The sequence below is a fragment of the Carassius gibelio genome, chromosome A23 (assembly GCF_023724105.1).
Source record: "Carassius gibelio isolate Cgi1373 ecotype wild population from Czech Republic chromosome A23, carGib1.2-hapl.c, whole genome shotgun sequence".
Lineage (NCBI taxonomy): Eukaryota > Metazoa > Chordata > Actinopteri > Cypriniformes > Cyprinidae > Carassius > Carassius gibelio.
The window spans coordinates 1,143,232-1,215,320 of NC_068393.1; the positions used below are offsets into that span (position 1 = coordinate 1,143,232).

The window sequence follows — 72,089 nt, forward strand, 5'->3', positions numbered from 1 at the left end:
CTGAACAGATCCCTAAAAATGTTGATTGTTTTAAGATTATCTGTGATGCTGAAATTAAAATGGAAGAGGAGGAAAAAGCCCTAAACTGTCTAAAACTAGATAAAATCCCCAGGCTCAGACGGTTTAACAAGCAGCTTTTACAAGCATTTCTGGGATAACCTAAAAGATCTCTTATTAAATATGCTAAAATAAATATGTAATACTCTCCTTTTACCAACAACAATGAAGCAAGGAATTATCACCCTTATTCCAAAACCTGGCAAAAATAATTGACAATCTACGTCCCATAACTCTTCTTAATAACGATTACAAACTCTTGACTCATATTTTGGCAAACAGACTTATAGTGGGGATCAAGGACATCGTGTCAGACACACAATCAGGCTTCATCAGAGGACGTTCAATACATAATAATATATGACTTATACTTGACTTACTTGACTATAATTACCTAATAGAAGACAAGAGCCTAATTCTTTTTCTGGATTTCTTTAAAGCTTTTGACTCGATTGAGCACAGATTTATGTTTCGGACATTAGAGCTCTTAGGATTTGGTGAACTATTTATAAACAGTCAAATTAATTTACAAAGATACAAATAGCACAGTCCTTCTGCTGCAAGGAACTTTCCTAAGATTCCCGATTCAAAAAGGTACTAAGCAGGTATGTCCTATATCCCCACTGTTATTTATTATTGCAGCCGAGATGTTATCACTTCTTTATCACTTAAAATTCAGATTTAAAAAAAACTAACAATATTTGATCAACAACTGACAATTAGCCAACTTGCTGATGATACAGCCATATTTATGGAAAACAGCCACCAACTCCCAAAAATCCTTGAATCAATTGGTTCATGGAATCAAGGAAGCAATTAAAGCTATAAACCAAGCAAACTTTGACTACATCTGGAAAGGTAAAACGCATTGTATATATATATATATATATATATATATATATATAAAAAAATCAAATAAAAATTTTTTTAGGAACTATGAAGAAGGCGGGGTTAAGGCAATTGATTTTGAATGTATTGATGGTACAATCAATATCAACTGGCTAAAACAATTTCTAAATAAATTAAAAAAAACACACAAATTTGGTTTCACATTCCCAACAATATCTTTATGAAACTTGGTGGCATCAAATTTCTCCTTAGTTGTGACTATGTAATATTATGTATATTTTACATAATCGTAAATCTCTTTTTATACAAAATTGGTTAGATAAAGGCATTTGGTCTGTTTCTCATTTACTGGACTGTAATGGTAACTTACTCTCATTTGAGGATTTTTGTGCTAAATTTAATATTATAGAAAAACAGCAATATAAAAAAGTTTTTAATGCAATACCTAAGCAGGTTCTTTTAATGATATCTCACCGGCATCGAGACTGTTCGACTCCAAAGCTTCCTTCACTTTTGGTACAAGGGACTAATCTGTTTGAAGGTAAAATAAGGAACCTCAATATTAGACAAATATTTAACAAAGAACTGTAGCCGTTCTCTAGATCTTACAATTCAATCTCCAGGTTTTTTTCCAAAAAAGACGCTGAATGTTTAAGATCCTTTTTCTTTAAATTTCCAATTGTGCCAAAAGTTAAGGAAGTGCACTACAAGGTCCTAAATGGAATCTATCCATCTTCTGAGTTTCTTTCTAAGAGATTTGGTTTTGACTGTAAGAACTGTGTGTTTTGTACCAATAACGCAGAAACCACAGATCATATATTCTATGACTGTATTTACATCAATGCCCTCCTATGTATATATATACATATACATATATATACACACACACACATATATATATATAGTTGGCAGATCTACTGGAACAATCAGATAGTCCAGGACTATTCAGAATTATTAGACACAGAAGTCAAATAGTTACTGTATGTAGACGACTTGCTAAACGCTTGACAGAGAGACAGACAGATAAGAGTTATGCAGCGGCAGTTCAACAACCACAAAGTCACTGCAACTAGCGTGATCAATAAACTAACATGATGAAAGTTTGTTTGCATGCATTGTTAAACATTTAAATCCAAAAGCATCAATTTTACTATAATAAGTGATACATTGATCATAATGAAATAATTTATCTGGATTGAAAATTAGTTACACAGAAATAGTGTTATGAACAGTCTGCTTATTCAGTCGAGTCCGTTTCCGTTTATTTGTAGTCACATACATCACATTTAAAAAGAATGATCATTTCTATATTTTTATAAAAGCTCCCTAACAAAAACCATTGTTATATTAGGCTACATGGACCTAAACTCTCGAGACGAGACTTATGACAGATAAAATATGTTACTAAATAAATACACGATTGTGATAGAGATTAAGAAGCCAACATCTGATTTCTCCAGCAGTCATATTTACCATGATTCACAGGGCTGACGCTCTCCAGATGCGGAGAAACTGCCTTTTTTCATAATCACTCCTCTAGCCCCAGCTGGGCCGCTTTGGCCCAAGGTTTTTGTCGGGCCAAAAAACCCGGGCTGTTGGCCCCGAGGAAGCCCGCGAAGAGGCATGATCAAGCACTGGAAGTGACAGTGGACAACGCGACTGACCCTGGCACTCACTAGCATGCCCGCTTTTGGCCGACAGTGGAAACGCAGCTAATATTGCCACCAATGGGCCCCGACCGCAAACCTGGACAAACCAGAGTCAGTGTTTCAGAAGAAGGCCAGGTCTCAGGGAAACAAAAAGCAGTTCAGAGATAAAGGACTGGTTCTGCGGCATAGGCCTCATGATAAACTGTATCCAATCAACCTTTGTACCATGCCAAATGAATGTTTGATTTACTCTTTTACTCTTAACTTGTATGTTTTGGTTGTAATAGATTACCCTGGATCACGACTGCAGACAAATTAATTTGATTTGATATTTTACCATTGAATGGCCTGACTTTAATGTTACAGGTGAATTTCCACCATAGCACTTACATTGTTCTCTTCGAGCCCGGAAACCCTCAGCATTACAGTAACTGAACTTACTGATCTGAACAGCTTTCACTTAACAGTCATACCTCCTTTCTGTAAAAAGTGCTTTTGATGAACTTTTAAATACTCCTCCTAGGGGATTCATGTAATAATCAACAAGCATTCAAATAATGCATCTCTTAAATTGTGACTGCAGTTGCATCTGATCAAAGGTGCATTCTTTAGCTTGGGTTAAACTAATTAATTTTACTTTGTTGGATCAGCAGCTATGCTAATAATGCCTCTATTTGTTTCTATGTTTTGCCACAGGATCTTCATCCCGTGGTAACTAGGATTTACACAAGCTCCAGTCTGGATCCAGAACACCTGAGATGAGATGATGCTGACCCTCAGAGGACCCCAGATGATGCTAACCCTGAATCAACAACAGAACTAACAATTATTACTACAAGTGTGACTGCATCATATAATAATTATTAACTAATAATATTAATAATGTTCATCGTCTGGCTGACTATATCTTGTATGAATTATTTTTAAAATCCTGTCTTACGTGCACAAACTTACAGTCACCACCATAAGCTACTACTAAATATTGTAGAAACATAATTTTCTCTAAAGTTGCTTTGTAACGATTTGTATTGTAAAAAGCGCTATACAAATAAACTTGAATTTAATTGAATATATAAACTGAACAATGTGTAATGATTACTTTCAATCATATAAGTTTTAATAATTTATTAGCAAAACAAAAATGCATTAATATAGATACTTAAATCAGCTTAATTTTTTTGCACACTAACTGAAGCAACTGCACTGCAGAATAAACCACTTCTGAGAGACAAAAGCCAGATATGCAGAAGATCAGGGACTATTTTGCAGTAATGAATGGCTGACTACACAACTGTACATTACCTCTTACGTCTTCCCTTTCTGGGACCTTTGTCTGTAAAGTGTAAAAAGTCACTGGTTATCAGCTTTATGTCATCATGACAAGACAGCTGAATGACTGGATGTAAAGTAACTTGACATGTGATCCAAACAATAGCCTCATATTAGTCTCCATGTTGATTATGTTCCTGTTACTGCCACTTTTGTGCACCAACAGAAACCAATGGAAGGGCTCAACTACATCAGTGGAAATGGAGTTTAAAAGGCTGCATCCTCATCTAGGAGTAGGGTAGCTGTCGTACATCTCTCTGAGGTGCAGGATCAGCTGTGCCGTGTTGTGTCCGGTCAGGGCAGACACAGGGATGACCGTCTGATGGACGCGGCTCCTTAGAGCCTCCAGATTCTTTCTGGCCTCCGGCAGGTCCATTTTGTTGGCCACAATGGCATGAGGTCTGTGGGACAGCTGAGGATTGTACTGGTCCAGCTCGAAGCACAGCTGCTGGAGCTGCTCCCAGGGCTCTGCAGACGACATGTCCAACACAAACAGCAGAACCCGGCAGCGCTCAATGTGCCTGAGGAAAGAGATGCCAAGGCCACGGTTTAGATGAGCGCCGGGAATCAGCCCCGGAATATCAGCCACTGCCATGGAAATGGGGAGAGAAAAACAAGGGCTTTAAAGGCCTGAGAAGTTAGAGCCTCATCAGTTCTCTTAACAAGACCAAGCAATGAACACACACATACACACACCTGCCAGCTGCTCATGGTCTCTGTATGTCACGATGCCCACGTGAGGCTTGAGCGTGGTGAAAGGGTACGCCGCCACAGCCGGCCGTGCATTAGAGATCGTACACAACAGAGACGACTTGCCTGCATTTGGAAAGCCAACCTGTTCAGAAACCAGACAACTTCAGTCAAGTCACTTGCTCACAGTCAGTTTAGTTCATTTATTTTCAAAGTGCTATACAGTATACATAAAAAAAAAAGGGAAAGTTCTCATCATAAAACAATGACACAAAACCATACAATTCTAAAAGGCTATAGAGGAAGTGCATTTTAACTTTTAAAGCAACTTTTAAAAAGCCTAATTTAGGAGCAAATCTGATATGAAGTGTTACGTTGTTCCATAACTTAGGGGCAGCTACAGCAAAGGCCCTTTCACCCCTTCTCTTAAATTTCATTCTCGTGAACAAGCAAAGGCCCTTTGTCTGCTGACCTTAAACACGTAAGGGGCTTATAGTCCTGAAGGAGCTCAGACAGAGATGACGGAGCTAATCCATTTAGGCTCTTATAAACAAACATTTAAAGTTTAAAATCAACTGTGACTTGAACGGCAAACCAAAGGCCAAAATGGGAGAGATGTGATCATATTTGAGGGTCCCAGACAAAAGTCTGACTGGAGCATTTTGTACTATTTGCAGCCGACTCAAAGATGTTTGGGAGACGCCAATATAGAGTTAGTTACAATAGTCAAGTTTTGAGAAAACAAAAGCATGGATCAACATCTCCAAATAAGAGGGTCACTGCAGTCAACCGGATCCAGTACGTATCCAGACCAGATGTTGGATCAGCACCTAGAGAAGACCTCTACAGCCCTCTACATCTGCATTTTTTTTTTTCATTTAAGACTTCTGGCTAAGGTGAAACCATTTTTTAACCCATCCAAATTTATGCTGCAGCAACTGGGGAGCAGTTGGGGGTTTAGTGGACAGAGTCGTGGTATTGGGGGTTTAGAGTTAGTGTTAGAGACCTTGTCTCAGAGGAGCACCAGGACAAGACCACAGGAAACAGATGATTCTTCTGCACAATCTGACTTTGCTGCAGCCTGGAATTGAACTACTGGAGTTTCGGTTCCTTGCCGCTGTCGCCTCTGGCTTGCTTAGTTGGGGTCACTTCATCTACAGCGATATCATTGACTTGATTGCAAATTAATGCACAGACACTATTTAAACTGAACAGAGATGACATCACTGAATTCAATAATGAACTGCCTTTAACTATCATTTTGCATTATTGACACACTGTTTTCCTAATTAATGTTGTTCAGTTGCTTTGACGCAATGTATTTTGTTTAAAGCGCTATATAAATAAAGGTGATTGATTGATTGATTGTGTTAGCTTTAACTGTTATGCTGATGATACTCAGGTCTACATTTCTTTGTGGCCCAGAGAAACACACCAATTTGAAAAATAATGGAATTTGTAGTCGATATAAAAACCTGGATGAAGATTAATTTCTTACTGCTAAATTCTGTGGCAGATCCTTTCCCTACTTGGCTCCCAAACTCTGGAATAACCTAACAATAATCTAACATTGTTCGGGAGGCAGACACACTCTGTCCATTTAAATCTAGATTAAAGACATCTCTTTAACCTGCCTTACACACAACAGGCTAACACATTTCTAATATTTAAATCTTTTAAAGGATTTTTAGGCTGCATTAATTAGGAAAACTGGAACCGGGAACACTTCCAATAACACCCAATGTACTTGCTACATTGTTAGAAGAATGGCATCTATGGTAATATTAGTTGGTTTCTCTCTTATTCCAAGGACACTGTAGCCATGAGTTTTATTTGCTGGTGGATGTTTGTGTCGCAAGTGATATTGCATTGTACTTGCACTAGGGATGCACCGAATCCAGGATTCGGATTCGGCCGAATACTGGGCTTTTTGACCGGGTTCGGTTTCGGCCGAACCTTAGGTTTTTTTTTCACTGAACCGAACCCTAGGCTTGCGTAGCTGGTCGACGTCACGCGGCCGTTGATTGCGTGAAGGTGTTTATGTGAGGAGGAACACGGCCCGACAGTTTGCTCTAAACTAAACTGTTCAGGAATCTTGAGTGTCTGGGACAATTTATACCGTAGCAATACAGAGCTAGCCAGTCACATTGGGTGCTGACGTGGAGATAAACGCTTTTTTCGGTGAGCCTTTGATTCCTCTTAGAGAGGATCCACTTCAGTGGTGGAAGACAAACCAGCAGAGATTTCCATTGCTGGCAAAAATCTACCTCTGTGCCAAGTGAAAGACTTTTCAGTACTGCTGGGGACAATCGTTCCCACACTCGCAATCGGCTGTCACCTGTTAATGTAGAGCGTCTTGTTTTTTTTTTGTTTTTTTTTTATGAAACTCATTTCATGTGAAAGATTAGAGGTTTTACGTCAATTTAATTATGATGCAGGAGGTATGTGTGATCTTCCGTAATATTTTTTCGTAATATTTGGCTACCATTCTAACCGTAGCCTATCCTACTGTTATAAACGAAAACTAAACAGCCTACTATCCATGTTTATTGAGTTAATGTTCAATTACATTCATTTCAGTTAAGTGACCAAACATATTCTGATTTATAAAAAGAAAAGAAAAACACTTTTCTTTGCATTGCTGCACTTTTATTGAAAGGTTTTGGTTGTTTACCTGGGTAAGCATAAGCTTGGTAACTGTTAATTGTCAAAAAAGTTTTTCTCACTTGTCATCCTGGCATAATGTTGCCTATTCTTTTTTTTTTTTTTTTTTTTTTTTACAGTTTAAATAAAATACAATGAAAAATACATTGCCGTGGACGTTGTTTACTTCATTAATTTGGTTTTACTGTGTTAATGGAATAAGGATGCGTGTAGGATTCGGTATTCGGTTTCGGATTCGGCCGAATCTTAAACAGTTGATTCGGTATTCGGCCAAACCCCAAAAATCTGGATTCGGTGCATCCCTAACTTGCACTACTGCTTTATGTTAATACCGCGTAGCATTTTATGCAAGTAACTTCGTTGTCCTTTCTGTTGAAATGGGCCTACTTTTCGCTCGCTAAAAATCAGCTAAATATGTCTGTAGGCACACACACACACGCACGCACGCACGCATTTTCTCCTTTCCGAAGCGCTCAGCCAGTTGCGCTCCTGAGGCGTCTGTCGTTTGCTAAGCATCCATCAGCTGCGATATCCATTACAACAAGGACATTTTAGTAATGGATTTCCACCACCGAAAGACCCTTGCTGTAACTCTGCTAAAAGATTTATTTTTGAAGAAAAGTAAAAAACTCTGCAGTGTTTGGGTGCATCCCATTTTTCAAAAACATTGGGGAATTTCACCCCGAAGGAAGCTGATTGAGTTGAGGTTCTTGTCACATGACCTGGTGCGCTTGAGTCATTCTGAAAACTTGAGATGTTTTTAACTAGATTTGGTGCAGATGGGCCTGGAAAAATCGCGACCGTGTCTCTTCCATTAAGAGCGCGCATACCGCATTTGAAATAACAAACTTGAGCACAAAAAAAAAGACTTGATATCTGAACGACACCTTCGTTAAACGGTCAATATGAGCATCCCTAACTGGCATATAAACATAACATACAAAATTTATTTTAAGCTACACAAAGTCAACATGTTGGTATTTCTTGCTCTGAATCTGCCATAAAATAAAAGTTTACTGATCTTTGAAAAGGTGTACCTGCGTTATCATGCCATTAGCATTATATTAGTTAAAACTGGTCTTAGAACGACAATATTATCGTTTATCGCGATAATTTCTTGGACAATTTATCGTCCAGCAAAATTTGTTATTGTGACAGGCCTAGTAATAACAGTAATAATAGATTTTTGTTTTTTAATTTACAAATTACCTCAAACACGATACACAGCATTTCCTTTAGACTGGTCAGGTTTGTGAGCCCAGGAAAATACAGTATGCATTCAGCAGATTAATTTTTTGTTGGGTGATGGACCTTGTTGGGAAACCAAATACTACATTGCTGATCTGGAGCCATCTACATTCATGTCATCCATCTGCGTTTGTAAAAATGTCTTCAAGATCCAGTGATCGCAATCACCTGGCTGGTCAGGTTTGGTGAGGCTTTCTCCAAACTAGCCAAACACAAACAAGACAACGATAAATGAAATATGTTAACAAGAAATGTGGGAATGATTCCTATTTCAAAGAGATTGTGTGCAGACGAGGAGTTCATGCACTTCATCTACAGCGATATCATTGACTTGATTTCAAATAAATGCACAGACACTATTTAAACTGAACAGAGATGATATCACTGAATTCAATGATGAACTGCCTTTAACTGTCATTTTGCATTATTGACACACTGTTTTCCTAATGAATGTTGCTCAGTTGCTTTGACGCAATGTATTTTGTTTAAAGTACTATATAAATAAAGGTGACTTGACTCGCTTAAAGTGGGATTTATACTTTCACCTGGCTCTGATTCGTGAGCCTCCGCTGACTGCGCGTGTAGCTTCCCTAAACAGACAAGGCTTTCTTAAGTGAACCATCCTAACAGGTTTGTGTAGCATCTTCACAGGACATTTAAACTCGGTCAGTACTTCATAAATAGGACGAGGCAGTTTACTGTCAGTGATTTGTCATGTCGTGCAGCATCCAGTGTAGCATCACTGATTGGTAATAATGAGTCTGCTTGCGTCCTGTTAAAAGGGTGCATTTAAACATTTTATTTAGGCTACTTTCTTGTTTAAATGTATTATTTCTTTGATTTTTTAAGTGTTTTACAGGCTGTGTTTTCACTGACGAAAGTGCTAAAATAAACATGCACGTTTGTTAATAGATGACTGAGCCTCATTTATTATTATTTGTGTTTCAAATATTACATTATACACATATACATACATTCACACACACACACACACACACACATATATATACAGTATATGCATATATAGAATCGATATATAGAATCAACGTCATAAAAAAAAAAAAAGCATTAAATCGAAAAAACTTTTTTTTTGCCCAGCCCTAAAAGGGACCATAATCATTTAAAATTTGTGTCAGTACGTTATAAATAGAACACAGCAACAGTTTTCTGTCTGGGATTTGTCATCCAGTGTAGACAGCATAATGGGTTCTATTGTATTTTGTCATGATGAGCTGCTCGTGTCCAGTGTAGACACTGTGTTAGAGAGAAGAATTTGTTCAGCCCATTCCCTCATGAAGCTTCAAATATTCAGTTTTGATTTCTACAGAAGCTTCGAAGCCCAAATTTTTTTTATTTGGACCTGCCCTAAAACATTCCAGGACTATTCTCCTTATAGTCAACAGCTAGGTACTTCCGCCTACTTAACCTCTGAATTTATCTGTTTGTCAAATTCTAGACCATCAAAGATAACACCCCGATTTTTAACCCAAGGCTTCACAGATAAAGTTTTATTGCCTAGGGTTATTTTAGGTGCACTAAAAGAATTTGATGGACCGAACACAATTATTTAAGTTTTACTCCCATTAAAATGTAAAAAATTTAAGACAACCAGGATTTCACATCAAACAGGCAAGATATAAGTGCTTCCAAACCATTTGATCTCTGTTTTAAGGGCAGATAGATTTGAGTATTGCCTGCATAGCAATGGAATGACAGACCATGGTTTCTAAAAATAGAACCCAAAGGGAATATACAGTATTGTTCAAAATAATAGCAGTACAATGTGACTAACCAGAATAATCAAGGTTTTTAGTATATTTTTTATTGCTACGTGGTAAACAAGTTACCAGTAGGTTCAGTAGATTGTCAGAAAACAAACAAGACCCAGCATTCATGATATGCACGCTCTTAAGGCTGTGCAATTGGGCAATTAGTTGAAAGGGGTGTGTTCAAAAAAATAGCAGTGTCTACCTTTGACTGTACAAACTCAAAACTATTTTGTACAAACATTTTTTTTTTTCTGGGATTTAGCAATCCTGTGAATCACTAAACTAATATTTAGTTGTATGACCACAGTTTTTTAAAACTGCTTGACATCTGTGTGGCATGGAGTCAACCAACTTGTGGCACCTCTCAGCTGTTATTCCACGCCATGATTCTTTAACAACATTCCACAATTCATTCACATTTCTTGGTTTTGCTTCAGAAACAGCATTTTTGATATCACCCCACAAGTTCTCAATTGGATTAAGGTCTGGAGATTGGGCTGGCCACTCCATAACATTAATTTTGTTGGTTTGGAACCAAGACTTTGCCCGTTTACTAGTGTGTTTTGGGTCATTGTCTTGTTGAAACAACCATTTCAAGGGCATGCCCTCTTCAGCATAGGGCAACATGACCTCTTCAAGTATTTTAACATATGCAAACTGATCCATGATCCCTGGTATGCGATAAATAGGCCCAACACCATAGTAGGAGAAACATGCCCATATCATGATGCTTGCACCTCCATGCTTCACTGTCTTCACTGTGTACTGTGGATTGAATTCAGAGTTTGGGGGTCGTCTCACAAACTGCCTGTGGCCCTTGGACCCAAAAAGAACAATTTTACTCTCATCAGTCCACAAAATGTTCCTCCATTTCTCTTTAGGCCAGTTGATGTGTTCTTTGGCAAATTGTAACCTCTTCTGCACATGCCTTTTTTTTAACAGAGGTACTTTGCGGGGGATTCTTGAAAATAGATTAGCTTCACACAGACGTCTTCTAACTGTCACAGTACTTACAGGTAACTCCAGACTGTCTTTGATCATCCTGGAGGTGATCATTGGCTGAGCCTTTGCCATTCTGGTTATTCTTCTATCCATTTTGATGGTTGTCTTCCGTTTTCTTCCACGTCTCTCTGGTTTTGCTCTCCATTTTAAGGCATTGGAGATCATTTTAGCTGAACAGCCTATCATTTTTTGCAGGGGTTTTCAATGAAGTGAAGTGAAGTGAAGTGACATTCAGCCAAGTATGGTGACCCATACTCAGAATTTGTGCTCTGCATTTAACCCATCCGAAATGCACACACACAGAGCAGTGAACACACACACACTGTGAGCACACACCCGGAGCAGTGGGCAGCCATTTATGCTGCGGCGCCCGGGGAGCAGTTGGGGGTTCGATGCCTTGCTCAAGGGCACCTAAGTCGTGGTATTGAAGGTGGAGAGAGAGCTGTTCGTGCACTATCCCCACCCACAATTCCGTCCGGCCCGAGACTAGAACTCACAACCCTTCGATTGGGAGTCCAACCCTCTAACCATTAGGCCACGACTTTCCCCTCTCTAATCAACTTTTTAATCAAAGTACGCTGTTCTTCTGAACAATGTCTTGAACGACCCATTTTCCTCAGCTTTCAAATGCATGTTCAACAAGTGTTGGCTTCATCCTTAAATAGGGGCCACCTGATTCACACCTGTTTCTTCACAAAATTGATGACCTCAGTGATTGAATGCCACACTGCTATTTTTTTGAACACACCCCTTTCAACTAATTCAACTATTTGCCCAATTGCACAGCCTTAAGAGCGTGCATATCATGAATGCTGGGTCTCATTTGTTTTCTGAGAATCTACTGAACCTACTGGTAACTTGTTTGCCACGTAGCAATAAAAAAAAATATACGAAAAACCTTGATTATTCTGGTTAGTCACATTGTACTGCTATTATTTTGAACAATACTGTATAGAGTGAAATAAGAATAGGACCTAAAATGGAGCCCTGGGGAACACCACACGACAAAAAAGCTACCTCAGAAGAGTGATCACCAATGTTAACTCTGAAACTTCGATTTGAAAGAGTAACAGTAGGTTGACAAACAAAATGGGTAATACCGCCGTGTGTACTAAGTCAGTCGCGTTATGCTACAAACCTGCATTTAAATGCGGCTACAATTTATTTATTTTACTTAAATTACATGAAAGCAAGTAACGAAGACTCCATTTAAAATCAATGAAGTTGTCAATTAATGAAGCTCCTTTTTACAATGTGTACATTTTGTAGATGAAAATGAGAGAACTTGAGTTTATACGTGAAGACGTTTTATTAATCAGTCCATTCTTAAGAGTTTCAATGATTTCGTTAAATCATGCTGGTTTAATTTATTGTTTCTTGTTTTAATTAGCCCTAAATAATGGAAGCGAAATGATACAGTGCCTCACGTTTTACTAAAATAAAGAAAATAAATGTACAATACACGCAAGCCTAGCTCACTAAAATAGGCTACCACTTTTAATGCTCCGATGCAAAGAAAACCCCAATTTCTTTTGAAAAATTTAACACATAATTCATATTATATAAATAATACTGCACACCTATTAAATGTGTCAGATCTAAAATATGGTGTAGAGAAAATATAAGCACAGGCTCATAGGCTTGACATGTATCCTGCTTGAATTCGTTCTAAGAAATGCACATAACTTCATAAGGACTTAACTTTCATTTGTGAATATTAAATATTTTATTTCATTTTCTCCGACTGCAGCCCTCAAATGTAACAAATCAGTGAGGCAAAGCTGCACGTCTATTTGCAAAAATGTGCATTTATGCAATTGTTTGAAAACTTGTGATTAAAGCACTTTGCAGACGCCGTGGCGGATGGCCACCTACTGTAAACCATTCAAGAGCACTTCCTTTTATGCCTACACAGTGTTCCAAAGGAGCAAGCAGGATTGCATGGCCCACAGTGTCAAAACCAGCACTCAAGTCTAGGAGCGCTAGCACAGCATGATCCCCAGAGTCACCAGTTATTAAAATTATCACAGTCATTTAAAACCTTCAGAAGTGCGGCATCAGTCGAGTGGTGTTTTCTAAAACCTGATTGAAAAACTTCAAAAAGATCTTATTTTGTATTCAGAAAGCTTTGTAGTTTTTGCAGAACTATTTTTTTTCTAAGATCTTTGAAATGGGTCTATAGTTGGCTAAAACAGAAGGGTCCAAGTTCGGCCTCTTAAGCAAGGGATAAATGCATCAGGTACAATACTACTTCCCAAACATTGATTTATCGTGGTCACAAAATAAGGACCCAAAGCATCAAAAATTTGTTTGAAGAAATATGGTGGAATGGCATCAATAGAGGAGCTAGACGGCTTTAACCCACACACTACTTCTTGAAGATATATAAAGGAGATGTCATAAACTGGCTCATGTTCCCCTGTCTTGTGTTTGGATTTGTTACTTCCTGTCTAGAGTGTCATTTGTAGTCAACTAGTCCTATTGTTTCACTGGTCGTCTTGATTGCTTTTACAGGTGTTTCTTGTTACCTTTGTATAAATAGCCCAGTGTTTGAGTTAATCGGTTGTCAGTCATTGTCTTTGATAAGTTGTGTCTGTTTCCGGGTTCTCTCTGTGTTTGATTCTATGTTTGGGGATTTGGTTTACCTTTTGTGATATTAAATGTTCCACTGGTTGCATTTGGATCCTACCTTGGCTCTTCCTTTCGCTGACGTATTACAGAACGACTGACCAATATGGATCCAGCAAGCAGTGGAAGTTACACAAATTCCGTCAGGGAGATCTGCCCATTGAGAACTATGGGGAATTACAAGATGGAAATATAGAAAATGTATTTACACTTGCTTTGTCCTCCGTTTATGACACTGACTCACTGTGTTGCCAGTTTTAATCTGAACAGCTCTTAATGCAGAGTGTGCACTTGGATGGTTAGATGCATGATGGGCTAGTATATATATATATATATACACACACACACACACACATACATACATACATATATAGGGGATATATCAGGGATTTTTTTTTTTTCAGGCCATATCGCCAAGCCCTACCTATAGCATATGGAAACATCCGTTATGTGAAATATTTTGCAGATGGTTTGTGTTTTAAGGTCATGTCAGCTTACTTTCCAATTTTACTTGTTCAATTGTTAGAATAATAGTTAGATGTTACATTAAAAGAACATTTTTCATACCACAGGATTTCTCAACTCCACAAAGGGATAGTCCACTCAAAAACGAAAAATCTTCATGCAAAACGTTTCTTTTTTTGGGTAACATTAAGGATACTTTGAGTATTCATTTTTTGCTTTAGTTTTATCTGATGTCAGTGGGCTCCAAATGTTGGTCCAAACATTTGTTAAAAAAAATCTTCCTGTGTGTTCCACAGAGACATTAAAAGCATCCAGGTTTGGAAGGACATGAAAGTGAGTGATTTTGGACTGCTGGGATCCGTACTGACCAGTGCAGCGTGGGCCATGGTGTGCAGCTCCAACTGAACCACACGCTCCTGGCCCTTCTCTCCTGGCGTGGCTGTCAGGGGTGCTCTGTTCTCATTGGACAGGAAGAAGCGGTTCCCCTTCCCCCCAGAACCCCCAAATGCAACCGCATACAGCTGGCCATGCTGCGCAAGGTCTGCCAGCGTCCTGCCCTCCTCTTTGACAAGCGTGCCGACAGGAACCTGCAATCAAAGCATGACACGGTACAAGTGACTTCATAACCCAGCTGCTATTCAGCCAGGCCTGTGTTTTCAAGGACAGTGTTGACTGTAAAGGGAACTCACTGATATGTAGGTGGGGCTGGCATTGCGTCCAAAGCAGTTTTTGCTGCTTCCTGCTTCTCCATCTTTTCCACGATACACCGCTGACACAGAGGACAGTGATTTTACCTGCCGGTCCACTGCAGAGAAGAAATTTTATTTGAAAACTTATTTAATCTGTATTTAACTATGTAGGAATTTAAATAATTGTCTGGCCTTATTTATTTAAATGACAAGTTACTTTGTTACTTCCTGCACTTGCTATTCTTCAGTACGATAAAGTACTACATTTGTTATAATATGTTTTAATAAATCAACAGACTTGAAAAAAAAAGAAAACTGAAATGGCAGCTGTGGCCAATGACTAATCCTCTGCTCCCATCCCATGGTTATAACTGTAATTTCATTTTCATCTTAAGTCTTTATTTTTTGCTAAGAGACATTTTTGAAATTCATGTCGTCTTCATGAATTCGAAAGTGAACCTTTAATAAATGTAATTTTTACTGCACAATGTTGAGAAATAATAAATGCTTTAAAAAAATAATAATAAATAAATAAATAAATATATATAGTATAAATATATAAATATACAAATATTTATAGTAGGTGTAACAGTGGTTAGCCTCTGGCAATTACGTTTTGGTTGCACCAGCAACTACACACAAGTCTGAAGTGTGGAAAATTTTGACCATGTTTATAATGAGAAAAATGAGTGAATAATGACACACCATCAGTGAGCGCAGGAACGTGCTGAAGACATCTACAAGTGGATTCAATCATTTTCCTCCACAAAAACATGTAGACTTAGCCTAATCTCTGTGAGTAAATCAAATGTTAACTAAATCATTGAGTCTTAAATGCATAATGTGGACAGAGTATTTACGATAATGTTGACATTTTTCTTTTATTATTAAATGTCAGCTTGCAAAGCAAATCCGGCGGAGCCTTTATCTTAATTTCGTTATTGCCAAATACCCATCTTAAATAAAAATGTATCAATTTAATTTGTTAAAGACTCGTTTTTATTGGTGTGTTGGTCTATTTATAGGCTAATTGAGCCTATGTCTATTTAGAGTGCTGAGATGTTAAGATGTCACAGAGGACTTATTTTATTTCTTTATTCCAACTTCCAAGTGGTCTAGTCTACGTTAGTTATGAATAAATTATTTTAAAACATGCATAAATGACTCATTCTTGACAAAAGGCAAGAGCTGTGTGTGTGCGCACATTTGAATAATGTCGGGCTGTAAACGGGTTCGGGCTTTTAAAAAGCTGTCAATCAAAATGTACTTGTCGGGCTCGGGCCGAAACCTGTCGGGCTCGGGTCCTGTCAGGCCTAACTTTCATGGCCCGATTACAGCTCTACCATGCTTCCGAACAAATGTAATTCACCATTCTGGGCTGCTCCAGGACAGCTGTCTCTCCGAGCACGGTACTGTCTGTGAGTGTGGCGGAGTAACGGAGCCCTTATTCAACGCTGCAGTGTTTGTGAGAGCGGCCCACTTCTCCACCCCATTTACAGAGTGAAATTCTCTGACTACCTTTATCTCCCAGGGCCCATATTCATAAAAAATCTTAATGCAAAAAGTAGCTCCTAGTGACAAAATTCTAAGAAATGTGGGCGTTTACTCTTAAAATTAAAGAAAAAATCATAGTAAAGAAAAAAGTAATTCAGAAAGCATCTTAATTCTTAAAAGAGGTCTTAAGGTCAAACTTGTTAAGAGCACAGACGAGGACTTAAGAGGCTTAAGAGTTTCTTTAGCGGAGGAGAAAATGGCAGAAAGACGAAGAGGCAGAAATAATGTGTTGCAGACAATGGATGACAGTGAGTTAATAAGACGCTATAGATTAGATCGTGCAGGGATCATGTTTGTGTCTGATCTTATTAGAGATTTGCTAACATTTCCGACACAGCGCAGAAATGCCATATCGCCAGAAATGAATGTAATCACTAAATTATGATATTTGGCAACTGGGAAAATGCAACAATGCAATAGTGATGATTTGGGTCTCTCACAACCTTCTGTAAGTAGAGTGATCACACAAACAATTACAGCACGTTCAGAACATCTTATTGTGTCGCAGTTCATTTAGTTTCCACTGGAGATTCCCACCTTTCAAGCTCAAAAACCTGCATTTATGAATATAGTAGGCTTATAGGTGCGCACAAGCAGGGGGAATGAACTGTTAATAGTTTGTGCTATACGCTCCCATGTCTGCTTCTTGTCCCTTGCTGTGACACCCATCCCGAATTATCCTTTAAGAATGGCCTTGTGTTCATCCACTAACTGGGCTAAACACTGTTCCTCTGCTCTGTCCAGTTTGGCTTCCTCACCCTTCTTGGTTTTGATTCCATGTTTGATACATTAAAACCAACATTCAAACCGCCACTTCAATCAATGTAATTGGAAAGAGTGGAACAATTTTTCTCATTCTAAGCCAATAAAATACATTATAGGAAATTAAAAGCATGGTAAATAAAAAAAGGATTTATATACACACATATAATGAGTGTTTGTGTGTGTGTGTGTGTGTGTGTGTGTGTGTGTGTGTGTGTGTGTGTGTGTGTGTGTGTGTGTGTGTGTGTGTGAGAAAGAGAGAGAGACAGAGAGAGAGAGAGAGAGAGAGAGAGAAAGGTCAAATAGGAAAAATTACGCATGTAAATTCAAAGTGAGAATTAGAATAGACCCTATACTTAAAATCACTATTTTTTTCCTTCTTGGACTACCAACCAATCACAGTCTTCAAAAGATTGTGTCATACATAGCAATCGGGGTCAACTCGCCTCCTCACTAAGAAGAAAGTTTTCCTTACTCAGAGTTGATCTCAGATCGTTCCCGAATCACTCTTAAGCTAAGACTCCTACATAAAAATTTTTAAGCTAAATTAAGAGTTTTCTGAGAGGATTCTTAGAATCTTTATGAATACGGGCCCAGGACTGTTGTTGAATCTTCCAAAAGTTTTGGCTTGGGGTCCTTCACATGCGGCAGAGCACTTTCCACCACACCAATAACACGTGGCTGCAACATGCTCGGAGAGACAGCCCGTATGAGTGGGGGTGGTGATTTTAATGCTGTCTTAAATCCTGCACTAGATAAATCTCTCCATTATACTACAGTGCAGCTAACCATAATTCCTCTAAGTCAGGGGTCGGCAACCTACAGTGGCACACAGAGGGGTAACTGCTGGCACGCGAGTAATAGGGAAAACTGATCAAATATAATGTAGCGATTCCGTATCGATTCATAAAAGTCGCATGGCAACACTGAACTATATGAGCTTCTGAATGTTACTTTTTGCACAGTGCGATCTCAGATCTCTGTAGTGTATCAGACCCGTACCAGTGTAACGGATGAGCAGTTCATTGATTCATTGGTTGTGAACTAATGAATCATGGTTCGTTGAATCTAAAACAATGCAAACCCAAAGCTTTAGCTTTTGAATTCAGGCATATTAAACAAACTCTCTCTAAGATAGATGACTGGCCTGGCGCCAGCATGGCTGGATCAAAATTACTTTATGACTCCCTTATGGCATATTCCACAGTCACGTGAGCAGCCTCAGAGGAGAAACGAAACACATTCCACAACTCACGCGCGCACACACACACACACACACACACACACACACACACACACACACACACACACACACACACACACACACCTTTCTGTACGCTCTTTATGTAAGTCCTTAATAAGATGTATTTTGATAGGTTTGTGCTGGGTTAACAGTGTTAACCAGTTATGCGATGGTTATGATTTTATGATTTATTACTGGGAAATGTTTCTCCTAATGAATGTTCTCATATCAGAGTCATGATTCTGTAACCCTACTCCTGACCAGCTCAGATGTCATTCCATAATCAAGATTAGAGTATCTGCAATTTTATCGTGTGTTAATCAAACTTAAAATGTGTGCAATCCTGCATATGAATGAAACTTTATGTTTCCTCTACCTTTACATGTAATTTTAGATATCTGTTTAACCGTCATGCTTTGAAGGACTCACTTATATAAAAGGAAATTAATGTCAAATGTATTCATCTGGAATTACCAACTTGCTTGAATATAACTGATGAATTCTGATAAGCTTTAACTCACTTGATTGGGTGTTTCCCCAGAGACAAGGGAACATTTTTCCCGCTTCAGATCGCGGACGTTCATTGGTTGTTCGCGCAAACAGAGGTGTGAACCAGTCAAGCCATAAGAACTGAAACCAGCTCATTCCTCCTCCTCTTCTCTTCTCTGCACTTCCGTCAGGTAGTTGATCTCAGCATTGCGGCTGAGAGAACAGGCTGTTCTCATGGCTCCTTAAGGGAGCGTTCATCTCCGTTTGACTGTTTTCTGTACTAAATTCATTCTCATATTCGCCCCTCCCCATGAGGGAGATTAACTCTGAATCATTTTGTTTTGTGAAATATTAAAACTTTGCGCGAGTCTGCAGCAGCCCAGGAAGACACGAGAGAACTCGCCCAGCTACAAAGAACTACGCACGCACGCTCGTTCTCCGCAACAAAGAGACCCCATGCAAGTATTCAATATTCTATGGAGATTTAAATGTTGCTTAAAGGTTGTCGATCTGATTCCTTGTTGTCTTTCAAAAGGTTACTGTCTGTGATTTTGGATTACTGTGAGATTATTCTATTTCTCACTCATTCTCTCTCTCTCCCTCATTTGAATTCCATTATGTCTTGTATTTGTTTTACTGTCTGTATTGTCGTACGCATATTTACTCTGTGTGATTTGTAGTTTGATGTATTATTAGTTCAATTATTAAAATACAATATATATTCATGATTGCTTGCGTCTAAAATGCTCACATCATGAGTCAACGAAATGTTTGATCTTAACCCTCTGGAGTCTAAGTGTATTTTTGGGGCCTGGAGAAGTTTTGTCATGCCCTGGCATTTGTGCTTTTTTAAGTTTCTCATAAATATCTAAATGGGTAAAGTCTAATCTCACTGTAATCAGCACAAACTGGGCTATAATATGTGAAATGCATGTATGTACATGATTGTGTTTTTGAGAAAAAAATGTTATGCATGGTTAGTGAAAAACTAAGAATGTTAAATCACTTGAATAAGACACATACAAAACATTGGTTCCCGGGACTTTTGAGAACTAGGGCTTGTAGCCTAGAATTTTTCTTTCTAAATTATGTGAAGATCATCTTGTTTACTCACTTACAGAAAACAATATATTGATTTCAATTTTCTAAGACACTTTTTGTTGGTAAAATTCATATGCGAGTAGGCATCAACTATCATGAATATCATTGTGATTTACACTTGAGAAGAAAAAGCCCTGCATAATGAGCCTTTCATTCAGCTGTGTGACTAAGAGTGAGGAGTTACAGGAAAGAATGTGAGGACAACATAAATGTATATAATTTTATGTTTGTAGTTTTATTTAGAATATATTTAATTATCCCACAACATAATTTAATATCCACTTGGGGGAGCAGTTAAACAGTTTATTAGGAACAATCAAAGCTGACTTTCAAACTAATTCTTTGCATCATTACTCCACTCACACAATCCTTAAGAAATCATTTTAACAATCTTATTTTCTACAAAAAATAAAATAAAAAATAAAATAAATAAATATTGTTATTATTATTATTATTATTAATGTTGAAAAGAGCTGAGAATATTTTTTCAGGTTTTTTAGGGGGGATAAATTAAAAGAACACAATTTTTTGTTACATTTATATTATTTACATCAAGCTTTTGAATGGTATTTATTGTATATTGTTATTGAAACTTCATAATGTTTCACTTGATTATACATTTAGTCAGGAATTATAGTTTGGAAAAATTCTAACTAGTAAAATGTTTACACGTTATGTGAAAACTAGTACAAGTATATAAATAAATAAAAAGAGACTTATGTTTATGATCTGCTGAATAAAGTACTTCTCAAATCCTCAAACCACATCACATCACATTTGTGGGGTGAATTATGTCTGATTCCTCTCATCGCGAAGCAAACAGTAAAATAAAATAACTTTTAAGAACAGTCTCGCTGCTTTTTCTTCTGTGTGGATGTATTCAAGCCGCGTGCTTCAGTTTGAATCTGAATAGAGCGTTCAGCGCGGGGGCGTGGTCACATTAGATATAATGAAGGGAGACGTGAAAAACGGACATCGCATTGTTTTCATATCGATTACTTTAACACAGAATATCTGTTTTCGGCAGCACTTATTTTTTAAAAAAAAATTTAATTAAAAAAAAGAGACCCTTTACAGATTCAATTGATGTATTGCTCTTATCTGTACGATTAAAACTGAAAGTGTAATTTAAGTTCTTTTTGGGGTTATCAGGAGAAAACGACTCATAATGCGTATCCGCGTTAATCGACTCCAGAGGGAGTCGATTAATAGCTGCAAAGCTAGTTACTTTTCAGTAACTGAAATTTCATAAGGATAGGAGAATGGTTTCACACCCAGAAACTATTTTCCTTGAATTATAATAAGTGATAACTATTGAAAGTTGATAAGTTAATCTTATGGCCGTTTGCTGAACAAACCACTGTTTGATTTGCGGTAATTCACAGTAAGAGATATCCCTATAATTGATATGAAGAATGGAATATTGACATGAGTAAATTACAGTGCCTTGTAATGAGTTATTGATATATACAATTGACCTATTTTTAATGTAACTGTCAAATGAGATATATATATTAATCATATTCCTGATTAATTATTAAAATTCCCAATATATCATTTGAGTTAATTTTAATGTACAACCCAGTGCGGCTACACTAGACAAATTAAAAAGTCGATCAGGACTGTGGTTGAAACACGAGCCGAATTCCTCAGAAAGGCAACAGGAGGTTGTAAATCAATCCTAGTGCCACAAGTCAGAAACAAGATAACCAACAAACCAACTCTTTCACAGAACAGCTTCTAAATAACACCATTAGAACAATTATTGACCATTTCAATTCGGAGAAGAGATAACCTACAGACTCTGACCTGTACTGGTGTATCTAATATAATTTTAACCTCATTGAGGAACTCAATGCAAGGATTAATTAGGTGATTGATGGCTGTTCATGTCTATGCAATTTCAAGTATTTCTGTAAACCTGGGATTCCACATTTTCATTCTCATAAACTCATTATTCCCTAACTTTCGATCTTCCTGCAACTTGTGTGAATGTGTGAGTGCATGTGCTTGTGTTAGATTAGTTTATATGTCTTAGATTTATCTAATAAAGCCTTATTCATATTGAAAAGAGAAGTATCTTGTGTTTTGTGCTTACAAGTTAATGTCTTAAACTGCTGATCTTGTTACTGTACTAATTAATAGTGTTTCTCTATACTTTGGATATTAATATCCAGCGCAGATTTGATGTTATACGGCTCGTTCAGTGAATCGCAGGGCATCTCAGTGATCAGCCGTGAAACACTGATTCTGTTAAAATTCCCTTTAAAATCTTAAATCAGTGGTTTTCAACCTGTGGTCCGCGGCCCGGTATTGCAGGTGGGCCGCAATACTAATGATATTGTTAATATATGTAAAAATGTCTAAGTCATAACATAATAACATCATTTCATATATATAACTAAAAAGCAAAAAATAAATATTAAACTGTTACTATGCTTCCACTATTCGAGTTTGCTGATTGGTTTAAGAATAAACCAATCTATCTTAGATATTTTTGCTGCATATGCTACAGAACAACAATTTCAAACATGCATAAATGGCTGTCAACATGTTCCCTCTTGACTGCTTGCTCTGCTGACTGTCTACCCGCTGCCGAGCTCTGCCTGGATCTGGTTTTCCCGTTTTGCTGAGCGGTGCCAGCCAGTTATTTTCTGTTCATTTCCAGTCCATTCACGTGGGAAAAGGCTAGAAATAAAAACGTGCGAAATTAATTATTATCTAGCACATGAGCATAGAGAGAGTTGTGAGTGCACAGGATGCAGTTTAAGTGAGAGGAGACACGTTTTAAGAGCGCACACTCTCTCCGGACGAGAGCAGCGTGTATCTGAGCATGCACGTCTGGTTTTGTGACAGAGCAAAGGAAATCTGCGTGCGAACAGAGAGATTCGCGTTTGTGCATTATTTTAATGTGCTTTCGCGTTACATTTACGCGCTCTCGCTGCTGACCGCATACACATACTGTATACACACTGCAAACGGAGTATACGTGTGAATCTGTATAATGTATAACAAATTTATTTCAACACCTGAGGCACGCTACAGTTAATGAGCTCTATTTACAATGCATGGCAAAATGTCCCTGGACAAGGGATTTATTTTTTTATTTATTTTTCGTAAGTCTATAGATTTTGTTAAACCTTTACTATAGTGATTATTTTGACTTATGTCTGTTCTAGAGACATTACAACTTTTTGATAAAGCTCTTTTTTTTTTTTTTTTTAATATGTTTCAAATTAATCCTGAATGCATTTATGACTGTGAAGCATATCTGTTTGTGTCACAATCGCAAAATTGATAAAAGAAATCGCGATAGTTTTTTTTCTTTTTTTTTTTTGTCCATATGGCACAGCCTTAGTTCATTCAATAAACACAGTTTACAATCTAGCTTCTGAGTGCTAAATTATTAACCCAACAATAGTGCAGTCAGTTAATTGTTTTGCAGTGGGCCGCGCAAACATATGTGTTTGGTTTTGTGGGCGCGAGCTGAAAAAGGTTGGGAACCACTGAGCTACACAATTATCCTCCTTGAAAGAGGAATATGATTTACTTTCACAATCAAAAGGTTTATTTTACACAGGACAAGGCAAAAATATTATTTTGTATCTGAAAGACCTAGCCACTTGCCAATCATGTAGATTTTAAACATGATTACATTTAAAGAGCCAGTAAGATGAAAATTCTAAGCTTCCTATCACTGTTTATAAGTCCTGTACAATAGGTTTAAATCCATCTAAGGTTAAAAAACTGTCATTTTGTCAAAATATCATTTTAAAATTACCTAAATTCTCAGAGATCCCCAAACGGTTCGCACGAAGCTGTTCAAAAGATTCAGTTTCCTTAAACCCCACCTTTCGGTAGCATACTGTGTTCTGATTGGTCAACTGACATAGTTTGGATTGGTTGTTCCGCACACACCTCCACGGTAAACAATGCGTTAGCATCTTTTTGGGGTGAATTATGTCTTATTCCTCTCATCGCGAAGCAAACAGTAAAATAAAAAACATGAACAGTCTCGCTGCTTTTTCTTCTGTATGGGTGTATTCAAGCCGCGTGCTTCAGTTTGAATCTGAATAGAGCGTTCAGCGCAGGGGCGTGGTCACATTAGATATAATGAAGGGAGACGTGAAAAACGGACATCGCGTTGTTTTCATATGGATTACTTTATCACAGAATATTTTCGGCAGCACTTGTTTAGTTTTAAATTAGACATGTCAAGCTTTCTATAAATATCTCTCTCATGTATCTTCGTTGAGTATTCACGGAGTTACACGTCATTTTAATGATCATCAGATCTTTTTAATGATCAAAAGATCATCAGCACAGACAAAGGCTGCAGACAGCACACATACTGATAAGACGTTCGGGAGAAAACAAACACAACTATAAAATCATACTTACAGGTTGTGATTCGGAGATGCTTGTTGGTCCAAATAAAGTTGGTAATGAACCCTCTTTTATGGCCTAACGCTTTGAAAATCCCGCCTTGTACTCACAGAGATTAGAAAAGCAGTCATCAGTGAAATGTTGCGAACACAACAAAAGGGATTTGTTGTACTGCTCTGGTATTGTGGTAAAAATGAATTTTAGCCATTGGTTCTTCTGATCTTCATTCTTTGGCAGTGAAAATAAAACAAACTTGCCTTTACAATTAAAAACACACCGTCTCCTCGACATGATGCTATCACACCAAACAGAGCGTCTGTGTGGGGGTGGGGCAGGTCAGAGTTCAGTTTCGTCCCAGACGGTAGGCGGAGATTATCATGCAAAGTGTTCCTAGTGACGTACATAGAGATGGGCAAAAGATTTGAAATCTATAATGACTCGTTTCAGCGATTCAGAGTCGACTTCTTACTTTAGAAGCCAATAACTTTATAAATCGTGTACTTTTTGGTTTAATTACTTTGCACATTGTTTACACTGATGGACAGCTACATCATACACTGTAATACAGGTAATTTTTGATTTGCCATCTGTGTGGCTCTTTAAATAATATGAAGTAACCGATGCAAAACCAAAGCTCAGTTTTTAAACGCAGGCTAGGCCTACTGCATACATGCACCAAACGATTAACTAGGAATTATTTTATATTACCATAAAATAAACACAGAGAACTTTTAAAATACGCTAGATATAATTTTAACAAAAAAAAAAACGAAATAGAATGATTTTTTTTTTTTTATCTCAGATTTCACATTCACAAAAGCTTGCTTAAAAGGCTATTGCAAAAAAGTATATATATATATATATATATATATATATATATATATATATATATATATATATTTGTAGCATCTGCTTAGGATCATGTACGATCGTTTGGGCTTTATGTTGTAAGGATTCCTTTAGCCTTATGACATTTGCATATAAACCACAGAATCTGGCCCCATGATAGATTTATATGAGTGCTTAATGGCTATGTTTACCCCCATTATCTGGAAGATACTGAACAGGTCTTCCCATCCGACTTCAAACAGATTCCAAGATAAATAGATAGCTCTTGATGCCAGACACCAAAGGGGCCTGGCTGACCAGCCAACTCACATTCCCACAATACACAACACACACACTTTATTAATTTAGACTATACTTAATCAGTTACAAATGTATCTAATATTTGCATGTATCTTTTGTGTGTTTCACTATTGTAGTAGCCTAGTTACAATTCCTCATCTGTATTTGACTCTCAACATTTATATTCAGGTATATGAGTGTATCTCTGCTGTAAGATCTTCAAAATATGTTGTCCTTGGTCTCAAAACAATCTACTTTTTATTCCCCAAACATTCTATTTGTACCATAGTTTGGGTTAACAGATAACCAGTTAATCATGCCTTTCATAAAATATGCAGATGAGGTGTCACTGAGACAAAGAAACACTTTCCCGCTAAAACTATATGCCTTCTAGGCTTTGACGCCTTTAAAATTAAGGTGATGAGATTCTTTGATGGTTGTGATTTAGTTTGAGTAAATGCTGCCATGACTCTTGCATGAGCTCTCTCTCTCTCTCTCTCTCTGTGTGTGTCTCGTGTGCATGTGCGGACTGTCTGAGAGCATGTGAGTGGAAGAGCTTGTGGTGCTTTCTGAGTGAGTTTCAAACTTTTTTAGCTTATGCTATTTCTTTTTATGAGAATCTCTATCAGTCAAAACACTGTGAGGGAGCAGCAGTTGAAGACTTCTTCAAGGTCTTTCACAGTTCTCAACAACTTTTTCTGAGCTGTCAAGTGCTGTGCTGGAGTTGAACAGTGGCAAATCACCTGGACTGGATGGTCTGTCTGCGAGTTCTATAAAGGTTTTTGGAATGTGCAAGACTTGTATCATGTTTTTCTGGAGTCCTTTAACCAAGGTGTTCCCTTGAGCTGTCGAAGAGTGGTGCTGACTTTAATACCCCAAAAAGGAGATCTTGGATACTTGAAGAATTGGCGTCCTGTTTCTTTACTGTGTACCAGGGGCGATTCTAAGATTTTGATTTTAGGGGGGCTCAGCCCCCAATAAGGGTATGATTAAAAAATATTATTTTACTATTAGGGTAGGGTTGTATACTACTAACCTTATTGCAATCCACTATTCCATTGTATTCCCTGTATTTCATATATGGGAGTAGGAGTACTGACTGAGCCATATATAACACTGTAAAAAAAACTAATACAGTTTTTTACATGTGACCAGTCACTGGAAAATTTTGAATTGGGAATGTAGATTTTTTTATTTATTTTTTTTACAATAAAGACTTCCTGATTCAGTATTAGGACATTCATGTTTATCCTTTGATGATACCACTGCTTTTTCTTATGAAATGTATGTGGAAATTGGCAGAAAATTAAAACAACATAAGGGTTCAATGACTGCAATGAATCTTGGGAACACAGTGGTATTGTGTGTGTGTGTGTGAGGCTGTCTGTTCTATTCTCACCTGACTGTTGCTCATTTGCAGACCTACTCCCGCACGACAAAAAAAATGTTGTATATCCATCTACAATGAAATATAAATTATTATATTTTATTTTTATTATTATTATTATTATTATTAATAATTTTTAGCTTTTTAGCCTTTATAATCAACAATACGGTTGGTTATACATCAAGTCAGCCCCTGAACATTTATTTCATTTCAAATCATTTAACTAACCAGCTAATATTCATTAAGAATATAGACAAAACATGTATTAATGTAATTGTCTATTGGCAATATGTTTAATCTGTTCTATATTTATTTATATTTATTAAAAATAACATCATTATCAATTTGCCACTTCTATAAATCAATTACTTTAGCCTACTCTTACTCTAATATATGTATCATGATACACTAATGATTAATTATTACTTAATACAAAATTATGTTTAATAATAGAAAACAAAATAACTCCACATGATGTTTCTCTCTCTGTGCCATTTAGTACTTTCAGACAATGATGTGTGTCATTAATAATTTATTTTGCATGGCTGCATAATGTAATGCCGAAATACACAATAATATGTTTTCAATTTCAAAAAGTAAATTAAAATAAATCATGATCGTTTTCTAAAGTATGTTTTCATGGGTGTTAATCGCTTCATTTTTGTTGGAAGAAAAAAAAAATCTGTCACACTGTGATAAAGGCTGAAAGTGAACGCAGCGAAGACGTACTGGTATTGGATGCGAGAACACACACACCACACGCACACACGCACGCACACACACACGCGCACACGCACACACACACCTTGTACTCTCTGATGTTCGCTCTGCTCGGCGCCCCTGTGGATTGAAAAACGCGCTGAATCCATGCAGACTCAGATAAGGGGAGGAGCCGGAACTTGATGCAGCTTGCCACCGTCTCAAATGAGATTTTAAAGGGGACTGAAGCGATCACTAATTAATTAATCAAATAATTTTTAGGGGGGCTGGGCATAAGTTTAGGGGGGCTGAAGCCCCCCTAATATACTGTATCCCCAAAAGAACAATTTTTGACAACCTATTCCTGTTAAGAGACATTATTACAGTTGCCAAAACACATCAAGTTGATATTGGACTCTTATCTCTTGATCAAGAGAAAGCGTTTGACAGAGTGGATCATTTAGATTTACTAAAGATGTTGAAGGCTTTTGGCTTTGGTCCAAAATGTATCTCCTGTGTTAAATTATTATATAGTGAAACATCTAGTATGCTGAGAATTAATGGGTGCCTGACTAGACCTTTTTCAGTAACTAGAGGTATACGGCAAGGATGCCCTCTTTCCGGACTTTTGTACTCAATTTCTATTGAACCTTTTCTGTCAATTTTAAGGAAACGATTGCATGTGCTTGTTGTTCCTAGGTTCCCAGAAATTCCACCTGTAAAACTCGGCATATGCAGTAGTGATCGACCGATATAGATTTTTTTTTATAACCAATACCGATTATTTGCATGTTTATGTACCCGATAACCGATATGCAGAACCGATATTTATTTACTGTTATACTTCTGTTTCTGACAATTATTACAACACAAATGAGCTGAACAAACCATTTTATTTATAACAATCACTCCCTCCTTGCATAAAAAAAAAAAAAAAAAAAACTTTATATTTAAACACAAATAAATAGAGGGGTGCATAGCTATTTAGTAGTGTAACTTAATACTCCCAGTTAAGCAGAAATAGGTTTTAGTGTAGAAAACAGAGTCTTTCAGCATTCTGCCCTGTAAGCCTGCTTCCTTTGTTTTCATAAATGGCTCCCACTTCACTGAAGGCTCGTTCACTGGGCACCGAAGACGGTGGGGGGCAAAGGAACTTTCTTGACAGACGAGCAAGAATGGGGAACCTTTTCTCATTTTGTTTCCACCATTCAAGTGGCTTGCCCATCCTCCTATCAATCACTGATTCCAACTAGTGTTATTAATTATGTTTTGTCGGTCTAGATCATGAAATACTTTCTGACAAAGTGCTGTAACTTATCTATGCATTTACACAAAACTATAAATTGGGCTACTCATCCGCAATCGCGTGTGGAGATAATAATTTCCACAGAGCTGCATTTATTTAGATTTGTATTAACTAAATAATGGTTATGTAGTAAATCAAATGATTCTATAATTTAGGGGGTTTAAACGAGATAATCTTGTCAAAAATTTCATTCAGTGGCCATGCTTGAGGCTTCCTTATCATCAACCCAGTCAGGTGCTGAGCAATATGAACAAACTTTTTTTCCCGAGACTATATAAAGTTAAACAGCACTTGTCAGTTGGCATTTTATGATCTAGATTCAATCTAACGTTAGATCATGAAATGCCAACTGACAAAGTGCTGTTTGACTATAATTTAATCAACCGCGATCGCGCATGGAGATAATAAATAATTAATTTCCACAAAGCGGTATATTTATGTGTGTATTAGCGAAATAATTGTTATGTAGTAAATTATAATATAATCTAGGGTGTTTAAACAAGATAATCTTGTCAAAAGTTTCATTCAGTCGCCGTGCTTAAGCCTCCAGATCCGTCAGTTGCTAAGCAATATGAACAAACTTTCTCTTCTAGACTAATGGTGAGCATATACAACAGATAGAGAATTAAATTCAGCGCTTTTATTTTCAACATGCACTCATTCATGTCTGTTTTATTTAATTCTTGTAAATATACGTCTTTATTGGGGCAGGACATGACGAATTACACTATGTGACTCAATGAGTTTGTCTCAATTGTTAAGAAACAAGCTGCATAAATTTACTATATCAGGAATTTATGTCTCAGATCTCATTTGTGCATGTCTTTTATGTTAAATAAAGTTTATTAATTAAAGCAAACCAAGTAGAACATATACTTTACCTGTGCACTGAGTTGTTGTTGACTGATCTCCTCAGACGCCCGGGCTGCAATGGCGGAAATCTCAAAACGGCCACAAGATGGCGCCGTAAATCGGCGAATCCGATATTACAAAACCGATACCCAATTATGGAAAAATGCTTAAATATCGGGAAAAATATTGGTAAACAGATACATCGGTCGATCACTAATAAGCAGATGATGTAGCTTTATGTATCAGAAACATTGATGATATATCTGCTTTGATTTCTAGCCTGGAAATATTTCAAAAAGCAACATCTGCTAAAATTAACTGGGTAAGTGTACATCTCTGCTACTAGCAGAATGGCAAAATATAGACCCTCCTCAGCTTCCACAACAATGTAAAAAGTAAGTAGACATCCAAAACGCAGCTTTTACCGCCACACCTACCGCGGCGGCGGCGGTGTAAAGTGCATTTGCATCCTTTGACCGCTGAGTGGCGCTTTAACCACAAGTTATCAAACAAGCGCATCAAAGCACATTTTCGCAAATAGACGTCAGTTTTGCCTCACTGATGTGTTACATTTGACTGCTTCAGTCATGGAAAATGAAAGAAAAACACTATAGTTTAAATATTTAATATATTTAATATTTAATACTCACAGAAGAAAGTTTGGTATTTATGAAGTTATGTGCATTTCTTAGAACCAGAAAGAGAAAGAGTCTGTGCTTATATTTTCTAAGCTACATGGTATTAAACTATATTTTAGATTGGACACATTTAAAAGGTGTGCAGTATTATTTATATTATATTAATTATGCGTTATATTATTCGAAATAAATTGTGGTTTACTTTGCATCTGAGCATTAAAGGTGGAAGCCTATTTTAGGGGGGTAGGCTACATGGATTAATATGCAAAATGTCAATATTTTAATATATTATGCCTATATTTTAATTTATATTTTAAATATAAATATATTTTATTCTTCAATAAAACAACATGAATTTTTTGTTATTCGTTACCTGCCCTTTATTTTGACATAACCTATTGGGAAAAAGACATTTGTCTGTAAACTGATTAAGAAATTGTTGCATGTTTAAATGTGAAGCAGTGTATAATTTCGTTCCCATTATTTAGGCCTAATTTGCCTAAAACAAGAAACGAATAAAATTAAACCGGCACAATTAAATCTGTGAAACTCTAAAGAATTAATAAAATGTCCTCACGATTAAACGCAAGTTCTCTCATTATAATAAACAACATTCACACGATGTAAAAAAAAAAAGCTTTAGTAATTGACAACTAAAGTAATTTTAAAGGGAACCTTCTTTACTTGCTTTTAAAGTAGGGTAATATCATATGGCCTAAAAAAAATTCCAGCTTTTTTTTTTTTTTTTTAGAAAAAAAAAATCTGATTTATGATTTAAACTGATTTTTAAATCAATATTCATATGACGAAGAAATTTTACAAAACTAGTTTTAATATAGTTCTTTATCATTCATTTAGCAGTCAAATTATAACTTTTATTATAATAATTATAAATTATAAATATAGAATTATAAATATAACTGCAACAAGATGATATATTTAATACTAGCCCATCATGCATTTAACCATCCCTTACGAAAAATAACCATGGTTTTATTATGGTAAAATTTACTCCCGTATTGACTCCCATTTGTCTAACCACAGATTAACTACATATACCGTGGTTAAACTATGGTTAATATAGCAAAACCATGGTTAATTTGTGGTTACCATGGTTTAACTATAGTAACCATGGTTTTTTGGTTTAATTTGTAGTAAAACCATGGTTAATTTTCGTAAGGGATCCACTCAGCTTTAAGAGCTGTTCAGATTAAAACTGGCAGCTCAGCAGTGAGTCAGTGTCATGGATGGAGGACCTGTTAATATTTTTTCTAGTTTATATTTCCATCTCATTTTGCCGCTGGTTTAGATGTTTTTTTTTTCTTTATTATAGAACTTATTTGTAAATAGAGCAGTCACTGTCTGTGTCTACACCGGACGCCAGAGTTGTCCCACAGCGAAAAGTGTGTCTAAACTTGATGACATCACACTATAGTGTCAAATCATCTGAACGCAGTGTCAGAACATTTAATCATAAACAGAACGAGCATCAGTTCACTGATGGGGATCGTGTCCAGTGTATCCATCACTGTGTTCTGTTGTATTTTGTTCGATCGTTCCACTCCAGACCGGTGTAGACCTGGCATGCGTTTTTTTTTTTTTTTTTACAGCCCTGCTTGTTTTAATGTTTTTATTAAATATCTGTATTGACTGCATGGTCATATCGAATTATTTACTTCCATGCGACCTACAAAAGTAAAGCTTGGCGAGTCGATGAACGAGCATTGCAGCAGGTTGATTTTTAGTGGATGTTCGTTTCGTAAGGTTAAACATCTCTCTCACTCGCAGCAGAGTCTGTGAGCAGCAACAACTTCCCCTCCGCGTGAACTGATACCAGAAACACGCTCCGCCTTCACCCAGTGAATAAAGTATTTCAGTATGTTTGAAATGTTATAATGTTAAAGCATATACAATAATAATAATAATTAAAAAAAAATAACAGGAGAGTTTAAAAAAAAATAACAGGAGAGTTTCAAAGTGGCTTAAGCTGTGTAAACTTTTTCCCTATATCACATGCCAAACTAATAACATTGTAAGCATTAGCTACATCTTTAATTGCTGCTTTCTGCTGTGAAAATTTTGTTTCTGATGAAAATAACATCTTTGTCAGGTATTTTATCTAAACAGATCGATTGACTTCTTCAAGATTTCAAAATCAGATAGCATGCTGATAATGTAGCACTGTAAGATTACATTTGTTTGAACGCATTATTGCGAAAGCGATTGAGTGTGAATCTGTTTAAATCATGCTTTAACCCGAAAATAAACAGTAAAAGAAACAGACAAACTCTTAGGCCGGTGACACACTGGATGCGTGGCGCAAGCGTCTCAGCCGCGTGGCGTGTCGGTTTTTAATTCGGCTCCCATGTTAACAGGTTAGAGCTTACAGACCGCCTGCGTGAGACGCGCGTCTCAGGCGCAGCTCGAGCCGCGCGGCAAACGCTTGCTTGCTAGAAATAGAAGCGACGCCTATTTTTACCGCGACACGCGCGCGTGTTGGAAGCTTTTCCAGGCTAAATATAATAGGAAAATGTGTTTAAATGTCATTTTGTACACAAATACATATGATTTCCTGATATTTTGATATTTGAAAGTCCATAGGTTGACATAAATTCAGATATAAATGTAATAAAAAAAAAATAATAATTATCAATTTTCAAATATTGCACCTATCAAACATAATCTATTTCGTCCTTTATCAGTAGGCGTAGGTGTAGGTGTGTAGAAAAAAGTATATATTGTTGTAATGAAGACATGAGCCTGGTCTGTCAACGGTCTCCCTCTACAGCAGCAGCGCGCCAGCGCCGCGACAGGCACGCTTCTGGTGTGTAAAGACACAGAATCCGCCACGCTTCTGGGACGCTTCTGGGACGCTTCAGACACGCGGCGCTCACGCCACGCATCCAGTGTGTCACCGGCCTTAACATCCCGCTCGACTCTTGCAGTCAACCTTCTGATCAAGCTAAATATGTTGGATGTTGGCATGAATTTTACTCGTGATAAGAAGCTCATATTCAAGTGTTTGTGCAAAAATTATTAATGTGCATTAATGACAGGGAGGCGCCATCTCATCACTTTAATTTTTCATGATAATGAATGTATAATTTTTTAATTAACATAATATCGTGGTGTCTCACATAGGTAGGCTACATTAAAAATATATCTACAGAAAGCTTGAAATGTTTTTAAACGAAAAGGAATAGTGTAATGTGTGAATGTTGCATTTCTCTCGTCGGAGAGAGCCAATTCACACCTTTATCTCGACCCCACAAGCCATGAATAACTATCCAAAACCCAACCCCCTCCAGCTGAACAGAATTCGGTCTGTGTTTTGGCTCTTGAGGAACGGTGTGTTACTGGGCTGAAACATGCCTGCACTACACTTCATAATTTTCTCGCAGCCCATATTATTATTTTCACAAGACCATAATGATAATAACAAATCATCAATTAATAATTAATCATTATTTTACAAAAATCATTGTTATTTGTGATCGTGGATGTTTGCGGGAGGCTTTAAGACCAAGCGGAGTCCTCTGTTCCCGCCTCACAGCGCGCAGGTCTCCGAGGCTTCACTGTCTGCGGTTTGACTTTACTGAATCAGATTGAGGCGAACTTATTGATCATGAGACCAACATTTAGCAAGGCAGGAGAAGTCTAACGGAAGGAAGACGTATATCATTGAGCTAATGCTGTTAAAGAGAGAGAGAAGTCTAGGACTATTCTTAAACTTGGAGCTCATTATATTGAAGTAGACTACATATCCAAACACCAGAAAAGTTATGCATTTTATGAATAATGAAATGTTATGAAAATTATGCATTTTATTTATTCACATGCTGTTTGGTTGAAATAATATTTTAGTTCACAACTTTAAGTTCCGTTGTTTAAAAAAATGCTTTATTGGCTAATGATTCATAAACCTTCAGTTTTTATGCTCTAAAATCCATGCCATTATTAATTTCACAGTATTTTTACCACCTAAATGACTAATCTTCAAAGTCACAATTCTGGTCAAATAATGGTCAAAATTACTCAGGCCAATGGTATTTTTAATTACATTATTTTATTATTATTATTTGAATAATTGTAGCTTACATAAATAGGTAAAGCAAAACAAATACTCGGATTGTCCCTTATTTTTTCCCTTATTTTCATAAAGAATAAACACGTATTTTTTACAAGAATAAACATAATAACATATTATTAATTAATAAAGATAATTTAAGCAATAAAAACCTTTATTTTTTTACTTGAATTTAAATACTATTAAACTAACTTTAAATTCTCAAGGGGTTTATAAGTTAAAAAAAAGTTCTAAATGAACTTGTGTTAACAATATAATTAGAACTAACAATATAATTCGATTTTTTTTAAATGAACAATTCCTGTATAAAATGGGACAGCAACCTTTATATCAGTGGTTCTCAACCTTTTTTTCCAGCGAGCCGCACTATGGTCTAAGTGCAAGTCTACGCGTATAATTTACATATTACGTCAGCAATACAAACAAACCTGATTTATAATATTATAGCCTAACTATTATGATATATAATCTATTACATTCATTGAAATAAACAATTCTACTCCCCATAATAAAACACCTGATGCTGTCGGGAGCTGACCAATTTTATGAGATTCAGCTTGAAAGGAGTAACAACACAAAGAGGTTGCGATTGTAACGCCTGTTATACTTTCCGCATGAGCAATCTGGATGCGCACACGGCCAGCGCGGACGCAGACTTCTTCAATTTATACTTCTGAATGCGCAGGCTGATGGCCAGCTCTGCAATTGCCCAGAATTATTGCACATCTGACTGTCTTTATATTCTTTTATTGATGGATTGCACAGGTTCGAGTAGCAATGAGCTTCTTCACTCTGCCTGCACATGTGCAATTTTGCTTTTGAAGCCAACTGACCAGGCGCACCTGTCCGCGCGGTCATCTGCTAGAGTCTCTGCACACACTCTCCAATGACCAATTTTTACATCACGCCTACCTAGCGGTCCATAGCGGACTCGTGGATGCCGAAAGTTTGACAGAGGCTTTAAGATGCAGGCTTGCATGACCTGACGCGCAACATTTCAGAAAATGTGCGTTCACAAATGTAGCCTATTTTGATCCAAATATGGAAAGCACATAAGAATTTGAATTGAATTCTGCCAAAGTGTGTGCTTGTACGTGTTCGTTAAATTTTTATGCCAGTGCTCATGTCTGAAAATAATATATGAAGAATAAAAAAAAACACATTAAAACATTAAGTTATAGCTTATATTTCATTAGTAGCATATTTTTTTTAAATTGATGTAACCAATAAAATTTTACAAACTTTTTTTTTTTTTCAGCATGTGGTGCAGGCCGCATTTGAATTCGTGATGGGCCGCGGGTTGAGAACCACTGCTTTATATCAAACATTTTAAAATCGTCCACAGCTGAGCTTTGTAGGAGGCTGATCTGCGCCAGATCACGTGAAGTGAATGTAATGAACAAAGTCATTTTCAGATTGAAAAAAAAAAAAAAAAAAAAAAACATGGATAACCTAGATTAGTCCCAGGCTCTGTTCTGAAGTAAAATAATTGTAATTACTGTTAACCAAGAGTGACACATTTTAACGGATTAATCGCCTATTTTCATTTGCTGAATGTTTTCTTTATTTTTTATTTTTTAAACACGCTAAAAAAAAAATTAAGTTTGTCAGAGGAAAAAAATATATGAGTCGTGTATAGGTTTCATTTTAACGGATCAATCACCTATTTTCGTTTGCTGCATGTTTTTTTTTTAAACAGGCTAAAAAATAAATTGAGTTTGTGAGAGGAAAAAAATAGGCTATTAGAAAATATTTGACAACAAATCTTTTAAATTTAACAAATTTATCAGAACAAAACAATAATTAAAAATATATAATTCTAGTGGATAAATATAATTGCAGTATATAATAATATATGCTTAGTAATAAATAATAATAATAATAATTTAAAACTAAGCATAAGGTAAGCTTGGGCTTTCTCAATCGGGAGAAATCAAACGTTTCCATATTTGTGATGTTGCCCATTTGAAGCTTAACTATTATTCATGAGGTAAATAGGCTGTGTGCGTTTCAGTATTGATGAAAAAAAAAATCATAATTAACAATATGTCAAAGTGCTCATGCCGAATGTCTGGTGAACGACTGCTGTTTCCAGTGAATATGTGCGCAAGGCACCAGCGCGACCAAACAGCTGAAACAAAAAATACTGAATTTTTGGTCACACATAAGGCATAATTAAAAAATGCTGGTAGTTTGAAAAATCATGAATAATAACAGAGTTAATACTAATTATTGCTAAATGCTGGACCGTTCCCATTTCGCTCTGCATATGGAACCTGAAGATTTTTTTAAACCAAGAATGAATCGAAATGAAAATGAAATTAAAACATTTAGCTTATATATATATATATATATATATATATATATATATATATATATATATATATATATATATATATATAGAGAGAGAGAGAGAGAGAGAGAGAGAGATGTTAAGGTTGTTTAGTAGACTGTAGTCTAAGACTATCCTACATTTAAAAAAATAACAAATTGTAAAAAAAATTTTTTTTTAAATGTTACAATGTTATATCATAATGTTATTGTTGTTTTACTTCCTTCTTTTATCTCATTTTACAATTACATTCATTTTGCAATCTGTCCCCAACCTGGTGGTAGTTTCGCGAATGATTTTAACACGCGACTGAATTACAGTTACCACCTCGCCACTGCCGCGGCGGTAAGCCCCAGAAAGGCTGGCCACCTACTGTAAATGGATTAAGGATGTTTTTTTTTTTTCACTCTTATCTTTATTGTTTTAAGCAGATAAAACACATAACATGATGATCTCAGTTTTGAGAATGTTTACAGAATGCAAAAATAAAATTAACAATTAAACATAAGACAGCAACGGGATGTCGTGATAAAAACAAAAAACAAAAAAACATTCAGATTACACAGTTTCTAATGCTATTTTATAAGATATCAATTTGTCCCATTTTTTCTTTAAATTCTGCTTCTTCCAATCTTAGAATAAAAGTCATTCATTCCATGGTGAATATTTCCTGCACAATGTATCCACTGAGTATGGCTGGGAGGCTCAGGTTTGAGCCATCTTCTTGTTATCGCTTTCCTCTCTGCCAACAATAAAATCTTAACCAAATATTGAGCCTCTTTCTTTACATTGGACAAAAAACTGATTTTATACTAGGGGTGTGCACGGATAGTCGAACATTCGAATATTCGTTCTGCTCTAATTATTGAATAAATAAAAATGATATTCGAATTTCGCAAAAAAAAATTCACAATAAAACCTAATTTGGTCACTTTCTGTGATTCTCCACTGCATATTTGAAGATGTATGCAAGAAAAAATAATTAATTAATGAATAAGGGGCCGTTCACGTATTGCGCCTAAAAACGCTTCGAAAACGCTATGTGCACCGCTTTCTCCTCCTTTCCAAAGCGCTCGGGCAGCTCGGGACGCGCTCTCTCCATGAAGACGCAGAAATTTCAGCAAATGATAAATGGATTTGCAGCACAAAAAAATTGCTTTCAGTAGCTCTGCTATTAAATTTATTTCAAAATGGCAATCCATATACAGCTATGATCAGCTGTTCCTTCATCTTGGCTGAGCTTTCAATGTTGTTACGGGAAAGGATGAAGCTGAATGTTTAGTTCTTGTCACATGACCCGCGGTGCGCTTGCGGCATTCTGAAAAGTTTAGATGTTTGTAACTCCTAACTTCGCACCTGGAAAAAAAAACGGCCGCATCGCACCGCGTGCGCATCGCTTCCATTATGAGCGCGCATACCGCTACATTGGAAATAACGAACTTGAGCGCGCAAAAGATGGCCTCTAAGAACTGCGGTCTTCTACTGTACTTCAAATATGCTGTGGAGAATCACAGAAAGTGACCGAATTCAAGAACATTGTTGCGGCATCTCTCAATCAGAATCAGAATCAGAATCAGAATGAGCTTTATTGCCAGGTATGTTTACACATACGAGGAATTTGTTTTCGTGACAGAAGCTCCGCAGTACAACAGAATGACAGCGACAGAACATAAAACACATAATAAAAGAATAAAAAATACAAATATGTAGACAGTGAATGACAATATACAAATGACAATTGTAGGCAGGTATATTACAAAGTGAAGTTATGTATGTACATGTATATTATGTGCAAAATTTAAGTGTATACTAAGTATGTGTGTTAGATAAATAAAGTATGTGTGTATATAAATATAAAGTGTAGTGTGTTCGCCATTATTGTCAGCTGTTCATAAGATGGATTGCCTGAGGGAAGAAACTGGTCCTGTGTCTGGTCGTTCTAGTGCTCAGTGCTCTGTAGCGTCGACCAGATGGCAACAGTTCAAAGAGGGGGTGTGCTGGATGTGAGGGGTCCAGAGTGATTTTGACAGCCCTTTTTCTCACTCTGGATAAGTACAGTTCTTGAATAGAAGGGAGAGTTGAACCGATGATTCGCTCAGCAGTCCGGACTACTCTCTGTAGTCTTCTAAGGTCAGATTTAGAAGCTGAGCTGAACCAGACAGTTACTGAAGTGCAGAGGATGGATTCAATGATGGTGGAGTAGAACTGTTTCAGCAGCTCCTGTGGCAGGTTAAACTTCCTCAGCTGGCGGAGAAAGTACAACCTCTGCTGGGCCTTTTTTACGATGGAGTCAATGTGATTGTCCCACTTCAGGTCCTGAGTGGCAACGAATAAACACCGCAAACTTGGAGAATGCAGTGAAAACTCCTCTTCTCATGTCTGCCCTATACCCTCGGCACAAACATCTCAGGTTTCTAGATGAAAACATGAGAGAAGTAAGAAAAAAAAAACTTTTTTGAACATTATCAGAACATTTTCCTTGATGCGAGTGGTGCATCACCAACGATGAAGAGGATGCAATGCCCACTCGTCGGAAAAGGTTGAGCCAGTTCTTCTGCGATCATTACGGAGAGTCCAGCCGAGACGAGTGGGAACAGTTCTTTCTGGAGCCATGTGTTCCACCAGATGAGGATCCCATTCAGTGGTGAAACGAAAACACGAAGCGCTTCACAAAACTTAGTCTCTTAGCACACTGTTATTTGTGAGTCCCACCAACGTCTGTGCCGTCAGAGCGCGTTTTCTCCGCGGCCGGCCTTATTGTTATCAGACTAAGTCGACTTTCCCCCAATCATGTTTACATGCCCATATTTCTTAACAAGAACATGTAAAACAATAGAGAAAAAAAAAGCAAAAAAGATTTGCTGACAGTTTAAAAGTTAAGTGTAGGCTACATTCTAGAATAGGCTAATTGCTGCAGGCTGCTTTACGTTTTTTTTTTTTTTTTATCTGTAATTTTGTTTGTTTGCACGCATTGTAAAAGGTTTTCAGCTACAAAACACGATATGTAATGTTCAAGCTTATTGTGTGTAAGCTTTTTCAAAATGACGGAAAAAATAAATGTTGCTGAAAAATAACATCTGTCTCATTAAACTTAATTTAAATAAATGAATATTCGTTTTTTGTGAGCTCAAATATTAGAATGTGATATTTGTGGAAAACGGCCATCCCTATTTTATACAATTCTTCATTTGAGATCGTGACAACTGCTTCTTTTTCCCACTTTTCTTTGATATTCAGAGTTGTGTTTTTCTGACAGGACATACAGCTTTGAAACGATTTTGCGCATTTTCTGTTGATACGCACCACACAAAGTCTCTAAAACCACACTAGGTTCATTTCTGTCCTTAATTTCTTTATTATAGTATTCTCTTAGTTGCAGGTATCGGAAGAAGTCTCGATTATCTAGACTAAATTTGTCTTTCAGATATTGAAAACTTCTTATTTCCCCATTATTAAATTATAAAAGGCTGTAACCCCTTTATTGATCCAATATTTGAAATTTGAGTCATGCATTCCTGGCTTGAAGTCTTTGTCATGAGCTACCCATCTTAGTATTTTTCTTTCTTTATTCAATTTTAATTGTCTTGCTACATTATACCAAATTTCCATTGTGAATTGTGCAATTGGGCCAAGAAATTCTATTAATTCGGTTGGAATATGGTCCTCTCCCATAAGTGTCTGAACATTATATCCAGGGATGCATGTCTCAATCTCTTTCCATTTGGCAAAATAACTATGGTCACACCAGCAACACAAGTAACGCAATTGAAAATTTTTAAATTAGGAAGGGCCATGCCCCCCTTATCTTTCTGCAGCTGTAGTGTTGAATACCTAACTCTGGGCCTCTTCCCATCCCATATAAACTCCGATAACAGCTTATCCCATTCTGTAAATTGTTTTGACTCTATGCTTACCGGGAGGCATTGAAATAAGTAAAGTAGCCTAGGGAGGATGGTCATTTTTATCACATTTATTCTATCTCTTAAGTCGAACGGGTAAGTAGACCATCTCTGGATGTCTGATTTAATACTTTCGTTTATTGGTTTGTAGTTAAAATTATAAAGTAGTGAAGGATCTTTAGACAGAAAAACTCCGAGGTATTTAATTTTTTTGGTGCTCCATTTTGTATCGTATGTGCGTTAGAGTCCTGCACGGGTTCGGGTACCCGCAAATTTGGCTGAAACGGGTGAAAAATATATATAAAAATATATATATAAATAGAAAAGCAAAAAAATGAAAATAAATATGTATACATTTATTTCCTTATGTATATATTTATTTTTTTCCCATATTTATTTCTTCTTTTATTTATTTATACATTTATTCATTTATACATTTATTTATTTCTACATTTATTTATTTCTATATTTATGTATTTCTACATTTATTTATTTATTCATTTCTTCCTACATTTCTTCCTGCATAGGGGAATGAGGAGGGCGTGGTTTACCTCAGACATAGCAATCGAGCGCAGAGTAAGCGAAGGCGAAGGGTTGAGGCCACAGTGACACCCTGTGGCAAAATACAATAAGGATCACTGACGTTGATGCGGTCTGTGACTGCGAGGTATATGGTTAAAATCTTACTGTGTGACATGGATATGCTCGTCTTTATTCCGGACATGGCCGTAGAACATCGTTTGGTCTGGATTTGTAAAATGTCCTGGGCTAACAAACATGAAACAGGGACTCTGAAACAGAAGCGCTTGATATTTTCCATTTTTCGGTCAAAACTCATGGAAAGGAAGCAGGGCACATAGGCTACAGTGAAGTCGACGCAAGCATATTGACCAATGCTTTTGAAACGAGACCATTGCATTTGAATGTAGCCTAATTTCCAAAAACAATACTGACAGCAACAGCCTTATTAAATGTATGTACGTCACGTTAATCCACATCGATAAATTCAGTTAGAGGATAAGACTGTAGCCTATAGGGCAGTTAGCCTACCACTAAAATCCAACCAGAGCTTCATCAGAGCCATCAATACATTAGAGATCTTAATGCATTTACACAGCAATTAGCCTACAAGTGCATACAAATATTATGAAGTGTCTTAGGCCTACATTTTGAAGACATAAATATGACATGATGGAATCAATGAAGAAATAGCCTACGTTTAATATGAAACTAAAACAGACACCAGGTGGCAGAAAGTCACTGTCTTAATGAGTGAGTTCAATCCACTCGTTTGATACACCGAATCAAAAACAACTCGACGTGTTGAAGCGATTTGTTTCTGATCATTTATATTTAGGCCTATGCGTTATCTAAATAATTATAATAGCCTAATAATAATAATAATAAATAAATGACCAAATGTTCAAAAAGTTGACAGAGAGGGGTCATGTTCGGGGAAACAACATAGATAGGCTATATTTTTCGGGGCCATGGGTTTAATGGGCAAACCTGCGTGACCATATAGCAACTATTTAGAAATGGAAATTACGAATGCATGAATATTTTGTTTTGAATTTAAGAAAAGTCGATTGAATATTTACAGGTTTTGTATCTTGTTATTATTTTCAGAATAGTAACGTCTTTGTAACCAACCACAGTTATCAAATGTCGAAGCTATCTAATAGGCTACTTCAAAGATCAAATCAAATGATCTATTGTAAAAGTTTGTAAAAATTTCTGTAGCCCAAAAACTGCCAAAAACATAACAAAATATAGCTAGTAACCTACATAACTTTTTAATTTGTATTATTATTATTATAATTCTTTCTTTTTATTATTATTATTATTAGGCTATTGTTATCATCATCATCAGCTGGCAAACCATTATGGAATCTATGTAAAGGGAATGATTGTGGTGGGGAGTTTGGTCAAACTATTGCAGTGATATACAGCGAATATAACGGGTTGAAATAAAAGACGTTTTTTTCTTTTGTTTAAGAAATGGAAAACAAAAATTTAGCTGGATTTTTCTTATTTTTGTTTGTGGGTAAAAAATGAGATTATGCTTTAATATTTATTTGAATGTGTGGGCGAACATGAACATTGTAGATAAAAACAGAAACAGAACTGAACTTAAAGCAACAAAATAAATAGATTGAAAAAGGCTTCCAAAGCAGGGTATTTTTAATTCCCCCATTTTCGCCAAACTAAGTTAAGGATGAAAGCCTCCCTCTGAGAGAGGACCCCCTCCCAGAACCAGTGTATAAATCAACAAGAGCTTTTCCACTAATTCTACCTTAGGCGTTTTAGCTCCTTCACGTTAGGTTTTCCTCAATAACTTGGCAGCCTCAATGTTGTGGCACTGGTTTACAGTTTTGGATCCTCCTGAACTTGTTACAATTCAAAAAAGTTTTGTCAATTTTTTTCTGGGATGGTTTTCATATGCTTCCTCCAAGGGAAGTCATGGCCTAATGGTTAGAGAGTTGGACTCCCAATCGAAAGGTTGTAAGTTCAAGTCTCGGGCCGGCAGGAATTGTGGGTGGGGGAGTGCATGTACAGTTCTCTCTCCACCTTCAATACCACGACTTAGGTGCCCTTGAGCAAAACATCAAACCCCCAACTGCTCCCCGGGCGCTGCAGCATAAATGGCTGCCCACTGCTCCAGGTGTGTGTTCACAGTGTGTGTGTGTGTGCACTTCGGATGGGTTAAATGCAGAGCACAAATTCTGGAGTATGGGTCACCATACTTGGCTGAATGTCACGTCACTTATATCTCCCAGTGACTGAAGGAGGACAAGGACTCATAGATTTAGAAGCAAGGGTTAAAACAATGAGACTTCAAACATTATAGAAAGCCTCTCAACTTGCACGTGTCAGTGTTTATGAATAGATTAAATGAAAAGGGACAAATTTAATCTTGACAAACTATGTATCATTATAAAGATCTAATCCTCAAGCATCAACAACAGATCGCTGTTTCTCAATGGAAAGCTTATAAAGACTGTATTTGCTACATTTGTGTAAGCAGTACACATAAAAACATTAACATTAGAAATGCTGTACATACCAGATCCGTCGTAAAAACGAGTCATAAACATCCACAGCTGTAAATCCCGGTTTAGTTAGAAAGGTAAGGGTCCACTGAACGACATCTCATTAAGCACGTTTAGTCCAACGTAGCAATAATGTTGTAATATGGATCATAATTCCTTTGTTTACGTTTCAGTTCTTCAGCGACAGAATTGTTTGCGTCCGTAATGGAATAATTTGCGGTTGGAGACTGCGTCTTGGTAGTAAAAAAACGGCATGGTTTTGCAGCGTACAGTGTCACAAACAGAATGAGGTGATCCACCGGAAAAAATAATGAATGAAAGATAGGCGAAAGATAGTGTATTTGAATTTTGGCGCTCTCTAGTGACGCGCTCTGACGCGCCTGTCAGCTGATGGAGGGGGAACTTATAGCGATCGCCTTTTTCTTTGTTTATTTTATTTTCAACAGTTTTTATATATGTGAGAGTGTGTTTTATGTTGAATGTGAATGTATCTGCATGATTACCATCTGTTTGAGTGCAAATCAGCCCAAATCAGCTCGCTATTACTATATGATCACGGCTATCAAAGTGAACGCGTCTATATGAATAGAGTGGATTATTTACTTTGGCACATTTGTGTTATTACCATTTGTATAAGTGACCATCAGCACATCAGCACTTATTTGCATCGTAATTCATTGTAAATGCTGCATTTCTAGCAATCTTAGGATTTTCTGTAATTGGCAAACAAAGTTAAATCTTTTTTTATTTTTCTTATTATTCTTACTCAAATTATCCTTACTGTATTTTTCTAGTGCTCAAATAAATCACTTATATGATGTCTACATTTCTGTCTAGTGTTTTATAATTGAAAAAAAAACTATGCAGTGGTATGTTTACTGACTAAATAGTTTGTAGAAGCCTTCAATACTATTGGGAAATATATTTTCTTATATTTGGGGGGTGGGGGGTGTAGACAAAGTCTCAGAAAAAATATTTGCAGGAGTCTCATTTTTCATGATATCTTATTCAGATTTGAATAAGAACTCATTACTTTTCTAGATTGCTCCAGGACTCATTTCTATGAAATAAAAAAATATGTAAGTGTGGTAAAAAAAAAAAAAAAAATTCATGGCACTTCAGTGTCTATAACTTTTAATATTTTTGAGCATTATCAAATCTGGTTGATAAAAAGTAAAGCCCAAAGGGTCTTCTTTCCAAAGACACCAAAATGTTTGTGTTTATGTTTGTAACACACTGAAGTAGGAAACTATTACAATTATAAGTTAGGTAGAGCATTTTCAGCTGTGAGTCCCATAATGGGGGGTGCTGGCTAACAGGTTAATTCACTTTTTAAAATAAACTGATCGAATTCAAGTACAGTAGTTGATATGTTTTTAACCTGTTAGCCTGCACCTCAACGCAGGCATCATGAACGGCCCTAAACTCGCACATGTCAGTGTTTATGAATAGATTAAATGAAACGGGACAAATTTAATCTCGACAAACTATGTATCATTATAAAGATTTAAGCCTCAAGCATCAACGACAGATTGCTGTTTTTCAATGGAAAGCTTATAAAGACTGTATTTGCTACATTTGTGTAAGCAGTACACATAAAAAACATGAGCAATGGAAACGCTGTAAATACCAGATTTTTTTAGATTAATTCATTTGTTTGAACTGTTGAGGAAAATATATTTACTGAAATTTTTTTACAAAAAATCTGTTTATTTTGGGCTTGAAATACAAGAAGGAATGGAAAGCACAGTGCATTGTGGCTAACTTTCTATCAGAGCAGGCAAAGTCTGCAATGAAATCCCACACATGTAAAAATGAGGGGGAAAATATTTATCTGGTTGGAATTTTTAAATCATTAGTAAAGTACAGGTTATCTGTAGAATATGCCTATTGCAAATTAACAAATAATATGGATTTTTTTTTGATGCAAGGTGGAGTGTAAAAAATGCTCTTGTGGTGAGATGTTTTTGGAGAGTTGTGGTTTAATTGGTAAAATTGTGAATTATTATCATTATTACTATTTAATTAATTAATTTATTTTGTGTGGTGCAAATATTGTATTTAAACTAGTTTGATTAAAAGATTTTTAAAATTCAAAAGTCTCTGCTGCGCTCTCTCTCTCTCTCTCTCTCTCTCTCTCTCTCTCTCTCTCTCTCTCTCTCTCTCTCTCTCTCTCTCTCTCTCTCTCTCTCTGCTGCAAGCTAGGGCTGGGCGATATGGAGCAAAAAATATCTCTCTATATATTTTGCTATATCTCGATATACGATATATATCTCGATATCTTTATAGGAAAAATAACCCCCCAAAAACTACTGCAAAAAACAAATATAAACAATATATCGATATAAACGATATGTCAATATCCATATGGTGTTTAAAAAATATCTCTATATATTTTAAATATCGAGATATCGCCCACCCCTACTGCACGCTCTCTTTCTCTCTCAATCTCTCTCTATCCATCTATCTATGTTTAATGTGTGTATGTTTGTGTTTAGTCAGATGTTCTATGTTCCCCTGTAGTGTAGTTTAATAAACATCCATATGTATTCACACTTTGTTGTCTGTGTTCGCTGCTCACAGGACGAGGTCACTTTAACGTTCCGGTTTCGTTACATGCTCTGGGAGCAATGTATTAGTAGTAAAATAATTTTTCGTGGCCAAAGAAATAATTTTACTTAGTCAATAAATGATTAACACTGCGGACAAACAAATCGTTTTATTGTACTATTAATGATAAAATGCTACAAGTAATTCCTGAAGATGAATGTAGTTAATAATAACCCGTTATGATTAATTATGTACATCTCACTTTGAGCTAATTTGCTACATTACTATTATTTATTTTCTTTTTTGCAATAGCCTGTTAAGCAAAGTTAAGCTGTTAAGCAGAGTCTAGTCGTAGACTACTTAAACAAATGAATTGCACTGGGCCTTATTGCGTTGTATATTATATACAATATACAAAAGTATATTGCTGACTGACAGCGGTCCCAGATTTCTGCATCTTTCTTCCAAGATCCACCCATACACACTGCGCGCTAGATGCAGGAATGCTCAAAATAAAACGTGTGAATTGAGAGGACAAGAAAATCGCTCTTTCCCATTTTTTTCGGTGACAAATGAGAATTGTTTACAGATGTCTGACTTGACTTGCTCTGCCTTTGTCAAGTTAACAGCAGCTTTAATTTTATTCTAAACTTCTTGTGTTGACTCCATTTCTACTACACAACACCGTTCCCCGTGGGGATTCCGCAAAATGCTCTGACCAAAGGCAAAGGTAAAACCGCCCGCTACCCACAAGATTTGCGTCCCGCCCTGCCTCTTTAATTACTAAGCACATTGATTCCAATGACATGCATTCCACCTTATATATATGCATTAAAAGCTAAATGTTTTCATTTCGGTTCATTCTTGGTTATAAAAAAAATAAATAAAAAAATACATCAGGTTCCATTTGCAGAGTGAAATGAGTACAGTCCAGCATTTACATAATTCTTATTTAAGTCTTTTATTATTATTGATTTTTCAAACTGCTAACACAGTTTTGAATTATGCCTTTACTGTGTGACCAGAAATTGTGACTTTGATCATGCTAGGTCCTCACGCGCACATATTCATTGGAAACAGCAGCCGTTCATCAAACCATTTGGCGCAACAGCCGTCCACTATGGCATATTTTTGCTCATTCTGATTTTTTTTTTTAGCGATACTAAAGCACGTGTGAAATACAAAGCCTATTTTACTTTATGTATGCAGTCAAAAAAGTTATCAAATTTATTTTGATTCATCCATTTGTGTAGGATACAGACCTACACAATGGTGAAATAACTTTCCCAGTTCATGTTTCGTTGTACAAACCTAATGTGTGCCATCATTTGGGCTTTTGTGGTAACGTCCACCGGGCGTCCACTGTGGCGCTGGCGCCTGCTCTGTTCCGTTGCTTGCCGCGACCCGTAACTATAGCCATAGCCATAGGGGGTTCTTAATGACAGCTTTCCTTACAATATATACTATTCTTAAAATAAGAAATATCCCAATATATAGTACCACAACCCTATATCGTGATACTTATCGTATCGCCTGATTCTTCGCAATACACAGCCCTAATAATAAGTGAAGATGCTGAGATCTAGAGATCAGTGTGAAACACACACTGTCCCAGCTATCCAATCACAACACATTTTGCATTTCAGAAGGCGGCCTTCATTTAACGCAGAAACTATTTGAGCACTTCATGCCAGACTGGAGAGAGGTGTTATAATAAATGTAAAATAAACAAAACAAATGACAATGACGAGTAAGTATCAGCAAAGGATTTCTAGCCCTTTACTACTACATTATGTTAAATACATATCTTCATGGTGACGAGAAATAAAATCCCACCCTGTCCTGCTATGATCAGCTGTTCCGCCAAGCTTTGGATGTTATCATGGAAAGGTCTGTTGTTTTTTGTCACATGACCTGCGTTCGCTTGCGGCATTCCGAAAATGCTGTTTTCATCTCACCACGACATGGCATGAGCGTGCCTGGACAAACGAGCGCTCTGCACTGTATGCACGTCGCAACCGCGTCGCTTCTTTTATGAGCACTTGTCCAAACCTCAGCCAGGTGATCGCGGAATAAAACTCCTACAAATACCACAGAAACACGGAACAAAGCCGGCCACTCTGCATTATTTAATCCTATGACCAGTGTTCGTAACAGCTGCCTTATGCATACGGATAGCCTAGAACTTAGCTATTTGCAGCTCCCTATATACAATGTCAAGCAGATTTATAGACAAGGCATTCAGCATTAGCGTTTTCCATTTTGACCCACATACTTTCTTAACTGTATAGTTGCACGCACATATAGAGCAACGTGTTTCCACAATATTTCAGCTAAGTCAAACAGTTAAATGATGCTTTCAAAGTTTAAAACTAACCAGAGCAGGCTTCCAGCACTCTGTGGGGGAGGGGCAGTGTGAACTGCAGCATCTCCAGCAACACAGAGCTGCCTGTGGATGCCTGTCTGTAAATAATGCCGGGAAAAAACTATCGGCGAACGCAGCAGCCACGTCTTGGCCGATGCCGATACACGTAAAAACCTCAAAAATTGTGTGAGAGCCTGTTCTACTACACCACCAAAACAAAATCAAGACCTTGTAAAAGAGCATAATAGGGCCCCTTTAAATTGTGGCATATTTTGCATTTGAGCCAATTCGGAAGTGAAAAATTGAAATTTTTACATAAGATTTATAGTTTATTTTGATTAATATTAAAAATGTAAAAGCTTTGCATTATAGTTGAATCCTAAATTAAAAATGTACAATTGTTTCTATGACTGCAAGTGATTCTCCTCAAATGCTATTGAAGTTGGAAAACAGTATAAACAGTAAATATCGCATGTAACTTTAGAGACTGTCCCTAAATTTGCGAATATTGAATGTCCAACGTCAAGCTAACTTCATGCCTTTATTTAGGATCCATGGTGTAATGCATTACCTTTGATGATGATGTCTCCTCCAGCACCACCGTCTCCCCCGTCTGGACCGCCCCATTCTTTCCGGGGCTCGCTGTGGAAGCTGGAGGCCCCTCTGCCCCCCGATCCCGCCACAACCTTCACCCTGCGATGATCCACGAAACAGCGGCTCTGTGGAGACAGACAGGCCGCGTCAAATGGGCATTCACTAAATTTCAGGGGTTACATTACCACAATGTAAAATGGCCATTTTCTGAAGGTCTTGGTAAAACGTCCTCTCTCGAGAGAAAAAAGAAAGAAAAAGGTCACCGATTATGCGCAGAATGCATTTTTTTTTCTTTTTTTTCTGGCAGGCATTTCCAATCCCAGGAACAACTCAAATGGATATTGAAGGAGAAATAAAAGCATACCTATGATGGATAATGAAGGAGAAAACAGTTAAATAGGTAGATATTATATTTGATATCTATTATGTTTTATTATCTTTCAGTTAAGCTATTGTCGAAAACAAATAAACAACCAAACAATGTAAAATGTGCTGTAACGTTAGTACTCTACTTGTTTTACTACAAACCAAGCATGGTTATTGACGTCCATGGTAATCACAAAATAAACATGGGTTGATAAGCCACTCACATTCAGACAGGTACAACAGTGCTCCTGTTAACACCTTTTAATCCTCAAACATTTTATTATGCTCTTGATTCATCTAAGTTATCTCTTTCTCTGTAGTGTGACAGTCCACTCTTCAAAAAAAAAGATATAGTTTGGGAGATATAAATGATTATCAGAATATCCTGTAAGCCCTGAAACAACCAGTCCTTCAAACATTATCAAACATCTTAAGTTCTTTCTGTGCAAATTCAATTTAGGATGGAATTATGAATAATTACATGGGTTTTCTTTACAAGCAGTGGTCTTTGGAAAAGTATTGAGATTAATAAAATCTGAGGTTTAACTGCAGACTTGTCTTGTGTTATAAAACTCATGATAGAATGGATGTGAAGTCAGTATGCTTACTGAAGTGAAATGGGTGTACCATAACTGAATAGTATATTGTGAACAATAAATGATCAGGACAGGTATCTGAAGTTACAACTGTATTAATATATTAATATATAATATATTAAATTAATATATTATATGAATATATAAAAAAAATATAGATGTAACAAAACTCACAACCAAGCAGAAAAAGAAAATAAAGAATTGCGAAAGTGCAGTATGCCTTGCGAAAGCTAGACAGAAAATACCTGCAATTTTACGCACCTATAAGACCCAGTGACGTCGAAAGCATCCTCTTATGCTGCGTTCACACCAAATGCGAAGAGAGCGTCTGGCGTGAATAATTTCAATGATAAGTCAATGGAAAGGTGCGTTTACGCGCGTATTGAGGTCTCACGGGGTGGTAGAGGCGAATTTGCCTCATTCACGCAGCTAGTTACAGGAGATTCTGAGCTATGAAAAGGACCATTGCAAGCTGACAGCAACCAGCTTTTGTGATGGAAAATTGGCAGTAATACCCCCACCTTGAACAGCTGTACCTGAGTGTCAACAGCTGGACATATAGTGAATAAAAAACACTCTGTTCTGGACATCGAAAATCTTGATAGAATTGTTTTCCTGTCCAATAAATTTGTAATGTCCCTAGCCTTTTTGCGCGTTTCATGCCTGCCTAGTGCCGCCTAGCCAAAGTGTTGGTTACGTTAAAAAAAAATACAAAAAACACACACGGCCTGTTCTCAAGTCCATTTAAAGTTTCCTTTTTTGAACAGTTGTTTGAAATGGATTGAATCATTAATTAAAATAATCTTGGAGATTTTTGAAATGCCTAAATCATAAATGCAGCCGGGTTGAAGCCTGCAGTGATGTTTTTCTTTTGTTACGTCAGCCGTCCCCTCTGCATACATATTTTTTAGAGAATGTTGCACTCCTGTTGCTGTTTGTTATTCTGCCAGAAACTTCATGCCAATAAATAAGAAATATTGCTGACTTGTGCGTTTACAGCGCTCTCCTTGCGTTCTTCCATTATTTGAGGTTGAAAAAGGAAACGTCTTTTATTCAATGAACACTTATGTCTTAAAAATCGAAAATGATTTTTTAGCAAAAGTGACAGCCCTAGTATTAATGTAATTTGACATGAAACACCTGAGAACAGGACAGGGATCTGAAGTTATAACTATTAATATAATTTGAAATGAAACACCTGAGATCAGGACAGGGATCTGAAGTTATAACAGTGTTAATGTAATCTTAACAGTATGAATGTAATTTGACACGAAACTCCCGTGATCGCAGAAAGGTTACCTTAAGTTGTAACAGTATGAATATAATATGAAAAATACCCACAATCTCAGAGAAGAAACACTATTTGAAGCAATTTTATCAAATGGGCTTTCCTCCATGATCGCTGACCAATGCAAATGATCAAATAGTCAGCTGGACATGGGCTCAGAGTGGGCACTTTGATGGGCTGAATATGGGCCCCAGCTTGGATACAGTTATGGGCCCCAGTTAGGCTGCCCATTATTGTTTATTTGTGGGTCCCAGATGGGCCACATTTGGTCTATATTAGGATATGTTTATAGTTATATAAAAAATGAAATATTTTATTATATAAATGTATTTATTTTTATAATTTTTTTTGTGCAGATTTTTTATTTTTAAGCAGTTATGGGTAGCTACATAACCCTAACAATTACATTGATTTAATTTATGTATTTCATGTTTTATATCATTTAGGGTTATATCATAATGTAACAATACAAGATTATTTATTTTATGAACAATCCTATTTTATTTTATTTATAATTATCTCAAAGGGTTTTTTCTTCTTATAATCTAATGCCGCGTTTCCACCGCAGGAACTTTACCCAGGAACTAGGGACTTTGGCCTGGTACTTGGTGTGTTTCCACCGCAGGAACCAGAAACTAAATAAAGTTCCGGGTAAAAAAATGCCCCCCAGAAAGTCCCTGCTGGCGAGGTGGTACTTTTTCAAAGTTCCGGAACTATCGGGGGCAGGACTTTGGCACTAAACATGCTGATTGGTTGAGTTCACGCAGCATTGGTTGAGTTCAACCACCATTTATTCGGATCAACATTTTCAAAATATTACTGTTATTGTGTCATTAAATTTAATTTTAAAAGTATTTCAGGCAAGAATGTTTAAAACTCAAATCTGTTGTTTATTTATAAAGATGGCGCCTATTTAAAATGTGTTTCGCCGATCTCGTAGACGGTGAGCTCCACGCAATCAGCGGGAGCTCAGTGATCATCTATCCGACGAGAAGCAGCCTCACATTGGATAGACCTTCTGATATGTGCCGCTGGCTCTGATGTCTCTTTAGTGGTTAAACATAACATATAATTCAGCTGCGGGGTAAATCTAACAGGTTTTCTTTGGTCTTTATTCAATTTATCTATATGTTAAAATGAAAAAAAAAAGACAAGTCTATATAATATTTTGTTTCATTGTAATGGCTGTATATAACGTTACACATATCCCTGAACTAAGTACATTTCTGCAGCTGTTATTATGTTTAAATGAAAATGAAAGGAGGCAGTGGTATTTTATATTCTATTTGTGCACTCGACTCCCGAGTCGAGTGCACAAAGTCTGAACTAACTACAGAGGATGCACGTCCAAAATCAGCGTACTTTTTTTTCTTTTTTACATCAGTGGTACTTTGTATTGAGAAATGCGCGCAGACCGTATAGCAATGCTTTTCAATGAACATTATTACAGTAATAAGCATTGTTGCATGAATAATAAATCTATCCACACCTAACATGTAGTAAAATATCAAATTGGGATAACTAAGAGTGTGGTGGACACACTGTTTAGTTTAATCTCCCGGCTGGGGGTTCCCAAAGAAATCCTCACCGATAAAGGCACGGCGTTTCTGTCACGTACGTTACACAAACTTTACGAATTATTGGGCATTAAATCGATTCGGACCAGCGTCAATCACCCACAGACCGACGGCCTGGTCGAACGCTTTTATCACACGCTTAAGGCAATGATTCGTAAATTCATGCAGGAAGACGCCAAAAATTGGGATAAGTGGTTAGAACCCTTGTTGTTCGCGTGCAAGAGGTCCCGCAAGCCTCCACGGGGTTTTCCCCCTTCGAGCTTCTCTATGGACGGTAGCCCCGGGGGGTGGTTATGAGGTTATACGGTCAGATAGGAACGGGGCACATCAAATATATCACCTCAATCTCCTTAAAAAAATGGAATGAGGTGGAGCCAGTGATGTTGGCGACGTTGATTAGTGGAGAGGAGGATCTTGGGCCGGAGGCGAATGTCAAATCTCAATCCCTCACCCTGGCCCCAGGTGGAGATCACCTCTCGCCGTCCCAGCTCACTGACGTAGCAAGATTGCAGGCTGAATTTGCCGACGTGTTCTCGCCCCTACCCGGCCGTACCAACCTGATTCAGCACCATATCGAGACTGAGCCGGGCATGGTAGTTCGCAGCCGGCCGTACCGCTTGCCTGAGCATAAGAAAAAGGTAGTTCAGGCTGAATTAGATGCCATGCTTGAAATGGGGGTAATAGAAGAATCCAACAGTAACTGGGCGAGCCTGATAGTTTTGGTTCCGTAAACGGACGGTTCAGTCCGTTTCTGTGTGGATTACCGCAAGGTGAATGCTGTGTCGAAATTCGACGCGTATCCAATGCTGCGGGTTGACGAGTTGCTTGATCGGCTTGGCACGGCTCGTTTTTATTCGACGTTGGACATAACAAAGGGATATTGGTAGATCCCCTTGTCTCCTTTATCCAAAGAAAAAAACTGCTTTCACAGCCCTGTTTGGTTTACACCAATTTGTTACCCTTACGTTCGGGTTGTTCGGGGCTCCAGCCACCTTTCAGCGGCTCATGGACAAGATCCTGCGACCCCATACTGCATATGCGGCTGCCTACTTGGACGATATCATTATATTTAGTAATGATTGGCAGTGGCATATGCAGCATTTGAGGGTGGTCTTTAGGTCGCTGAGAGGGGCTGGACTCACGGCCAAACCGAAGAAGTGTGCGGTTGGGCGTGTGGAAGTAAGGTATCTGGGTTTCCACTTGAGGCATGGGCAGGTGCGTCCCCAAATTGACAAGACAGCCGCGGTTGCAACCTGTCTGCGTCCTAGGACCAAAAAGGAGGTGAGACAGTTCTTGGGGCTGGCGGGATATTATAGATGGTTTGTGCCTAATTATTCGGACCTCACCAGCCCCTTGACTGACCTTACTAAAAAGGAGGCACCAGATACAGTCCAGTGGACAGAGCCGTGTCAGAAGGCCTTTACCCAAGTGAAGGCTGCTCTATGTGGCGGGCCGTTGTTACATGTTCCTAATTTCTCCCTTTTCTGTTGCAGAAAGACGCATCGGACAGGGGGCTGGGGGCAGTCCTGTCTCAGGAGATCGAGGGAGAGGAACGGCCGGTGCAGTACATTAGTCGCAAGCTCTCTAGGAGAGAGACTAAGTACAGCACCATTGAGAAAGAATGCCTTGCCATCAGGTGGGCTGTCCATACCCTCCGCTACTATCTCCTGGGATGGGAGTTCACCGTCTGTTCGGACCACGCCCCCCTGCAATGGCTCCACCGCATGAAAGTTACCAATGCACGGATCACTCGGTGGTATCTGGCTCTACAGCCTTTTAAGTTCAAAGTGATCCACAGACCGGGTGTTCAGATGGCTGCGGCCGACTTCCTCATCAGAAATGGGGGGGGGGGGCTGCAGGCCGGATGGCTCCCCGGCCTGAGTCGGGCGGTGGGGGTATGTGGAGGTAGAGGCGTGGTTTAGCAAAGCCTGCAGCGGGAGAGAGAGTCGGGAGACAAACGGTGAGTGAGCGGGTTGAACGGAAATAATCAACACCTGTCTCTTATTTCAGTAATTGGCATGGAGAGAGTATTTAACGCCAGGGGAAACCGGAGTAGTACAGAGAGAAGGACTGCTGACAACCGCACGAGCCGGAAGCTGGAAGCCACAACCCAGAAGTATTAGTAGTTTTGTTTTTGCTGGTGTGAGTGACACCGTAGAAATAAGTTGTTCCTTAATAAAAGCGTCAGCAGTCAAGCCGACCCCTCGTCCTCTTCCTTTCCATCCTTGAACCTTTGTACACTTACTTTCCCAATAAACTAGTATTTTCCTCCCGCAGCGCGGCTGTCAGACCAGAGGGGAGACTCGTCATATAGTCCTTTTACTTGCTTACTTTCCCAGTAAACTAGTATTTTCCTCCCACAGTGGCACCAGCAGACCAATAGGGAGACTCGTAAAGACCTAAAAGTCGTACAGGTAGGTGAACTTTAAAACACTTGAAGTCGTCTCGTTTGTTTTATCAATTAAGCTGTACTAACCAAAATTACCCTCCCGCTGTGGAGCTGACTGACCGGCTGGACCATCATGAGGCAGACGGGAAGAGTCGTCGCCATAAAGAAGACCATTTTATATGTTTTGAGATGATATGTGTTCTCTCAATATTGTTGTATAGTCTTACTAATTGAGTACATTAACTCTTCAAACTTTTATTTTTATATTTACACCATTTATTTTCCACTGGCAAAATGTGTTATCTATTCTTTTACTTGTAGGCTATATGTATGTTCATTGATGAAATATGGTTAATATTCTGGTAATTCTGTGTTGTTAAAGTTCAGCTCTGAAAAATAAAAGATGAATCATGAATAAAGCTGTTGGTGTGAAGCAATAACTTGTGTTATTGAATATATAATAAAATAATAGTACTTTTAAAATTACATTTCTAAACTGAAGAGTGTCACTTTTAACTTGTTCATATTACCTTTAGTAGTATAACTTGGGCAAAAATATGAAGCACTGGCACAACTTAATTACTACCACGCATGCTTTTTAATGCTTTTGTGAATGTTTTAAAAGTATTTTAAAATAATTGCCTTTTCTGTTTTTCTTTCTTTACTGTTTTTTTTTTTTTTAGGTATGAGCTGAGAAGTCTGCACAGGCCCAGGAATAATACCATTTCATCCTGTTCTGTTCAAGTATTTTTGAATTAACACTTTCTATGAAGCCCATATTATAAATGATAATGGTTTTCTTAAAGCATTATAAGGAATGCATTATAATACAACTTATAATATGTTGGATCATCTCATGAATATTCATAAGGACTCCCTGGTAGAAGAGATATTGTATCTTAATGGGACCTTCCTGGTTAGACAAATAAAAAAAATAAGAACAGGTTTAATATATTTACTTATTTTTGGTTATAGCTTTTAAGAGTATGATTATTTATAACACAATGAACATGTTGCATCCAATTTTACAATGGATTACATTTCTCATAATGTATTAAGTCTCATATCTTGCCATTTGTCTGATGCTACTTTACTTAAAGTGGTCAAAGACCACTTATAAGTTGTAGCAGTAATAATAATAATAAAAAAAAAGTTTTCTCTCAAAAAGCCATAAGATCAGATATCAGATCAGATGAATTGGTAAAATGACATATTTGCTTTGAACTATTGTTATTGTAATATGAGTTTGATTATTTTGATGGTACCCTTTAGACACCTGTTGATAAGTAACTCTGCAACTACATGTAAACTAGTGATCATTAGAGTATTACTATGTCTGCTACTGCAAATATATGCTTACACTTTATTTTGATGGTCAACCAACAGATAAACTGACTGACTATAAGTGTCTTTGCAAGCATGTCATCTTATTCTACCACTAGATTCTACCAATCTTGAGCATACTAATACTCTAATTAGAGATAGTTGACATGTAGTGGCAAAGCTGCTTATAATCGACTGATTTAGGGGACCATCAAAATAAAATGTAACCATATAAAAGATTGCTTTTTTTTTCAGTTAAGAGTATTAAGCTCACATCAATTAACATTAACTCCACAGGAAACACTCATATAACACACAACATCTCACAAGCTGTAGTAAGATACTGTGCAGAACTTAAACAATGTCAAGATATGATACAGTCCATTATACTGTAAATTAAGTAGATGTAATATGGTGTTCATTGTGTGTTATAAATAATCATACTCTTAAACTTATAACCATGATGTATTGTATGTATATGTATTGTAATTGTTATGATTAAATTGTTATGATATCACATATAATATGTTTTTTATAATGCATTATGCATTCATTATAATGTCTTAAGAGTACCCTTATAATGTATTATAAATATGGGCTTCATAGAAAGCGTTACTGTATTTTTATCCAGTTTTTATCCTGATTTGTTTTATTTAGTTTTACCCAATAAAAATGTGATTTAGAGATTCTGAGTCTAATTCATTTAAATAAATAGGTAATAAGTAAATAAAAAAAAAAAATACAGAATTGTATTGCATATTAACTTTATCCAGAGCAATTAATAAAGAAATATAAATGGGGCCCAGTTCTGACCCACTGTGGTCCCACTAAAACCCCACATAAGGGCCATTTGTGGGTCTAGTGTAATCACCCACTGGGCCCCATAAGGGTTTTGTATGTGGCCCACCTTGGACCCATGTGGGCCCCTCTAATGAAACCATAATGGGCCCCTTTGGGTTAACACACACGGGGCTCAAGTGGAGCCGATGGACAAATATGTACGGGTCCCATTTGGGTTGCCCATGCCGGGGCCAACTGACAGCCCACCAAAAACCCACATGGAAATGTTGGCTGGGTTGCTTGCCGCGTCAAACGCTCGCTCGCTCGCGTGTCGCTGAGGACGCATATACGCACCAGCTTCTTCTCGGAGAGCCGCGCCGCTCTGTGTTTGTGCGCTCGCTGGATCAGCAGCAGCCCATGCACCCGCAGCAGCTTCATGCTCCTCTCAAACAGCAGCTCGGTCTGTCAAATATCCACTGGAACTGCCATAGGGAACTGCACGTTTCTTCTTCTTCTTCTTCGATGCATATTGCTTTTGGCGCATTACCGCCACCCAATGATCTGGAGTGGGAAGCGTAGATGAGAGAAGAATAAAAAAAATCACCAGAAGATTGTCTAACTCTAATGATAGCGTGTGATGATCCATTTCCCTTGAGCAAGGCACTGAACCCCACAATTGTTCTCTGGGCGCTGGAGCAAATAGCTGCCCACTGCTCCGGGTGTGTGTTCAGGGTGTGTGCACTCGGATGGGTTAAATCCAGTTCTTAGTATGTCACGACTTTCACTTTTACTTTATTGCACTTTTTGATTCTATGAAAATTGGTAACCCCATGTGTCCTCTGCAAAGTCTATAATGAATGAATGTGTGACTGTCACACACATAGACATGTTTTTACCGCTCAGTATTTATTAAGATGGTTTTAAAGGTTTACATCTGGATTGTGGAGTTGTTTCATGGACTTTCCATTCCAGTATTTTTACACCTTTGGATCATCACTTTGGACTGTATCCCAGCAAACACGTTCTGAAGACGTCGTGGAAAAGTTATTTTTTTGGGAATCTCAAGATACCATTTGAACAGCCCATTATTTTGGAAATATACTAAAAATTCATCAAGCATGTTAAAGATGGCATTATTCTATATATATAAGAACGAGTCTTCTCGGGGAGAGATTAATTCAGTCGCGCATGCGCAATATTCTATAGGTTCTGTGCTGCTAGGTAGTAATTCACCTCATGAATTCGTTCTTTTGATTTACAACCTTCCTGGTGCATATTATTATTAATTTTATTATAATTATTGGTTATGCTTTAAATGTTTTCCATATGATGGAGAAATAACTTTGATAAAGAAGAGATTTTTTGCGGGTTTTTTTTTTTTTCGTAGGATTCTAATTTTCAAAAATGACATTGTTGCAGGGGCGTAGATTACGTGTGTGTGTAGATTATAGTGTGTGCATGACATGATATTTTATTCGGACCCAGAATACAGCGAGATGAACATCACGGCTAAACACTCATGCAAGTGTTTGTTTCATTCACACTCGAAGCCGGAGCGCGCTCTCGCGCAGAAAGTCATATCAGGGAATTCCTAATATGGACAAAAGCGTGCAGCTATCTCTGAATAAAAACAGTTGTTTTCACAGAAAAACAGAAACTTTTTCAAACACGATGACATTTTACATGCAATTGCGAATATATATGTTTTTTCAAGTCATCTCCAGCAGGTGATAAAGCAGATGAACAATGCAGTGCTAATTGACATAGCATTTATTACAGTATAGAACTTATTCTGCCTTATTATGTGATAAACAGTGTTTGTAGTATATATATATATATATATATATATATATATATATATATATATATATATATATATATATAGTTCAGAATAACAGCATTTATCTAAAATATAATTGTTTTGTAAAATAATGTCTTTATCTTCACTTTTTTTATTCATCACAATTTAAAGAATCCTTGCTACATAAAAGTATTAATTTCTATAATTTATTTTCCAATAAATAAAAAATATACTGATTCTAAGCTTTGAACGATACACTGTATAATGTTGCATATAGGCTTTTTATTTCACATAAATGCTGATCTTTGGATCCTTCTATTCATCAAGAATGCTGAAAAAAAAAATACTCATATCTTTTAAATATTGATAATCATCATATAAGAATGATTTCTGAAGGTAATGATGTGTAATGATGCTGAAAATACAGCTTTGATCAAATGAATAAATTACATTTTAAAATATATTTAAATATTTTAAATAGTAAAAATATATCACAATATTACTGCTTTTGCAGAAGTGACTTCTTTAAAACATCTTACTGTTCAAAAACTGTTGACTGGTAGGCTATATAGATTACAGAAATATATATATATATGTCTGTCCCCCTCACTTCTGAAAAGATGGCTATGCCCCTGCATTGTTGTATGATTTATGTCTCTTGAGTTCACCCTTCAGATTAGACTATAGAACTGTAGTGTTACTTCTTAAGATTCAAAATGTTATCTGCTTTTAATTTATGTCATTATGTCCTGCAATCTTCTTGTACATATATTAGACCAAAATGTCAAGTTTGCCTTGAAAAAATATATATATATTATACCAACAAACTCAAAATTGGATTAAAAATGAACCAACTAGGCTATAAATACTTTGTATTGTAGTCTTGTATTATTATATTATTATATAGCCTAGTGTGTATTTACTGATAGACAGTCAAAAAGACAAATTCATCAATATTTTATTTATAACAGGGCTTTATTTATTTATAAAATAATAACACAACACAGATCCTTAAGAAACAATAACAAATACACAGTGACAGAAATGTCAGAAATAGCCTATAGGTCTGTCACGTGATTAAAGAACGACTCGACCCAAAAGACTCATGAGATGAACTAATCAATTGTCTTTCCGGCTCGGACTGCATTGGTTTTAGCGTATTTATTCAATACAGTGGCTAAATTAACGAAAAATAAAGCCCCGACATCACAGCAGTAATGACTTTATGAACAACTTTACTTATAAAATCGATACTATTAGAGATAAAATTGCAACCATTCAGCCGTCAGCTACAGTATCACATCAGACAGTGCACTATAGATCCCCTGAGGAACAGTTCCACTCATTCTCTACTATAGGAGAGGAAGAATTTTATAAACTTGTTAAATCATCTAAACCAACAACATGTATGTTAGACCCTATACCATCTAAGCTCCTAAAAGAGGTGCTTCAAGAGAAAAATGGTATATGGGTCAATATCACTGTAGGGTGCCTTTTGGTGTCCTGAACATAAATAACTCATTTGCCATGATAACTCAACATACAAATGACTATGAAAGGTGTGTTATATTAGGCTAAGTTTTTTTTATTCATAACACAAGCATTACTTGGCTCTTTAGATACATTTTCAATATTTTCTTTAGTTTTGTATGAGAGGATGTATGTTGTTTTGCTATGTCCCAGGCACTGCTCATTAAACTTGAATGAGAGTAAAATAGTCAAATCAAAAAAAAAAAAAAAGTTTTCCTATTAATATTTTGTTAAATAAGATATTACTCAAATTGAGTGTATTGATCATTTTATAATTTTATTTAATAAAAAAGAAGAGTTTGTCCATGTCCCTTGAATGGTTTTCCACCCTGTCGTATTGCGGTATCTGTCCCTTTAAGAAGAGGCCATCACCATTAGTGACATCATCGCAACAGATTTTTTTTATATCTTCAGTGGTGGGAATTTCAACTGCTGAGGTGAGTAACAGCTGACTTTTCAACTGACAAATTTTCTTCATATAAGTTTGCTTACTTGTTTTGCCAAAGCTTAACATGTCCACCCTGTCGCCATAAAATATACAGGAAGTGATTAAAATACAATATTTTCAAAATATGTAAGTTTAAATATACCAAATTCTCTTCAACAACCAGACTAACTATTTAGCTAGTCACAGTTTGTTGTAAGCTAATATGCTAATTGAAGCTCAAAATGTCCACCCTGTCGTTGTTACAAAATGTCCACCCTGTCGGCCACTTAGACTCGATGGGGTGGACATACACATGACAGTGTGGACATAATATTCATTTGTAGTTAAATATTGCAATTTATAGAAATGTTATATTCAATTTTATAGAAACATCTGCTGTAGATAATAGTTGTAATAAAAAAAATATCAGTGTGATTGAGAATGTAATTATATATTTATTTTTTTAAGTTGAATAAATGTTTCATTGTCATATTTTGTCATGCTTTTTGTGTTCTGCTTTATGTGTCCACTCCGTCGTGGGCTCGTCCACCCTGTCATCTTGGTATTTTTAAATAATATTTTAAATAATAATGTAATCATACCTATATAATCCATTGTGCTAGGTGTGGGGGCAATAACATGCAAACAAAAAACTGCATCCAAATATTCAAATATTTCTCCAAATAAGAAAAAATACATGTGCGAATTGAGTTTTTTTTAAAAACATTGTTTACATAAAATCTTTTATGTATTTATAATTTGAAAGCAAACAAATAACCCTGTTTAAGAAAGGGACATCATACCTTTCAGAAAGTATAATTTGTATCTTAATAGTGCAATGAAAACATATTTAACTGTAATTTATATGTCCACGACAGGGTGGACATATCTATGCTTTATGCTCTAAAAAATGGCCCATAATTAAAAAAAAAAAAAAACATTGTGGGAGCTCAGATAATATATTTATTATAGTATTTGAGTGTCTACTATTATGACATGACATAAAGTGAATGGTAAATAAAAATAAAAATTTGTGAGTATTGTGAGGGTTGAAAGGCACTCTATGGTGATATTGACCCATATGTGAGTATTTCCAGTCAGGATTTAGACCGTATCATAGTACTGAGACTGCTCTCCTTAGAGTTACAAATGACCTGCTCTTATCATCTGATCGTGGGTGTATCTCTCTATTAATGTTATTGGATCTTAGTGCTGCGTTTGACACAATTGACCACAACATTCTTTTGCATAGACTTGAACACTTTGTTGGCATTAATGAAAGTGCATTAGCATGGTTTAAATCATACTTATATGACTGCCATCAATTCGTAGCAGTGAATGAAGATGTATCATATCGATCATAAGTGCAGTATGGAGTACCTCAAGGCTCAGTACTAGAGCCATTACCCTTCACGCTTTATATGTTAGCCTTGGGAGATATCATCAGGAAACATGGTGTTAGCTTTCACTGTTATGCTGATGATACTCAGCTCTATATTTCTTCGTGGCCCGGTGAAACACACCAATTTGAAAAAAAAACTAATGGAATGCATAGTCGATATAAAAAACTGGATGACGAGTAATTTCTTACTGTGCTAAATTCTGAAAAAAAAAAACAGAGGTTTTAATTATAGGACCTAAAAACTGCATGTAATAACCTAGAACACTGTCTAAGACTTGATGTTTGCTCTGTCAATTCTTCGTCATCAGTTAGGAACCTAGGTGTGCTATTTGAACGCAATCTTTCCTTAGAAAGCCACATTTCTAGCATTTGTAAAACTGCATTTTCCATCTCAAAAATATATCTAAATTACGGCCTATGGTCTCAATGTCAAATGCAGAAATGTTAATCCATGCATTTATGACCTCAAGGTTAGATTATTGTAATGCTTTATTGGATGGTTGTTCTGCACGCTTAGTAAACAAACTACAGCTAGTCCAAAATGCAGCAGCAAGAGTTCTTACTAGAACCAGGAAGTATCACCATATTAGCCCGGTCCTGTCAACACTGCACTGGCTCCCTATCAAACATCGTATAGATTTAAAAATTTTCCTTTTTACTTATAAAACGCTGAATGGTTTAGCACCTCAGTATTTGAATGAGCTCCTTAAACTCTGGAATAACCTACCTAACATTGTTCGAGAGGCCGACACACTCTTGCAGTTTAAATCTAGATTAAATACCCATCTGTTTAACCTGGCTTACATATAACATACTAATATGCTTTTAATATCCAAATTCATTAAAGGATTTTTAGGCTGCATTAATTAGTTAAACCGGAACTGGGTACACTTCCCATAACACCCTATGTACTTGCTACATCATTAGAAGAATGGCATCTACGCTAATATTTGTCTGTTTCTCTCTTATTCCGAGGTCACTGTAGCCACCAGATCCAGTCTGTATCCAGATCAGAGGGTCACTGCAGTCACCTGGATCCAGTACGAATCCAGATCAGATGGTGGATCGGCACCTAGAAAGGACCTCTACTGCCCTGAAAGACAGCGGAGACCAGGACAACTAGAGCCCCAGATACAGATCCCCTGTAAATACCTTGTCCCAGAGGACCACCAGGACAAGACCACAGGAAACAGATGATTCTTCTGCACAATCTGACTTTGCTGCAGCCTGGAATTGAACTGCTGGTTTCGTCTGGTCAGAGGAGAACTGGCCCCTTGCCGCTTCGGTTCCTTGCCGCTGTTGCCTCTGGCATCTACGCTAATATTTGTCTGTTTCTCTCTTATTCCGAGGTCACCGTAGCCACCAGATCCAGTCTGTATCCAGATCAGAGGGTCACTGCAGTCACCTGTATCCAGTACGTATCCAGACCAGATGGTGGATCAGCACCTAGAAAGGACCTCTACTGCCCTGAAAGACAGCGGAGACCAGGACAACTAGAGTCCCAGATACAGATCCCCTGTAAAGACCTTGTCTCAGAGGAGCACCAGGACAAGACCACAGGAAACAGATGATTCTTCTGCACAATCTGACTTTGCTGTAGCCTGGAATTGAACTACTGGTTTCGTCTGGTCAGAGGAGAACTGACCCCCAACTGAGCCTGGTTTCTCCCAAGGTTTTTTTCTCCATTCTGTCACCGATGGAGTTTCGGTTCCTTGCCGCTGTCGCCTCTGACTTGCTTAGTTGGGGTCACTTCATCTACAGTGATATCATTGATTTGATTGCAAATAAATGCACAGACACTATTTAACTGAACAGAGATGACATCACTGAATTCAATGATGAACTGCCTTTAACTATCATTTTGCATTATTGACACAATGTTTTCCTAATGAATGTTGTTCAGTTGCTTTGACGCAATGTATTTTGTTTAATGCGCTATATAAATAAAGGTGACTTGACTTGACTAGCGTATTAAGGAACTCTCCAGCCTTATTAAGGAAAAAGTCGAAAACCTGATAGACCCGAACGATGAACTAATCAATTTTCTTTCCGACTCAGACTGCATTGGTTTAGCGTATGGGTCTGTCACGTGATTAAGGAATGACTCGACCTGAAAGACTCATGAGATTAACTAATCAATTCTCTTTCCATCTCGGACTACACTGGTTTTAGCGTATGGGGCTGTCACGTGATTAAGGATTGACTTGAACCCGAACACTTGTCAGACAAGAGGTGAGGTGAGCTAATAACAGACTGAAGACCCAGGTAAAAAATTAATTAATCTTTTCTGTATCTTATAGCATTTTAGTTTTGTATTGTTTGTAGTGTGGTCAACATTTGCATGAGTACTAGATGTGTTGGGGAAGTAACACGTAACATTTTTATTACATTTTGCATTTCGTGGATGACCAGTTACTAGAGGGGGTGAGTGAACTAACTTATCCACATTTTGCTGTTAAAAATAACTTGCTGTACCGAGTCATTAAGATTGATGGGGAGATTGTTGAGCAGCTCTTGGTGCCTAAACCGTATGTCTCTAGAGTGTTGTATTTAGCTCACTCCCATACCTTGGGAGCCCACCTGGGAACGGAAAAGACATAGGAACGCATCCTGAGGAGGTTTTACTGGCCAGGGGTGAAGAGAGCAGTTGAAGAGTACTGCAGACAGTGTGCAACTTGCCAGAAAACCAGCCCCAGCGTAAACTATCGCAACCCACTGGTTCCTTTACCCATTATTGAGACTCCTTTTCACAGAATAGCAATGGACATCATGGGGTCACTGCCCAAATCCAGCCGGGGGCATCGATACATTTTGGTAATCCTGGATTATGCTACTCGATATCCAGAGGCCATACCTCTACGAGCAGTGGCCAGAGAGACATTCATGCTTTTCAGCCGAGTGGGCATTGTGGAAGAGATTCTAACAGACCAGGGTACCTGCTTCATGTCCAAAGTCATGAAAGAGATTAGATTAGATTAGATTAGATTCAACTTTATTGTCACTGCACATGTAGGTACAAGGCAACGAAATGCAGTTAGCATCTAACCAGAAGTGCAATAAGCAGTAAGTACAGAATAAAGGTCTATAATATGTACAATAACTATACAGGTAAGTATTATGGACATAATTTACAGATATTAAATACTATAAGCACGATATACAGATAGGTGTACTATGAACATACTATACAGATGGGCTATGTAAAAGTGTATGTACACTATAGGCAGAACTATGAACATAATTTACAGTATTGCAATGGACAGTAAAGTGCATAGAAAAAAATATTTCAATGTGCAAATGGATTATACAGTGTTCCTGGATGAACAGACAGTAGTGCAAGTAATAACAAGTTACTGTTTTTTGCTTGTTGTGAATAAATAAATAAATCAGAGTGTTGAAGAGGGGGAGGAGTCTATGTGTGGTGTGGGGGGTGTTGAGGGGTGTCAGAGGGAAGAGTTCAGCAAGGAGACAGCTTTAGGGAAAAAGCTGTTCCTGAATCTTGTGGTCCTTGTTCGGAGGCTCCTGAAACGCCTCCCGTAGGGGAGGAGGTTAAACAGTCCGTGGTCAGGGTGAGAGGAGTCCTTGAGAATGCTGCGAGCTCGACGTAGACAGCGTTTCCTCTGGATGTCCTCAAGAGCAGGAAGTGGTGTCCCTGTGATGCGCTGGGCAGTTTTCACCACCCTCTGCAGTGCCTTGCGGTCAGCCACTGAGCAGTTCCCATACCAGACTGTGATGCAACTGGTCAGGATGCTCTCGATCGCACACCGGTAGAAGTTCACCAGGATGGATGAAGACAGCTGGTTCTTCTTCAGTGTCCTGAGGAAGAAAAGGCGCTGGTGAGCCTTCTTGACCAGGCTGGAGGTGTTTGTGGCCCAGGACAGTTCCTCCGAGATGGTGGTTCCCAGGAACCTGAAGCTGGAAACACGTTCTTCAGCCAGCCCGTTAATGTGGATGGGGTCATGCGTGCTTCCATTCTTCTTCCTGAAGTCCACAATGAGCTCCTTGGTCTTATTGGTGTTAAGGAGCAGGTTATTGTCAGCACACCATGTGGCCAGGTGCTGTACCTCATCCCTGTAGGCAGTCTCATCGTTGTCACTGATGAGGCCAATCACCGTGGTGTCATCTGCAAACTTAATGATGGAGTTGGATCCATGCACAGGCTTGCAGTCGTGGGTGTAAAAGGAGTAGAGGAATGGGCTCAGCACACAGCCCTGTGGTACGCCAGTATTAAGTGTGATGGTGGTGGAGTGGGTGTGACCTGACCGAACATGCTGAGGCCTGTTGGTCAGAAAGTCCATAATCCAGTTGCAGAGGGAGGTGTTGATGTCCAGGTCTCCAAGTTTTGTGGTCAGCTTGGAGGGAATGACGGTGTTAAATGCTGAACTGAAGTCAACAAACAACATCCTAACATACGTGTTGTTATTGTCCAGGTGTGTGAGTGCAGAGTGCAGCACTGTGCATACTGCATCCTCTGTGCTCCTATTTCTGCGGTAGGCAAATTGGTGTGGGTCCAGTGTGGGTGGGAGGCAGTCTTTGAGGTGTGCTAGGACCAGTCGCTCGAAGCACTTCATAATGATGGGTGTGAGTGCTACGGGGCGATAGTCATTCAGGCACGTTGGGGAGGAGTGTTTCGGTACTGGCACAATGGATGTGGACTTAAAACATGTTGGCACAGTTGCTTGGGTGAGGGACAGGTTGAAAATGTCTGTGAAGACCCCTGCAAGCTGCTCTGCACATGCCCTAAGCACACGTCCAGGAATGCCATCCAGGCCAGCAGCCTTGCGTGCGTTGATCCGGCTCAGTGCAGTGTGGACATCTGAGGGGGTGAGTTTAAGGGGTTGGTGGTCTGAAGAGGCTGAGATTTTGGTGGCCGTCTCCTTGCTGTCGCTGTTGAAGCGAGCATAAAAGTAATTTAGCTCGTTAAGGAAGGAGACGTCCGTGACTGTTGGTGTGGAGTTGCTTGACTTGTAGTCACTGATGATCTGGATGCCCTGCCACATGCATCGGGGGTCAGAGTTGGAAAAGTGTTCCTCTACCTTCAGCTTGTAGCAGTACTTGGCCTTTTTGATGCCCCTTTTCAGGTTAGCCCTGGATTTACTGTAGGTCTGAGCGTCATCTGACCTGAAGGCAGCGTTGCGGTCTTTCAGCAGAAGTCGAACCTCCTTGTTCATCCATGGCTTCTGATTAGGGTATGTTGTTATCTGTTTTTCTGTTGTTACACTGTCAATGGTGAAGTTGATGTGATCCAGTACAGAGGAGGTGTAGATATCAATGTCCGTGTGAGAGCCACAGGCAGCCTGTGAAGCAAACATACTCCAGTCAGTGTGTTGAAACCTGTCTTGAAGTAAAGAGTCTGCTCCAGTTGGCCACACTTTGATGGTCCTCACTGATGGCTTCACACGGTTGATGTGTAAACTCCTGAAGGTGAGCCAGATTCGTACCTCTGTGTATCATCCTCAGACAGACGGTTTGGTAGAGAGGTTTAATCAGACCTTAAAGCAAATGTTGAGAAAAGTGATTGAGGTGGATGGGAAAAACTGGGATCAGTTATTGCCTTATGTGCTGTCCTCCATAAGGGAAGTGCCCCAGAGCTCCACTGGATTTTCCCCATTTGAACTCCTCTATGGGCGAAGGCCAAGAGGGATGATGGATATTGCCAAAGAGGTCTGGGAGAATCAACCGTCGCCACATCGCACTGTAGTGGAACATGTGGAACAGCTGCACCAACGGATGACTCAGGTATGGCCAATTGTTCGAGAGCACATGAAACAGGCACAAGAGGCGCAGGCACGAGTCTACAACAGAGGGGCTCAGCTGAGAGAGTTTCAACCAGGAGAAAAGGTGATGGTGTTGGTTCCTACACAGGAATGCAAGTTTCTTGCCAAGTGGCATGGGCCGTATGAGGTTGTTGAACGGGTGGGCCCCGGTGAACTATAAGATTAGGCAGCTCGGTCGGCGCCGGGTCCACCAGATTTATCACATAAATTTACTCAAGAAATGGTATGAGCCAGAGCAATGTTTGCTGTCCACACTGTCAACCCAAGTTTGCTCCCAGGAACCTGTGGAAGTGGAAATGGGAGCACACCTGAGCCCAACCCAGAAACAAGACCTTCGGGAGATGGTAAGCCAATATTCCGATGTATTCTCCCTACTACCAGGACGAACCACAGTGGTCTACCATGACATAGTCACAGAACCTGGGAGGAAAGTGAGACTGAAGGCTATTCGTGAGGAAGTAAGGAAGATGCTGGCCCTGAACATCATTGAAGAATCCAACAGTGAGTGGTCGAGCCCTATTGTTTAAGTCCCCAAGCCTGGTGGCAGTGTAAGATTTTGTAATGATTTTAGAAAATTGAATGAAATCTCCCAATTTGATGCTTATCCAATGCCCAGAGTGGATGAGCTCATTGAGCACCTGGGGCCAGCCCACTTTGTATCCACCCTGGTCCTGACTAAGGGGTACTGGCAGGTCCCCTTAACTGACCAGGCCAAGGAAAAAACTGCATTTTCTACTCCTGATGGGTTATTTCAATACCAGGTTCTACCATTTGGGGTCCACGGGGCACCGCCAACCTTCCAAAGAATGATGGATAAGATCCTTTGGCCCCATCAGGAGTATGCTGCTGCCTACCTAGACGACATTGTGGTTCACAGTGCTGACTGGTCTTCCCACCTGAGCAGATTGCGGGCTGTATTGAGCGCCCTCCGGGAGGCAGGCCTTACGGCCAACCCAACCAAATGCAAATTAGGATTGGAAGAGCCAGAATATCTTGTGTTCACCATTGGACGTGGTAATGTTCAACCGCAGAGGAAAAAGACCGACACCATCTCCAAGTGGCCAAAACCGGTAACAAAGAAACAGGTAAAAACATTCCTGGGTCTGGTTGGATATTACCGTCAGTTTATCCCAAACTTTGCAACACTGGCAGCTCCATTGCATGACTTGACCAAAAACCACCTACCTCACCATGTCGTCTGGTCTACTGAAGTAGAACAGGCCTTTTCCTCTCTTAAGCAGGCCCTAGGTGAGAACCCAGTGTTGATAACTCCAGACTTCCAACAACCTTTCATTGTCCAAACTGATGCCTCAGAGATGGGCTTGGGAGCAGTCTTTTCACAGCAAAAAAATGGAGAGGAACATCCCATTACGTTCATCAGCCGTAAGTTACTCAAACATGAACGCAATTATTCCACAGTTGAGAAAGAATGTTTGGCCATCAGGTGGGCTCTCAAAAAGCTGAGATATTACCTGCTGGGTAGAGAATTCACCCTTATTACAGACCATGCTCCTCTGAAATGGATGTCTACTGCAAGGGACTCTAATGCTTGTGTCACACGTTGGTTCCTGGATCTACAGGACTTCTGCTTCAGAGTAGAGCATCGGGGCGGAAAGTTGCCAGGAAATGTGGATGCCCTGTCACGGAGGGAGGAGTGCCTTTGGACGGTCGCTCCTGGTAATAGCCTGGAGCTGAGGGGGGGGGGGGGTGGCAAGCCAATGTGGGAAGGAGAACCCCCAAACCAGAGGAGCAGGCCCCGGCTAGGAAAAGTCATCAGTCATGAGTGCTTCCACCTGCTCACCCTCCAAACATGGAACCACCCACAGCTGCAGTCAATGATTACCTACTGGAGGTCATCATAAAGATAGGATCTCTGCCTCAGTTTGGAGAGAGTGGCCCGAGGAGAAGGTGCTAAAGCCTCTGGATGGTCTATACAAGCGAAAGAGTAACCGAAGACAACTGGCTGAAGAGCAAAGTGGGTGAATTGTCACATGTTGCTTACTTACCTGCCTTTTCTATGCTCTGTCTCCCATTTTAAGGTGGCCCTGTGTGGAACGGACATAGTGAACACCAACAACGAAGATACTACAGACTGGGAAGAACTTAAGTTTCCATTTAGATTTCTTTTTGGACCCTCAATATTTCTTGGCTGAATAAACCCCTCTGTTTGGTTAAATATCCATCTGCCTTTCTTGTGGTTTTGTTTAGTGGCAACTAAAACCTAATTTCACCCTAGGAGCCCACAATATTGTAAATTATACAAAAGGTTAACTGAACCGGACCTGTCATTTAACAATTGGTTGCGTCATCAGCATTTCTTTTATAAATAACTAGTTAAGTTGTCCAAAGTAATTTAATGATACCATTCACAGCATTATTCAAACGGACATTTTCACTGACGTAATGACGTAATTACGTGCACTTGCTAGCCTGTTCCATTTACATGTTCTCCAAATGTGAAAGAGGAGTCTCGCCTAGCCTAAGGAAGTATCCTTGACATTGAGAAACGCCTCTTGAGTCTCTTGACCTTCTGCAAGCCCCGCCTTGTTCACGCAGTGGGTGGCGAGAGGGGGCGGAGACGTGATGGGCTCAAAATGCATTTTCAGTGTGCACATTGAATTCTGCTACATTCATTGCGGGACATTGAATGAAAATGCAATCGTAACCCAGCAAACATTCGCACGTCTTTGACCGTAGAAAAGACGTCCGTCCGACACGTCCCATCATGGTTGAAAAATAGTTCAAAAATGAAAGTTGAACCGACGTCTTTGACGTCTTCAGGACGTGAACTGCACGTCTTTTCTGCACGTCCCTGGACGTCTAAATGTGTCGTCTTCTGGACGTCTAAATGCGTCAATTTCTGGACGTCGTCGTCTTCTGGATTTTTAAATGCGTTGCTGCATAGTTTAAGTATATGTACATATAGACGGTTTCATTCAGGCGCACGCGCCTGGACCTAACTTAACTTCCGGTCTGTGTTGTGTATATCGGTCTGGCTGCGGTGCCATCTACAAATGCAAGGTGATGAGTAGACTTAAAGCTGCAGTAGGTAACTTTTGACGCTCTAGCGGTTAATAAACTGAACTGCTTGTGTCTTGCGGAAGAACATTGTAGCCGGAGCTACTTCTCTCTGTTTATGTCAATGAAGAATCACAAAGGTACTGGGTTACTCCGCCGCGGTATCCCCGAAGCAATCTAAAATAGTCTGAATATAAACACTTATTATAGGTGCACCCAAGCTAAAAACACGGTTGGGAAAATGGATTCATGGTGTACTCGCTTATTATATACATTTTTCTACATTTTGAACACAAACAAAGTTACAGACCGCAACTCTGATTGGTTATTTTTTACCGGTAGCGATGGAGT

The 72,089-nt window shown here is 38.0% G+C and overlaps 1 protein-coding gene across 1 annotated transcript; it reads right to left on the reverse strand.

Moving 5' to 3' along the window:
- Positions 1-3,665: 3,665 nt before the first annotated feature.
- On the reverse strand, positions 3,666-58,318 carry mtg2 (mitochondrial ribosome-associated GTPase 2). The gene is made up of 6 exons (XM_052541128.1): positions 58,138-58,318; positions 49,442-49,589; positions 15,040-15,155; positions 14,719-14,937; positions 4,581-4,719; positions 3,666-4,472 (listed from the first exon to the last, which is right to left on the reverse strand). The coding sequence occupies exons 1-6, from the start codon at positions 58,219-58,221 to the stop codon at positions 4,108-4,110; spliced, it is 1,071 nt and encodes a 356-aa protein (XP_052397088.1). The 5' UTR covers positions 58,222-58,318; the 3' UTR covers positions 3,666-4,107.
- Positions 58,319-72,089: the final 13,771 nt, after the last annotated feature.

What these genes read in the sequence shown, in the direction of transcription:
- mtg2 (XM_052541128.1), bottom strand. Translation starts at nt 58,221, where the DNA reads ATGAAGCTGCTGCGGGTGCATGGGCTGCTGCTGATCCAGCGAGCGCAC. An exon ending in GGCTCTCCGAGAAGAAGCTG is followed by an intron (nt 49,590 to 58,137) that starts GTGCGTATATGC and finishes CTGTCTCCACAG; the next exon opens with AGCCGCTGTTTCGTGGATCA. An exon ending in AGGAGACATCATCATCAAAG is followed by an intron (nt 15,156 to 49,441) that starts GTAATGCATTAC and finishes TCTTCTCTGCAG; the next exon opens with TGGACCGGCAGGTAAAATCA.